Raw genomic sequence first — 72,089 nt, forward strand, 5'->3', positions numbered from 1 at the left:
GGCATTGGAGGTTTGTGTATTTGTTGTATTTTTTTATTGTGTCCTTAAATCGTATTTCGAGGAAAGTAAAATAATGAAAATGGATATCACATGCACGCATGCAAAAAGCCACAAAGTGGTAAAAGTTACATAAAACAGGACGGAGTGGCTTCCATGGCATCTCCTCACATTTCCACATTACCACAGTTAAGGGAGTGAAGAAGAATTCTAGCAGCAGCTCAGTGCATGTCCTTGTGCCTGCAGAATCCAAATGGAATCCTATGATGCCTGTCTGACATGGAGAGGCATTGAACATTCAACATATGTGTTGGGTGTCTGCACATATGTGTGTTGTTGTATGCAATGTTTGGGAGGAAATAAGACGGTAAATAACAAATAACAAACTAAGTATTGATGTATGTAATTTTTATTTCTTAATTATATTTAGTGGTAGTATGGCTATATTGTTTTTTGTAACATAAAACCATTCAATAAAAATTATTTTTTTAAAAAAAGAACATTCAACATATGCACACATACACACTCGGATCAGATTTTAAATCTGACTCACAGCTCTGCCCTGTGACCTGGAAGTCCTGCTTCCTGTCTCAGATATGTGGGGATGAATTGCAGGCCAGTAGCACTGAACATGCACTCTGTGCTTCCTCAGAAATGCCCTTGTCATTGTGACGCCTTGAGCTGCTCCCCTTAAAACACATTCTAGGGCTTAACAGGGCTTAGCGCACACGTTTTGGAGCTGAGCCCTGACTCCCTTTAAGCCCTGTTACGAAAAACAAGGACTTAGCAGACGGTATACGTCTCGAGCATAAAGAAAAGGAAGCCTGAGTCACATTTGCAAGCTTTCATTCCTTTTTATGCATTTGCTGCTGTTTTGCTACTAAAAAGCGATCCACACTGCAGATTGACCTTGGAAAGCCACTGCGTCAGGTTCCGCGGGCCAAACCAGTGAAGTCATGGCTTATTTTCAGCAGCTTTTGTTGCTAAAACGGGGACCTCCCGCTTGCCGAGATGCTTCACCTTTCCCCCAAAATGACAACATTCTGTTGGAAATAGATTGCCTGCCCGGCCTCACAGTGCCACAGCCCCCATTGTAGAAATTTCCAATCTGGGTTTGGGAAAGCAAGACAGCTGGGGAGAGTTCAATGTTTTGAAGGTTATGATCACAGCAGTTTCATAAGTGCTTTATTTCAGTTCTCTTCTGGCTGCATTGGGGACAGGTGCAGTCTGGGTCTGATTTCACTGGTCTTAATTTCTTATCTGACCTGGTAGTCAATCAAGGGCATGGGGTGGTGGGGAGGGTGAGGGGGAGATGGAGAGGAAAGGGAGGGTCAGGCCACTGTGTGTGTGTGTTGTGTGTTGTGTGTGTAAGAGAGGGGGGGGGGGAGAGAGAGAGAGAGAGAGAGAGAGAGAGAGAGAGAGAGAGAGAGAGAGAGAAATTCTAAGCACCTGACTTTTCTCATCCAGGAACTGGCAGCCTGGGCTGTCATTCAGTGCTTGTCTGTGTACAAACGCTGCCCTGTGCAAAATGGATTTCTGAGTGTTAACCATCATGTTCTTTTTTTCCAAAGGGTCTTCTGTAGGATTTCATTTGCAGAGCACAGAGGGCAATATCTAGGGTAATTCCAGGGCTTAGTGGCTGTGATCTTTTGTCAACTCTACTTGTGAGTGAAATTAAACTTGGTATGAGCACCCACAATCTGAGCTCATGCAACACAATTCCTAGCCAATGAGTTGAAAATCATAAACCTGACAAGTATTTATGGGAGAGAAAGAGAGAGGGTGGGTGGGGGAGAAAAAGAGAGGGGGGGGATCACATGTCATAATATAATGGGAATATACTCATTAAATCTATTCATTTTCCCACATAAACCAAGAATTTCAGGTTCCGTAAAAAGATTTGAGAAGGTTTATAAAGAGACAGCACCCTTCCTTCCTTCCTTCCTTCCTTCCTTCCTTCCTTCCTTCCTTCCTTCCTTCCTTCCTTCCTTCCTTCCTTCCTTCCTTCCCTTAAATAATAAAAAAGTAATATAACTTTTCTGTGCTAAATTGAGCTATATTTAAATTCAGGTCAGTGTTTTTCAGAGGGAGGTTGAGCTACTGTAATGTAACTGTAGCCAGTGTGCTTTCGGTGGATTAATGGACAGTATCTATGCATGAACTTCTAACAGCTGAAATCACACGTCCCTTTTGGAAATATTCCCACTTATAAATTAAATAAAGATGAACCACAATCACCAACTGCTGTCAATCAACCTAGGATTTGTGGAAGTGAAACGCCACCAACTCAGTACCTGGCCAGATTTGTATTGGGCCACCTTGGTTTTCTACATTCTAAGTTTTGGGTTGTATCCAATGCTGTGTGAAAGGTGTTTTCACTTGAGTAATGGGACTCCCCCCACTTTCCCTGAGTCCCCCACTTCAAAATCCAGAGGATTCCCCATCCCTCTGGAGCAGTTTTGCACTGTGTGTGGGGTTGGGGGCTGCAGGGGAGACAAGAGGGAAATTTCTTTGTGCAAGCAGAAGTCTGCTTGCACAAATGGAATGGCAGCACTGTATACACTGTAATCCATAGCATTAATGGAGCAGGGTACATTTCTGTTAGGTTGTATTATTTCATAGGCCAGCTATTGGCTGCATCCCACACAGCCTTTCTTATCAGTCCCAAATGTCTGCCTCTTTGCTTTCTCCTTGCCAGTGCCCCTACTTCTTTTTCTATTACTCTTATCTGCCATAGTTCCTTAACCATGAATACCCCTGTGCACACAATATACAAAGCAGCCATTATAAGTTGATACATTTGCTTACATCCATGGGTACGGAAAGGGAAAGGGGATATAATTGGTTCAGTACACAAATCGAAACACAGCTCTCTTTTGAAATAGGCAGTTCTCTGAATTTTGTAATGTAGTTCTGCAGCAGAAAAAGTACAAAAATACAGCAAAGCCTGTTTCAGAATGCATTTTATTAGGGGAAACTGCTTGCAGAAAAAAATTGTTTGTGTGAAAGAGTGTACACTTGTTAATTTGCACAGCTCAGCTGTTATGTGCACAGGTAAACAGCCAGTACACTTGTTGAATGTTAAATATGAATGACTGTATGAGTATAGTATATACTCACTGAATGTAACATGTGAGCACCCTAATATGATGTGTCCTTAGGTTGTAGCTGCAGCCATTCTAATTGAATGTAATCAAAAAAATCAATTGGATATATCTCTGCATAAATGTGTTTTAGAATAGAGATGTGAATGTTTGGTATATTTGATGCCCAGTATTTGATATTTGGAGTGGCTGCTGGAATATGGTTCAAGTGAATGCAGTGTTGAGTCCCAGAGATCTTTCTTATGTTGTGCTTTAGCATCGACTGAATGAATGGGTTTGATCAATGAAGTTCAGGGCAAGATTTCTGGCCCCTACCACTTGAATAGTGAAACAAGGCAGCCTCTAATAAAGTTGTGGTGTGAACTGCTCCCTTTCAGTTTTCCAGACAGCCACACCCATTCCCAGGATATTCCATTCCATTCCCTCACCCCCACAACAGATGCTCAGCTTTCTGTGGCCACTAAACATGCTTAGAGGGAAGCTTTTGATCTCACCTCCCCACAACTTTTTTTCTAAGGAGTTTTTGTATTTCTGCAAACCTGGTTTCCCTGAGCTTGCTGATACTTCCCTCTTACGCCTAGATGGCATTGTTTTGAGTACACAAGGATCCACAGTCACAGAATGTGTTAGCTCATAGGATATAGGATGTCTCTGATGCATCACTGGTTGCTAGCACCATAAATAAAACCAAACAAAGGACCATAGCACTTGTGCAATCACAGTCCACGCAGCTTTCACAATAGCACTAAACGGATTGTGCAGAGGGGTGGAAAAACTGTTCAGATATTGTTGGATTCCAACTCACATCAGGCTCAGCCAGCACAGCCAACAATGAGGGGTGATGGGAGTTGTAGTCTAACAATATCTGGATGGCCAGAGGTTCCCCACACCTGTTCAAAAGGTTGCATTGAGTATAAAAGTATAGTATAAAGTATAAAAAACTGCATATTTCAAGCACTCAGAAAATGCTATGATTCCCAATAAAAAATGCTATCGGGTAAATTCTGTGCAAAATAAATTAGAAATAAAGGCACATTTGTTGCATAAAACCCCACTGTGGGGAAGGAATTTAGAACAGCTTTTATAGTAGCTATAGTGGTTTGTAGATTTCGCTGTTGAAATCATAAATAGAAAATACAGCCATGGCAATTTTATATGTATAGATTATGCCGTTATATCTGCTGGTTTTTATTTTTTTCATCAAAGCAGATGATATTTACTTTTAACATAAGGACATTAAAGTTGTAGACAGCTTAAATTAATTTGTTTGTTCTTTTCTGTATCAGACACTCTTAACCTTTTTTCCCCTTTGGAGGAAAATTGCTCTATTGCCCTTTCATTTCCTTCTACCTTTTCTCCCCAAACTGCTGCAATGCCCCAAGGTACAGAGCTAATTAGATTAGGATAAAACTGTATGCAGCAGTACATATAGCAGAAATGAACAAAATTTCCAAACCCCCAACACTTATCATTGCTGTCTATTGAAAGAGCTGCCCCCCTCCCCACCGCCCCATGTAGAATTATTTTCAGGTCTGACACTGCAAAGCTTATTAGATTTCAATAAAAACAATAAGGAGAAAACATTTGTCTGGTTTTAGTCATAATGAAGCTAAAAGTGCTTATTCTGGGAACCAGAGACTAGACGTACATTGAGTAGTGGCAAAGCAGTGGATTTATTTTATCATTTATTTATTTATTGCTTTTATATCTCATCTTTTCTCCAATGATCTAAAGGTGGTTCACATGAATTCTTCCTCATCTCATTTAATCCCCACAACAATCCTGTAAGGTAGATTAGGTTGAGAAGCAGTGACTGTCCCTAGGTCACCCAGTGAGATCATCTACTGAGGCCCTCCTTCGTGTGCCGCCTCCTTGAGAGGTCCAGAGAGTGGCAAAGCGAGAACAAGCCTTTTCTGCAGTGGCTCCCCATCTATGGAATGCTCTCCCCAGGGAAGTTTGCCTGGTGCCTTCATTATATACCTTTAGGCGCCACGTAAAAACATTCCTTTTTAACCAGGCCTTTGGTTGACCTGATCAACATCCCATAACCTTTTAAAATGTGGCTCTTTTTGGGGGGGGGGTATTACACTCGGGTTAAGAACTTAATTTGTTCTGGAGGTCTGTTCTTAACCTGAAACTGTTCTTAACCTGAAGACCACTTTAGTTAATGGGGCCTCCCTCTGCTTCCACACCGCCACTGCACGATTTTTGTTCTCATCCTGAAGCAACGTTCTTAACCCGAGGTACTATTTCTGCGTGAGCGGAGTCTGTAATCTGAAGCGTATGTAACCTGAAGCGTCTGTAACCCGACGTACCACTGTATTGGGTTATTGCTTTTATTTCAATTTTATATACTGTGATCTTTTTATGTGAACTGTCGGGTATAGGACAGTATATAATTTCAGTGAAGAAGAATAACAACAACAACAACAACAACAACAACAACAACAACAACAACAACAACAATAGCTGCATGTGGATTTGAACCCTGGTCCTCCAGACCTAAGTCTGACACTCTGACCTCTACACTACAGTGGCTCACACTGCCTCTCTATTTCTAGGGATGAGTGTATAGAAACCTATGCCTTTTCCACAGCTTATTGTACAAAGGTAAGGGTCACAGGCATGGCCCCACCGACTGTGGACATGCACCCCCATGAAGAAATGGAGCCCTCAGGCTAAAAACCTTCCTCATGCCTAGTGTACAGAGCAGCCACCAGAGAGAGGGGAAATTGCTTCAGTTGTGTTGGTTGGAATGGCAATTTTTCACACCCAATGCAATTTTCATAAGGGCATAAGAAGAGTCGGGCTGGATCAGGCCAAATGCCCATCTAATCTAGCACGCTTTTGTCACAGCGGCCAACCCAATGCCCATGGGAAGCCTGCAAGCAGAAACTAAGCACAACACCACTCTGCCCTCATACGATTCCCAGTGTTCAGAGACATAATGCCTCTGAAGTGGAGATAGAACATAGCCATAATCAGGGGCGCCAACTTGAATAAAATATTGGGGGGGAGTAGGTGAGCTTTACCCTGCATAATGGATCACAAGATGCAACGCTCACACACCATTCGAATGGCAATGCCCATAAACTTTGGGAGGAGGCAGCACCCTCAAATATTTTATTGGGGGGGCATAGTGACCTCGGCCCCTGGGAGTTGTCTCCTATGGTCGTCATGCCTAGTAGTCATTGATAATGGTCTCCTCCACGAATTCGCCTAATCCTCTTTTAAAGCCATCCAAGTTGGTGGACATCACGCAGTGAGTTCCATAGCTTTACTGTGTGCTGTGTGAAGAAGTATTTTGTTTTGTCTGTCCAGGATCTTCCAGCACCCAGCTTCATTGGATGGTCCCGAATTCTAGTGGTACGAGAGAGGGAGACCCTTCAGTTTCCCAGCAGACCCACATCTGTTCCCGAGCAGTTCTAACCCTGGGAGCAATTTTCTCCTTACGTGCTCCCTAGATCCAAATGAAAGTGGCTTGCAAGTTTTAAAAGAAAACACAATTTCATATAAACGTGTGATTTCCAGCCAAGGGCACAACGAAGAAGCTTTATAGACCCACTTGGTAATAAACAGAATGGGACTACACTTGGATCCATGCCCTTGCTCACAAACGTGCCTTCTTGATCTTGACACTTCTTTAATGCATAACTGAATGGGAAGTTGAAAGAGCGTCTGCCTACCCTCTCAACTTTGGCATGCCTGCTTTGCTTTCATCTCCCAGGATCTTCTTCCCAGTAGCAACTGCCGTGCCTTCAGCCGGAGGGATAGCCCGGGACTCCTTTGTTTAACAGCTGTTCTATGCTGCTTGCACAAATTGCTTGGCAGAGGGTGATTTGTAGTGACAAGGCCTGAACTGTATCCCTAGAGATTCACCAGATACCTTAGCAATGCTCAGTGTCTCTCAGGACTGGGAAGAGGAAGTCCAACTCCCACACTGGAGCTTGACCTTGCAACATCTGATCTCTTGCATATTTTGCTCTCGCTTCCACCGGTACGACAATTCCCCCGGCTGTAAGTAGGCTGGAAGGCTCTCTTGTAGCAATGTTATAGAGATGGAAGAATACATCTGCAATGATTCATTTTCATTCTCCTCTTCAAGGCAGGTGAGAGAGCATCTTGTGATTTGGTCTTGCGATGTAATGTTATTGATTTGCGTAGCGCTAGAGTCGCAGGATGGCAAAAGCATCCTTGAATGTTTTAAACCTGAAAGCTTCAAATGCAATGCCATTTTAGAAAATGAGGACTTGGATATTTTTTTTAAAGTCATAGAATTGTAGAATTGGAAAAAACCCCCAATGTTCATCTAGTCCAACCCTCTGCTATGCAGGAATAATTAAATAGTTTTTTTAAAAAATATGCTTTGTATCCCCACTAAGCCACACTCAGAGTAGAGCCACTGCAATCAACTGTCCAAACTAACTAAAATTCATTTATTTCAATGGTTCTGCTCTGAATGTGAGTTAGTGGGATACAACCCAATAATTATTATTCATATGCATATGAAGTTCATTGTGCTCTCGGTAAATTTGAACAAATATACAAGCATGAAAGCTCTTGGAGGGTATAGCAGGTATGCACCTCCCCCCAAATTTTGCTGCTGTACCGTGCAAAACTGAACCATTGTTTGAGCTCAAGCTAACCATGATGTGGTAACCAAGGTTGGTCCTATGGTTTATAGTTCATGGTTTATCCAGGAGAGCTAAACCATGACCCTGAGTTCAAACGACATGTGAAGCCAATCTATGGTTCTGCTGAGCCTGGCACAGCAGCAAAATTACTGAGGAGGAGCAAAAGCTGGGCTATCTCCTCTCCTGGAGCCATGGTTTGGCCTGTTGTGAGATGCAAACCAGGCATCCTTCTGTTGCAGCTGGGTGAAATGGCTGCTAACATATGATATTTGAGGAAGAGAAGGAGGAGCCAAATATCAGCTGATGACACTCACCCTCAGCGGGTTGAGATTTTCCTGTTTTTTAAGCAAGTTAGCTAAATGCCAGGGACCGTGGTCAATATTACCTCTATGTTCTCTGCTATGTTATATAGTGAATCCAGAAAGTCTTAACCAAGAGAAAAGGCGGTGTGAGGTTTTTCTTGTGTGTGTTTACTGTGTCTCAATTTAGTGACCCCTTTGACTCAGCTGCAATCAAGAAATTGTATAAATAGATAAACAGTTTTACTCCCAGAGGTTGCGCAAGGTGAGCGACTGATCTCATAATAATTGTAAATATCCTTGGGGCAGAGCAGAAACCAAAGACCACGACCCTTCCTCTCATTTTCGAGGCGCGGTTCAGTATGTCTGAATGCATGGGAACATTTAAGAAGATTTAGAGGAAAAATTCAAATGGTCTTCTGGGAGCACAGGCCAGATTTAACAAGTGTGTGTGTGTGTGTGTGTGTGTGTGTGTGTATTCTGAATTAAGCATCAGACTTTCACAAAAAGAAAAATGAGTCATTTGAGATTGGGGCAGTCTGCTAGCAACACATAATGAATTTTTCTCATCTTTAAAGTAGCTGCTTTGATCTCCTGTTGTTACCTGCATCAGATGGTGCACACTGTTATTGACACACATCAGTCTGCCTGTACACTAAGGCCATTTTTGGAGGCTTTTCCCCAGGTGCTCCTGCCAGATGTGGTATGACAGGTGGCAAATGCTAGGGGACCCTGTGGCGGAGACCCACATGTGGAATGCTCTCCCCAGAGAAGCACATCTGCTGCCTCAGTTGCTTTCTGTTCAACTCCCCTCTCCGTTGTCCAATTTGCCCAGACTTTTAAACAACAACAACACTTTTATAGTTGACTCTGAATTGATTTGATTCTGCGTGTTTATTCTTGTTGTGCACTGTTGTATTTTAGGCTACTATTTTAATTTTTTTAAATTTGAACATTCTGCAATCTACCCTGATACATCAAAAAAGAAAAGAAAAGAAAGGCAGGGTATTGTTTCATCCATAGAAATAAATAAATATTAGATTAGGTTAACTCTATGGAATGCATGAGTCACTTTCCATGACAAAAAGTCCCGAAGGGATTGACAAAAACAAAATACCATAATGCAAATATTTATTTGTCTTTTTTTGAACAAAATCTATATCCCACTTGACTGTGGTAAAACTTCAAAGAAATATTAAAACCATCAATAAGTAAGAGAGATTAAAACGCATCAACGGCTACATGTCTGTATAGGCTTGCCTAAACAACAACAACAAATTGGTATAGCCACTGAAGAGAGCACAGCAAGGACGCTTGCCTGTAGTCACTAGGCAGGGAGTTCCAAAGTGTAGATCAATAGCTTAGAACTGTGAAATGAGTATTATGTGGTATTTGTGCTGGTTCCAAAGATCAAGGTGGCCAAATGGGGACATACGTGGTAATGTGATCCTACAAGCAAACTGGTCCCAGGTCATTAAGTACATTATATACCAAATGTACCACCCTGAACTCAGCCCAGCAACAAAACACAAAGCAGTGCAGATCTCTGAACAGAGGTGTTATTTGTTGACAGGGTTTCACTCCTGTCAGCAACCGTGCTTCAAGATTCTGCCCTAACTGCAGTTTCTAAGTAACACAGAAAGGATGCCCCACACATTGCAGTAATCCAGCCTTAAAGTCACCGGTGCCTAAGCTACTGCGGTCAAGCTCTCCCTGTCTAGGAACAGTTGAAGCTGTCGTACGAGTCACAGCTGGTAAAAGGCGCTTCTAGGCATTGAGGCTATCTGGGCGTTCAGTGACAAAGGCGGGACCTTGGTTTTCCTAACCATTCTCTGGAGTTCCCTCCTTCACTAGCAATTACGACTGACACAGTTCTGCAACCCTTGATTCCAGTGAACTAAAGGAGTAGGCAGTGAATAATAAATATTATTTAAGCTGGATCTTACAGGCTGCCTTCTAAGGATACCAGCTCATAGGATCGGGCTGCAGGGTTTATGGAATTCAGTAAGAAATAAATTGGATTAAGTCCTAGTACTTACACTCAAGTGAATTATGTATTGGGCTGCGAAGAATTATTTTTAGCCTGTTCATTGCTTATCCCTTTCCTCTTGCATCAGGCATACTGCCCACCCAACCTTTATGCATGTGAAGTAATGATACTGAGATGAGTCAGTTCTTCCTACGTCTCAATAAAATAGCCAGTCCAAAGCCCTATCAGCACAGCAGGCAGTAAACTGGGGACATCTTAGTTGTTGCATTATATTTCTTATTTGTTTGTCAGCCAGGATGTGAACTGCAAAGTCTGGTCCTACATGGCCAGTGGAAACAGATGAACACAAAGCAGAAGAATGCCCAGGAGTATGCATTATACTCAATAACCCCTGATTTATTATAGCAGGAAATTGATTTCTTTTTGCATTGGCTGAAAGACACGCAGAAACCATTCCTTGTTTTCCTAGATTTTTCATTTACAAAAATGACCACTGATTTGTACCAATTAACCTTTCTTGTGGCTCTTTAATTATAGTCATTTCAGTTGTAATGAAATAAAACATATCTAATACATCAGATAGTTGAGTTTCTCTGTATTCTAAATCGACGACTCTGATCTGTCTGCAGTAGATAGTAGCAAATGTAGCATTTTCAATGAGACTCTAGAAAATGGAGGGTGTGTGTGTGTTACTTGTTTTAAACTAACTTGTCTGCATTTGGGGACATTATTGCTCATTCTGCTAAGAAGGCTGGTGGGCATCTGTCTGAATGTCCTGCTCTGATGCCACCACTGGAACTGATGTTACATTCCCTGAAAATACTGTAAGTGCAATTTTTACACAACGAGGTCAGACCATGCTGATTTTTGTTATATGTTTTCCAGATGTTAATGTTGCTCAGATGCATGTCCAGAGTCCAGACTGCCAATGGGAGGACACCCTGGTTCAATGCACTTTTTAACCAGTTTCCAGGATCTGAAAAACTGCAAACATGCCAGCATTTTTAGAAGAGCATTTTCAACATCCCAAACGCCACCAAAAAGAAAACGCAAGTTAGCTGTGACATTTCCATGATTAAAAATGGTCTTGGGCAATGCTTGGTGGTGGTGGTAAGTAGAATAGTTTCATTTCAAATCACATCCATTCAAAATAGCTGGGATGCATTTTAGGTCCGCCTGAAAGGAACTGGAATGGGATTCCATTCCACTTTGAGCATGGTCTTGAGAATATCGGCTATGGTGTTACTGGCATACTAGCTAGTACAAATTCTGCCTAGGGATTCATAACGAAGAGTCATTTTAGGTGAACAAGTAAATACATGGCAGCCAATTTAATGTTAGAAGTTGCTGTGTGCAGGAATACATTTATTTGTAGCCAAATGCTATGTAGGGCCCTCTCCTTTTCCCCCAGATGACATCGACAAGAGGCAAGGTTTTTTGATCATCTGGTGAAAACTGGAGGTACCACACAGTGTGCGACCACACACAACTTGTTTCCTCTGCAGAGCAGACACCACATGATCTGGATTTAATACAATTACCATATTGCCTCTTGGCTGTATGAATCAGCCCTTAGAATGCTTTTGTGAGTCAGTATATTTGACAAATGATCCATAAGACTGAAATCTATCAGAAAGATGATAGGCTAGGAAAACACTTGCTTATGCACCGTTAACTCTCTGTCAATGATTATAATGACTAAAAGTTATTAATATATAATAACCAAAATCCATGTTTTACAGACTAGTAACATTTCTGAAGAGTTGCTGATCATAAATAAAAATATTTATCAAATTGGGTACTTGTACTCAGATGTTCACAGTTCCTGGTCACCAAACTCATATCATGACATCATAACATCCATTTAAATGTGTTTGTGGGAGGTGGGGGGAGGGTGGCTATTGATTTTTGTGGATTTTTTGTTCTTGTTTTATTATATATTTTATGTTTTCATTTTGTATTTTTATGCAGTGAACCACCCTGAGGTCTATGGATGAAGAGCACTATACAAATTTAATAAACAACAACAGCATCATGCAGGATCAGATTAAGGTATCATCTCACCCAATATTCAGTGGACAGTCAGATGTGGTTCTGAAGCTTACAAGGATGGCAAGAGGAACAGGCAACCCTATTCCATTTAAAAAAATCCTGAAAATAGATGTATATTACACCAGCTATGAGACCCCTCAATACACATGTGTAGGAATGGAAGGATCTGCCATTTTTTGTTCTCTCAATTTCTGATTTTTTCAGTCTTAAATTCAGTTCTCCACATTTTGCAGTAATCTACAAAAAATAAAACAAAAATGTTTTTAATCCTCATGAAAATTCTTCAGCATATTAGTACTATTTTCTCTCATTTTTATATGTAGTTTTGACTAATGTACATATTTTTGCAAACAAATTTTCCCATATCTAATGGATTTTTGTATGTCATTTTTCACCAGTATCTTCATTTTTATGCACACTTTTCCGTAATATATTTATTTTTATAAACATTGTTTGGGTGGAAAAGTGCATCACACTTTTGTATAAGTGCAACTTTCAAAGAATAGCTGTGTTTCAATTGGCATATTTCCCCCCCAAAAAAGTGTGAATTTGATCGTTCAGATTTAAATATGTACAAAATCAAATTTCTCCTCCATGCCTACGCATGCAAGCTTGCACCATATTACCTGAATTATGTTACAACCAGAAAAACAACTGCTAAAATCTTAACGATTTTCTGTTCCATGGACTAATGGAATGCTGAGAATGAAGCCCTGTTTCTGGAATTTATGTACTGATTCCTGTCCTGGCCTCTATCTGCTAGACAAGTAGTGTAAACATGACACCACAAACATGGTGATATGTTTGCTGTTTCTCATGAAGATACACAAAAATATACTTTCTCTCCCATATGATTTCTTATCTTCACAGATCCAAATGTTGAAACCATGGGATTAGTTCCTGAATGCCACAGAGTTCTGCCCATATGATCTTTGACAAAAGGTTTCTCCTCCCAGTTTCTGAGCACCCATAGAAAATTATTGACAGGTGCTCTCCCTTTGATATGACACCTTTTCAGAGGAATTTATATAGATAAGTGATCAATGCCAGCTTCAGGTTTGGGGACCCCTGGGAAATGTGCCCTCAGGGAGACCTCATATCTGAGTGGGCTCACCTCTTTGCTACTATCACCATTACCCATTTGCTTCCTCTCTACACCAGGACTCACTTGTACAATTGTCCAGGGATCGGACATTTTTACTCCCGAACACTGTAAACCCAGAAGTGAGTGTTCCGGTTTGCGAATGTTCTTTGGAATCCAAATGTCCGATGGGGCTTCTGTGGCTTCCAATTGTTGTATGTATTCCATTTGTATTAAGGATGCAATAAAAATAAAAATAAAATACATGTATTTGCGTGTCACTTGTAAAGACATCTAAAGACAAAAAGGCCTGAAGCATGAGACTGGAGAACTAATGAATCTAATCTACTTGTAATCGCCATGAAGCATTTTGCATTGACCATCGTTGTCAGTGTGAGTGCCTTGCAGGCAGACGCATCCCATGATTTGTAGACAGTTTAGGATTTCAGAAATTAGGTTGAGCCAGACCTTTGCAAGATCTGTCGGGTGTTCAGAAAGAGATGACCTCAAAGTTAGCTCTCTTTGGGTTCAAGTTCTGCCAAACAGCACTTTTGATTAAACTTTGGGTGCACCGCCTTGTGTTTAGAACTGAACCGCTCAACAGAGAGATGCAGAAGTTTAAAATAACAGCATGCAGATTTCTTTGTAGAATTTAAAGAATGAAAAACACTTGAGAAAATATCAGCAGGCAGGGGCAGGAAGAACAAACGGTAACCAAATTGGTTCCTGTGACAAACCATAACATTTACTTTAAACCATCAGCATGCTACTCAGTAAAAGTCAAGCTACTACTCTTTTAATAGATCCCAGGCCTTCTTAAACTCACAGGTCTGCCAGTATTACCCAGGTCAAGAGCAGGTCAAAAAGTGAAAACCCATGTGAAAGTAAACTTTTAAGATAGCTGCTTTGGAAGAGTTGCAGCAGAGTGTCTCCTCTGTGGAAAATCCACTTCCTCTGTGTGTGTCAGCATAGGATTGTTTGACACACACCACTTAAGAAGTCACACATGTACATCAAGTGATATAATACCAATACGGCTTTTACAAATCGGAATCCTTATGTTTTGATGCTTGACTCTCATTCAACATATGTTTACAGATATGGAGATCTGCTGGGCATCTTTGAGCCATTAACTGTGCAACAGTAGGCATATTTATACTCAGGGCTGAGCTCCATTGAGAGAAATGAGGCTTATGCTTTTCTTTTTAAGGCTTTTTTATTGTTTCCAAATTTTAAGAAAAGCATTGCCATGTTTACACCAGATATGAGAAGGAAATTGAAATATATGCATTTTTATTATATTATTATAAAATTATAATATTTTAAGAATATAATATTTTATTTTCAGCACAAATTGGAAACAATGACGGTCCAGTCTTCTACATATTTACACAGGAGTAACTGCCATTGATTCTCATAGGTTCTCTGTACATCTGCAGCCATGTCTGCTCCTGCTGGCCAGAATGATGTGGGAAGGGGGATCTTGTCATCAATTTTGCAGGACTAAAATGGCATCTAATAAGCTCATGCATTGGATGGGCGAGGATGGGGTGGGTAATTGTGTGTGTGTGTATTTTTTACAAATATTACATTTATGTCCAATATTTTCTCCACATTGAACCTATGCGCAAAGTTTCAGAGAGTTGCCCATTCAGGCACTGACAAGACCCATCCCTTTTAAGATGGTGGCTGCATGTGTCTTCAAAACATCTCCTGGCAATAATTCCTGTTGATCTTAGTGGGTGTTGTTTCCACTGACATGCTCACATGCCACAGAATTTGGTATTCTCTTGACTTCTGTTTTGAATTTATTTGGCTAGTAAGATGGAGCTTACCTTGCCCTCCAGTACACTTGCTGCAGCTTTCGGCAAAGCCAGAGGTCGCTCTCCTGAGCTGTTTTTCATTTCATTTTATGTGTGTAAATGTAACACCTTATGAATTACTTGGCTGGTGTGTTCTGACAGCTAAAAAGCATGATCATCCCCCCCCCCTTTCTGAAGAATGGAAAGAAAAGCAATTGTCCCTATTTGGATGGTGATTTATTGAGGGAACATTTTCCTTAAAAAGCAAAGCAAAGCAAAAGCGATTTATAGGTCCCAGGGTTATTCCCATGATGGTAGAGTTCACCTTTATTGTCCATGGCCGTCTTGTATGTGAGATCGTCCTTTATTCTGAACAACAACAAAAATACGGCAGAGGTTTTCCTTCTTTCCTTTGACCAGCCATGAAAAACCTGAAACCTGCATTGACTATACATGTATACCAGTTACAGGCACTTTGGATATGCATGTTGCTTTGTAATGACCACCCACTTTTGTCTCTGGCCCCATCCACCACTGATGCACAGCCCCCATAAGGTTGCGCACAAGAGAATTTGGCACTCTGGATGAACAAGGTTCCCCACATCTGGCTCAGGGGAACAGCTGGGGAAAGCTCAGGAGGATTGGCCAGGGGGACTTAGAGGGAACAGCTTCTTGTCCCCTAGTCACCTGCTCCCTCTGCCTAATAGTAGGGCTGGGCCTGTTGGAGGTTGCTCCTAATTTAGCTAATTCTAGATTGTAACTTCTAAGAACCAAGATCTCTGGGGCAGCCAGTGCAGGATGTGCCTACAAAAACACAGTCCTGGAGCACTGATGTGCTATGTGTGGGAGGGGGGCATTGTAACAGTGGCCCTCCTGCACAGCTGGATAGACAAATGGGAGCAGCATGAAATCCCAAACCCCTAAATAATAGATGTCTGAGGAACGAGGTAACTTGATTATGCCCAAGTTGATTTGCCAGGGAACTGCTCCTCTTTTCTAGAAAACAGGACTATAAACGTATTTCCTTGTACTTACAGGTACGGAATAGATCTTCTGCTATGCTCTTTTGCTGAAAATACATACAATGTCCTCCTTTTAATTTCTCTTCAGTTTTTGTTAGATCTTTAATTTCCATGGCCTCTGTTGAACTGAATATTTTGTGAGGCAAATCTACCGAATGATACAGACTGATTACTGAGTGGTTGGATTGTGGTTTGTATTTATTTGTTGTTTGTTCTTATTGAGTTTAATTAATTTTCTGCTGAAAACTTCAATAAAGATAATTAAAATGGGGTGTGTGCAGTCAGTCAGGTCAACAATAAAAGGGGTGGTGGTGATAGGGGCTCACTACAACCTATCAAACCCTAGAATCCTCCTCACATTGTCTTTTTGTTTATTCATAGTAACCCTTAATGAAATATGGGAATTGACTTGCATATCACTTTGATGATTTTATTGCATCAGGGAGATGGCTAACTTAATATATCCAGAAGTTAAGAACATGTCTACTTGTTATGCCCCCTCCCGGACAGGTTGACAACGTGTGCTTTAAAGTAAGTTTGACTGTGTTCAATGGAGATTACTTCCAAGTAAATATGTTTAGGATTCCATCTGAGCATCACAACCCTATCCCTATTTATTTAAAAGTAAGTCCCTAGTAAATGTGTTAGGATTGCAATCTTAATATATGATTTTAGTTATTAGTTACACCACAGGTAGCCACTGAGATGCCCTCCAGATGTTGATGGACTATAACTCCCATCATCCTTGGCTGACTGGGGCTGATGGGTGCTTGAATCCAGCAACATCTGGAGGGCATCGTATTGATCATCATTGACTTACATTTTATCTTTGGATCTCAAGCTGCAATCCTGCACTCATTTATTGGGGAATAATTCATTTTCTTCTGAGTAGACATATGGGATGGCATGATCAATGTCTCTTCTATATAGGTTTCCTAAACATTCAAATAATTCTAGCTACAGCTCTCTCTTTTTGTAACTTTCTTCTATAATAATGGTAAAAAAAAGATTTAAAAGAAGTTCATGTACACAAACAAAACCCCTTGTTTCTTTGTGAACAGAAATATTTTCTTTTTAAGTCTATGATCCCCCCCCCCAAAAGGATGCCACATTCTCTTGATTTGATGTTCATGTTATCTTTTGTATTTATAGAAAAAATATCACAGGGCATTCTGTTTATTTACAAGGGACTCATGTGTATTTTTATAGCTTTTCTGCTGTCATAATGAATTACCAGCAATAAGCAATGCTTTGTTGGCCTCAGTGAAAATCAAATGAAACCCAGCAGGAGTTCCCAAAGTGCATTGTCCAAGTGTGTAAAAATGCTGCGTTGATGACAGATCATACTGTTTTTATTAAAGCTGAGAACACAGACTCTACTTTGCTTTTTGACCCTAGCGCTTTACTGTCAAGGTGATTTTATTTCTACAAATTTCCCTTCTGCAGGCCTCATCAACGATTCACCATAAAACATTAGACAAATTCCCATCACCTGTATGTAATTAAGGCTGGTTTGGATGTGCTGCTCATGACAACTAAGAAGATGTTTTTCTGCTTTGTGTAAAAAAGAAATCCACTTAGCAGTGTTCATTCAAGACACAATGTCTCCTTGTTTTAGTACCTGCTTCCTTTCATTCCTTTTTAAGCTGATAAGGACATCAGGGAAAAGGTCTTGAATTAATGCACTAGTTATAACATTTACCCGCAACTGGGAAAATCTGCTTTTTAGTTTTGTTGGGGCAGGGAATGAGGAAGAGACTAAATATCTCATTACAAACCCACCAAGATGTGATGATTCCAGAAAAGATGAATGCAACACATGGCACTTGTCTACTCTGAAGTAAGTTGTAGTAAGACTTACTCCTAGGCAACTTTGCATTAGAAATATGGTCATTTTCGATTGCAGTTATCTTCTCTATTTCTAATAGGTCAGGGCTTTATTTCTAAAAAGAAGAAGTGAGAGATTGACGGCGCAGTCCCTCATTCAGAGTCAATCACTCTGAACCCACATATATCCTTACATGTAAAGGTACAGATATTTGGAGGACCTCCTGCAGATGTCCCTGTCATTTGTTGCAAGGATGTGACGACATGCAGGAGGGTCTTCTCAGTGGTGGCTCCCCAGAGTTTCCTCTGGCACCTACTCTGTTTGAAAAACATTTCACCCCAAGCAGTGGTGTAGCTTGGGTTGTCAGCAACTGGGGCAAGGCAAGTAATTTGCACCCCCTAACCTGTGGATTTGCGCCCCCTAACCCTAACCCTCAGATGTTGCGCCCAGTGCGGCCGGCCCCCCCTGCACCCCCCACACTACGCCACTGCCCCTAAGCCTTTTAACATTTTTATTTCCTACTGAAATGCAGTTCTTGATGCACTCTTCTGTTTAAATTTTTGACCATTTATATTGCTGTATATTAATTGCCTTTAGTTTTTATGCATTGTAAACCCACCATCAACATTTTTTGAAGGGTGAGATATAGTTAATTACACAGGGTTGGGGAAAAGGCATTTTACAGCCACCTTTAGCATGTTCTAGGGCTTAGCTTTACTGCTCCAGTTTTGTATATAAATGATGGCGTAAGTTAAGTTTTTAGTTTGTCAGAGATTGTGTCATTTAGTGGCATAACAGTAGTCTCTCTTATAAAAAGGGACAATGGGACAGACCTTGTCTTCAGCATAAATGTTACAAAAAGAAATGGTGTGAGGTGCTAGAGTTAAAACCTAACCTAGAAGTCATACTTTGTGATCTGGAAACTGGTAAATGCCAGATGTTATGGGGTTGGTTGTGGTTGTTGAGAGATGATAAACACCCCACACATCCTGTGTTATATTTTATTTTTGACAAATTTGCATCTGGAAATCTTGGATGAAAGAGCATGCCCACCAACTTCATCACATGTCCTCCAGCATTAATTGAAACTCAGCTTATAGACAACTTTGCAGGGGCGAGATCAGAATGCCACATTGTTTTATTATATTGAAATGTAAAGATAATGCTGTGGTGACAGACCTCAAGTTGTCATCTGGGAGATAATAGCTTGTTCTAATAGTGCTTCCCATTTAACTGTGTATATTTCTTTTAGCTTCCTAGATATGCTTGGATATTCTGGTCCTTTTGCTAGACGACTAGAAGATTTGGGAAAGGAATACTTACCTGGCAGGGGAGACACCTTGATCATTAGAAGATTCAAGAAATATTTCCGTCTGGTAAGACTCCACATCGTTCCAGGCAAGTCCAGGTCCAGGCTGTTTTGGCTGAGGCCCTGGAACAGAAAGTAAGTTCTGAAGCCGAATCCTTTGATTCCTGGCTTTGATGAATGCTCTTCTGCCTGTCATCGACCCTACTAAGCCTTGCTTCATGTCTCAGTTGAGGTCCATTGTGGGCTGGGGTAGAATCTGAGGAGGCATTTGTTTGCTAATACTTGACTCACTACCTATTTGTATAAAATAAGATTGGCTATCCTGTGGCTCTTAGCTGTTGCTGGACTCCATCCTCCATAAGCGCCAACCATCATGGCCAATGGTTAAGAATGGTGGGAGCTGTAGTCCAAGCACTTGTTGAGGGCTACAGGTTGGGCACACCTGGTGGAAGAGATCATTTAGAGCAGGTGGGACACAAATGCGGGCCTGCACAGAGCATCCTTCTTAAGTCTCAAATGTACTTTATTTATTTATTTATTTATTTCTTATATTTGTATACCGATGATGATGATGATAATTTTATTGTTTATACCCCACCCATCTGGCTGGGTTTCTCCAGGCATGCTTCCAGGGGGGGGGGGGGGAGTCAGACATTAAAAACTTCCCTTCCGTTGTGTAATTCTTTATCTCTCTGACATCTGATGGGAGGGTGTTTCACAGGGAGGGTACCACTGCTGAGAAGGCCTTCTGCCTGGTTCCCTGTAACGTAACTTCCTGCAGTGAGGGAACTACCAGAAGACCCTCAGAAGTGGACCTCAGTGTGTATAGAAATACAAGTTGAGAACACAAAATACCTAATAAAACAAAACAAACCAATAACCCCGCTCCCACAAAAACATTTCAAAGGCCGTAGAATGTTAATCAGTCAAAAGCCTGTACCTAAAAATATGTTGCTCAGAGTGTCCGCTTCAAATGATTGCACAGCCTGGCCAGAGCTGCTGAGACAAGATTGCCAGAGGGCATGGAATTAGCTCAATCTAAATTACCATGCTGACGGAAGAATTGCCAGCCTAACAAGATAGTTACTAAAAGGATACACTAATCAACACATAATAAAACTCATAGCACCAAAAAGCAGCTAAGTGTCTTGTAGACAGAGGCAGCAGTACAAGTGTTTAGTTCCCTTTCAGAAACAAACAGTGGAGGAATGTGTTTCTAAAGTGTGTGTAGACTTTATCACATCAAAGTAATTTCAGAGCAGTTTCCTACAAGCTGTAAAATAATACAGTAAATACAGTGTACCTACTGGGATCGCTTGTGCTATAGCTGTGATGCTCTATTGTTATGTCTATTGTTGCTGTTCTTGCCTTTTGCTTGTAAACTGCTTTGGGATTCACTTGAATGGAAATACATTGAATCAAATTAGATCTCTAAGGAATTAGATCTTTAAGGAATTATGTTCATCAATCATGGAGCTATGGCAATTTTGTTCCATGCATACCCTGGGATGGAGCATCAAGCCAAGGGAGAGAAGCCAAAGGACTGGGGATGTTGCAGTGGCATTTGGTCGAACTGGCTGTTGGATTTCTATCATTGTCACAACTAGCAACACTACCCAAAGGGCTGGGGAGGGATATTAAGGTAGGCTTTCCTGATGAGCACTCTGATGCAGTTTAGGAATCTAGGAAGCTGTCATATGCTGAATCAGACCACTGGACCATCTAGGTCAATATTGTCTATACTAACAGGCTCTCTAGAGTTGCAGGAAGAAGATCTTTTCCAGCGCTATCTGCAGATTAAATGCAAAGCAAGTTACTCCACCACTGAGCGTAACTGACAAAAATGAATTAATGTTTCAAAGGGGACACTAAACACCAACTGAAAAAAGTCAGGTTTTTTTTTTGAGGGAAAACGAAGCATAATATTAAAAAGTAAGAAGAGTTTATTTGCACAATTCCCATTAAAATAAAATATTTAGTGTGGTCCTGGAAGCCATTTCATATGTCAGAAATGGCATTGCACTATTGAGGACAAAGATACTGAAGGATATGAGATGGCCTTAACCAAACATACTAAAATCTGAGCTTGCTGATGGAACTATAGGTCTTCATTTCGGCAAGTACCTAGTTAATCCATCTTCCTTCAAGGATTTGTATGCCGGTCTTGGGATACAAGAAGCAGCTGCTGACAGAGGCTAGTGGAAAAGGAAAGCTGTGCTTTTCCTTTTACTTTGAGACTCCTGCTGGCTGAACTGCTGATGGAACTACTCTTCACCAACTGTTAGAGAGACATGCTTAGCCTGCTGATGAGACTACAGCTTTTGCTGATGAGCAGCTTGCTGATGCTCTCTTTGCTTAAGGATGCAGTAGTGCAAAGGGTCCCCTTGGTTTTTAAACACAGTCCTCCAATATCCATGCTTGAACATCATCTCATACTTTCCCCTATTAAATGTAATGCAAAAACCATGAATCCCGGCACCTTGGCCAAACTCACATCATACGTTTAAAGCGCTATGATACCACTTTAAACACCCATCATTTCCCCCAAAGAATTCTGGGCGCTGTGGTTTGTTAAAGCTTCCGAGAGCTGTAAGGAGATTCCATTCCCCCTCGCAGATCCCTGTCAAGAGAGATTGACGAGGAAAACCTTTCTGAGAATTGTACCTCTGTGTGAGGAATGGGATACTCCTAACAGCTTTCAGCACCCATAACAAACTGCAGCTCCCAGAATTCTTTGGGGAAAACCCCTGACTGTTTAAAGTGGTCTCATAGCACTTTAACTATATGATGTGAATGTGAGCATTGTGCTGTTACAAATGCCTGTCTCCAAAGTATGGATCTACATGATTACACCCTTTTATCCACACTGTTGCCAGCATTAAAAAATGCAATCATACCCTGCACCTCATGATGCCATGGTGGTGGGAAAACCCTCCATGTTTAAGACACAAGTTCTCAAGATTTGTACCTTTCAAATACAGTGGTACCTTGGGTTAAGTACTTAATTCGTTCCGGAGGTCTGTACTTAACCTGAAACTGTTCTTAACCTGAAGCACCACTTTAGCTAATGGGGCCTCCTGCTACCGCCGCGCCGCTGGAGCATGATTTCTGTTCTCATCCTGAAGCAAAGTTCTTAACCTGAAGCACTATTTCTGGATTAGCGGAGTCTGTAACCTGAAGCGTATGTAACCTGAGGTACCACTGTACACCCTTTAATCACATCTTCCGCCTGTCCCTTCTGACAGTATTCTGTGTTACTTCTGAGTAACTGACACAGTGAACCCTGTTGCAACAAGGGAGTGAGGACTGATATCCAGAGCACTTGCGTTCTCATGCTTTCATGAAAGGGAAATGACATCAAAATTCACAGACTGTTTGAGGACTGAAAATATAATTACCGATGAATAATTACCTTAACTCATTTAAATATACTCGAGGCTTTATGAGGCCTATCACCTTCCCTCGATGTCTGTGGGCAGGTGTGGGAAGGCACGCCAGCATTTCAAATTCTGTGGAAAGGTTGTGTAATGGGCAATGTCACATTAAAGGGCACAACAGGTGGTGGCCAGCTGGTAACCTAGGCAACCAAGTGGGTTAAGTTGTGGCCTTCTGAAAGAGTGCAGTGTGTGTACTTGGCTGAGGTAATAAGACCAAAGAGGCATGCAAGGAGATTTTCTGTGGAAGAAGATTTCTAGGCAGCCCCTCATATGCAACTATATGGATGGCAGCTGAGAAGGTACAGACCTCCAATGTAAAGAGACAAATAACTCTGAGCCCCGGGGGAAGAGACTATGTATTATTATTATTATTTAATTAATTAAATTTGTATACCACCCTTCATTTGTAGATCTCAGGGCAGTTCACAGCATAAAAATACAAGATAAAAACACAAAATACGTAACAAAAACAACAACAAAACAAACGAATACGCCCCCGTTTCCTAACACAGAAGCCACACCTTATTTTGTACACTTGTACAACATCATGCCCACTGTCTGCGGGCAGCTGTCCTAATGGGCATACATTTAGGAATACATTTAAAGAACTCATACCATTTTAACAGTAATGGTTTCCTCCAAAGATCGTGAGAACTGAAATTCCTTAAGGGCATGGAAAGGTTTTAGGAGACCCCTCATACAACCATAATTTGCAACACACTTAAACTGCAGTTCACAGGATTCTTTGAGGGAAGTCATGACTGTTAAAATGGTATGAGTGCTTTAAAGTATGAGGTGGATGTGATCTAACTGTCTGACGTTTCCTCCAGTAATTTTCCATATGTTACCAATATATGTTACTCTCTTGGTAGCCCTAGCTGACCATGAATTCCATGGTGGAGAAGGGACATATGACTCCATCCTACTTCCACCAGCCTGCTTAATTTCTATGCTAGTAGTCCCTTGCAGGCTGTGGGTTTCATGGGGGGAAGTCTTCTACGAAGGAGACAGATGGAGGAAGGAGTGCTCACAGTCACCCAATAATTTATTATGCATAGTTTCCACTGAATATGACTCACATGCTTGGACAGCACCTACACAATTTCTGAAAATGTAAGCGAACTTTGAGCTCATTGACAATTGCTTGTTGGATTGTGCTAGTATTTTGAAAATAGGAATTTTGAAAACAGTATTTGGGGGTGGGGTTGTTCCATTTGTTTTACTGCATTGTATTATCTTTTACTGCATTGTATTATCCTGCCCTGGGACCATATGGTGAAAGGTGGGTAACAAATTAATAATAATAATAATAATAGCAACCAGCACCACAATAATAACCTATTAATATTTGTTATTAATATTTATTATTAATATGTATAAGTCTTAATCTATTAGAACTGTTGGGAAAATGTTCCAGCCCCTTGCATCATTACTTGAGTGTAAAAAGCCCAGAAGTTAGTAGGATATTGTTCTGAGTAAGCATGTATACATAAGAAATAAAAGAAAAATGAACAAAAGCTGTTAAACTACCCACATGCATGCACACACACACAGGCACACACACATACACACACAACATTGTATTTATTTTGATGCCTCGATTGTGACCAGGCAGTTCTCTTGCTATTGTGTGTGTGCAAGTGGTAAAGCAAGGACACTATCTAGTGTGATGGCTTCCATTCTTATTTCTTCATGCCATAGAAGCTCAATTTTTAAAATGCATGGCTTTAAACCTATTAGGACAGGCATACAGCAACTTTGCACACAGATTGCCCCCGAAGTAAGTCTTGATTTTAGGACTAAGCCAAGCTGGCATGCAAGAGCAGTTGCTGTTGATCTTTTATACTAATTTTGGATTAATTGTGATCTACAGCGCTGCGTAAACATGCTAACCTAGTGCTTCAGCTTCGGCACAGCTAAACATTAATCCTTCTTAATGCTGTAAGTCAACTTTTAGTCCTTAGCAGAATTTACCTTAATCTCTGGCTAGGAAACTGACTTATTTACAAAACATAATCTGAGAGCTCCAGAATCTTAGCGGAAATGTGCACAAGAAGTGTTTTACCTATGCAAAATAGATATCTCTTTGGTGTCCTTTATTAAACCCAGCATTTGGAAATATTGATTGAAAATGTACTGAGAATTGCGGGAGACATATTTTCTAAATGATACCTTGCATGGAAAGAAGCCCTTTGTTTTTTCAATAACCTTCTCTAATAGTCTAGATTTTTTTTTTACTATAACCTTGTCATATCTAGAGAGATGTTTTGAAGGGGAAAATTATCAGACAGAAAGCTGATAAATTATTCTTCATCCATGTGAATAATTTGTTATGAAACCTCTTAGTTTTGTCCACGTTGTCCTTTCATTTGGACACGATAACACATTTTCTTGAAAGGCATATTGTGATAATATTCTAAGAGTACAACTCACAGGTCCCTTGGGGTCATAGGCTGTATGATGGCAGGTGGAGAGAAGAAGCCAAAGTCAAAGACTGGAGGAAAAATTCGAAGGGCCAATGAATAAGGAATAAATTTAGCAAGGCTCAGTTTGGAGGGACTCAGGTTGGAGGGACCAACCTGGGCCCTCCAGTAGTTCTGGACTACAACTCCCATCAGTCTCAGCCAGCACAGCAGCATAGTCCAAAATATCTGGAGAGATCTTGGGGAAATTGCAACAGAAACAGGTGTAGAAATCACCAGTGTTTGCTTATTTGTTCCATGTCCAGAATGGAAATCAGTTCAGTGAATACAATCACTATTCAGTATTGATGCCCTCGGTCTGCTAATGCTATCTAATTGCACACGCCCATTTGTGTCGTGTTCCCTTTGCATTGAAATGGATGGTATGGAATCACATAATAATTACATACTGAATCACATAATTAATTATGCAAGGTTGTGGGTGCTTTAGCTGAGATTCCTGCATTGCAGGGGGTTGAATGTAGAGTCCCTTCCAACTCTAGGATTATATGATTCTAAGGTTCTGTCACAGTGGAAAGTGAGATGAATAGCACAGTTTTTGTTGGTAGCTGAACTGCTGCAGAAGAAAAACAGTGTTTGCATGCAACATGGGTCAGGATGGAAATAGATGCCTTCGTACATCCCTATAGGCTGCTAAAGTCTGGGTCAGAGTATGGTTGGAAGTTGATGGTTGCAGAAGGAAGATTTAAAAAAATAAAAATAAAAATGGCAGGAGTTGGCAATTCCTGATCACCTGAAGACTGTTTTACGGAACTCTTAGAGTCTTAAAGTCTTTGTCCACATAGGCTATGTACATTCTGTCTTCTATACTGCCATGATTTCTCAGGATGGTGGAGAAACAGATCCAGCTACTGCCACCTCATATGCTTGATAGCTGTAAATCCTTTAGCAATGTACTAGAAGCTTTACCAGGTGCAGAGTGAGCACTCAGGATCTTTTTATAGAGGGTAGTTATTGAGCCAGCATAATTTGCCATGTTGTATCTTTATTTACTTCTGATCGGCTGCTCTCAACAGCCACACAGCTTCATCTGTGACTGTAGTTGGGAGTAATTTGATTCTCTCGCAAGGTGTGAAACCTCTTTATAGAATTATCCTTGCAACAAAATTCAAGCAGGTACATATGCAAGCTTGTCTTTTAAAGTTCTGAAACATATGTTAAAAGGTTAAGAAGGTCGCTTGAACAAGCTCCATAAATAGCTTTGATTTTCAGGGAAAGGAAAGTATTATGATTTCAGCCTCTGGAGTTCATAGACAGATAGATAGGCTTACCATCCTGCACAGTGCAATGAAATATGAAGATGTTGTTCGTATAAGGCCAAGCTTGTGTCAAAATTCCAAAGCATGACAATAATTGTAGATTAACTTCAGAAAGGCTATGCATTTAAACAGAGCAGCACCATTGACTATGATAAATTTCCCTAGCTTAGTCTAGTGGAAGTCCATATAACATGGTGGATGAAGGAAAGTGACATTTTGAGTTAAAGAGGCAGATGTAAATGCCTGATCTGTTGTGCACCCACAACTCTTCAAGTCATTTTCCCAAGTCATTTTCCTGCTAATACACACAGCTGATTGGAGTGCTTTAAAGGGTCTCTTATTTTATATTACTCTCAATCTTTTGTACCTTTATTTCTGGCAATGCCTTTAAATTATTACATATCATGGCATATTCTGCCCGCCATTTAAACCTTCTTTCCTTTTGTACCCTTTCTTTTTACGTATGTAGGCTAGGGGAGATCAATCTCTTATTTATCTGAAGCATTTTTTGCCCCACTTCTCAGCTGAAAAAGGCTCCCGGAGTGGCTTAGAAAGATCAGTAATTAGACAGCCTCTGCCCTCAGGCTTACCAACTAAAGACTATACAAAAGGAAAAGGGATTGGGAGAGAGGAGGAAAAGAGTGGATCTTGGCTCTCTGTTAAAAAGTTTCAATAATGACATGGTGAAATGGAAACAGTTCAATGAGAAAAGTAACTAAAAATCAGTGGTCTTTCAGTACAGCCTGTGTTTCTGTCGCATTTACAATTGAGTCTCACAGTACTTCAAAGTAGGCAAGGCTTCTGTTAAACTGACAACTTTGGAGTCAGAATGACACTATCTATTTTAATTATGGACAACAATTTGTAGCAGAATGTTTGGCAAAAAATATTGGTTCCCCCAAGCCTACTACTACATCTATTCCCTGCTGCCCTGCTCTAGATGAGGAAAAATACTAGTTGGATTATGTGCAAAAATGTATTTGTGATGGGACGATGAGCTGCTTGTGCGTAAAATGCAAGTCCCTCAGAGTTTGATCAGGTTTTCAAACCTCTGCCTGTGATGGAGCCCCTCCAGCATGGCTGCGTCAATCACTAGTAGAATCCGAAAGTGGCTGCTTTCGGAATCGTTTCCAACATAAAAGCTCTTTAACGGAAACACGTCGTCTGGCCTCTCGGCGTGACAGTTTCCGGCGAGGTGTGGGTGTCCCTATAGGAGGTCCTGAGACCTCCCCACTGTTTTCGCTGGAAGCGTCTCTGAGCCATCCCTCCGACTCACTTTCCCTTGGAGTTCTTGCTCGCCCTCTACTGGTTCCCTCTTCCGCTGCTACTCCTCTCTCAACCTCAGTGAGCCTTTGCCCCCCCGGCGCTTTAGATGGCAGTTCCCTGACATCCACCTCCCCTCCAGGGCCCCCTTCACCCCCTCCCGTCTCCTCCCCTACTGGCGGTGAGGAGGTAAAACCCCTGAAAGAACCTCCTTCGTCTTCCGACGTCGCGAACACTTCCCTCCACTTGTTGCTGTTCCTACTCTCTCGGTAATCTTCGTCATCGGAGTCCACTCCCTCTTCCAACTCCGACTCCGCGAACCCTTCCATTTCCTCTTCCTCATCGGTGGTGCCGAAATACTCCCTCCTAAACCTTGCTATCGGCTGAGGTTTCCTCGGGAACCTTTGGTGGAACGTTTCTGTTAAAACCTCGTCATTGACTTCCTCTGCATTCACCCAGGTGTTTTCTGACTCCGGTTCCCCTTCCCACGCCACCAAATACTCCACCTGATTTCCCTTCCACCTGGAATCGAGGATTTCCGCTACATGGTTGCGGCGTTCCCTCTCTTCCAAGGCTGGTCCCCTGACGTACTCCCCTTCACGTCCCCCCCTGTATGGTGACAGTAACGACCTGTGGAACACTGGGTGCAATTTCATGTGGTTGGGTAATCGGAGTTTGAAAGCTACCGGGTTGACCTGCTGAATGACCTCAAAGGGTCCCAATCTTCTGGGCCTCAATTTCTTACAACCCCCTTTGAACGGCAACCCTTGGGTTGACAACCACACTTGATCCCCCACCCTTATGGTTTCACCTTCCCTTCTGTTCTTGTCTGCCTGCTTCTTATATTGTGCCTTAGCCCTTTCTAAGTTGAGCTGGAGCTGATGATGGATCACTTCCATCTCTTCTACAAAATGTTCAGCCGCTGGGACGCTCCATCTCTCCCCTCCTTCCCCTGGAAATGCCCTGGGGTGACACCCGTAATTAGCCAAAAAGGGACTCATCCCTGTGGACACATTCTCCGCATTATTGTAGGCAAATTCTGCCAATGCCAACTTTTCGACCCAATCGTTCTCTCTGTCATTGACATAACACCTCAGATATTGTTGAAGAATGCCATTTGCTCTTTCCGCCTGCCCGTTGGTTTCAGGGTGCCGGGCAGTTGAAAAATTGACTTCCACGTGCAGCAAGGTCATGAGCTTCCTCCAGAACCTGGAAGTAAATTGTTTGCCGCGATCTGAGATCACCCTCAAGGGAGCCCCGTGCAACCTAAAGATGTGTTCTACAAACAACTTCGCTGTTTCTTCCGCTGTGACTGCATGTGAGCATGCTACAAAGTGGCACATCTTAGTTAACAGGTCTACTACTACCATGATGGCTGTTTTCCCCTTGGACTTTGGCAGATCCGTCATAAAATCTATTGATATCGCTTCCCAAGGCCGTTCTGGTGTGGGTAATGGTTCTAATAACCCTGCCGGCGCCCTTCTTTCCCCTTTGGCTCGCTGACATTGGTCACACCCTCTTACATACTCCCTTACATCTTCCCTCACCTTAGGCCACCAAAATTCCCTGGTAACCAACCACATGGTCTTGTGTTGTCCAAAATGTCCCGCCGTGGGGCTATCATGCAACTGCTTGAGTACTCTCCCCCTCAATTCACCTTCGGGTATATACAGTGCCCCTTTGTAATACAATGCCCCATTTCTTTCCTCAAAACCTCCGGGGCTCTCGCCCTCCCCCCTGAGACCTCTGAGCTTATCCTGGGCGTATTCATCATTTTCCGTTTCCTCTACCAGTTCTCGTTGCCCCACCAGCGCCGCCCCACACACCCAGCGGTCCTCAGGGATGACATGTCTCTCTTCGATCACCCCCTCCCCTTCCCAATACTCTGGTTTGCGTGAGAGCGCGTCCGCCCTGACGTTTTCTGGGCCTGGCACATAACAAATTTCAAAGTTGAATTTGGAGAATTCCTGTGCCCATCTCACTTGTCGTTGGTTGAGCACTCGAGCTGTTCTCCAATACTCTAAATTCTTGTGGTCGGTGCACACTTGCACCTTGTGTTGTGCCCCAATTAATAAATGTCTCCACCTCCGGAATGCTTCGTGAATGGCAAGTAGTTCCCTGTCATACACCGTGTAATTCCTCTCGGATTTATTCAGCTTCCGCGAGAAGAAGGCACACGGTCTCCACTCCGACGCACTCCTCCCCGGTTGAAGAAGGACCGCCCCTACCGCCCGGTCGGATGCATCGGTTTCCACTCTCATGGGTTTTCGTAAATCCACATGCAGAAGTTGTTCTTCCGAGGCGAAAGCCCTTTTCAGTTCTTCAAAGGCTCGATCCGCCTCTACCGTCCAAACAAATTTCTTCTTGCTGCTGAGGCAGTCGGTGATGGGCGCCGTCAAGTGGGCAAAGTTCTTGATGAACTTCCGATAAAAGTTCCCAAACCCCAAGAATCTTTGCACGTCCTTCTTGGTCTTCGGTGTCTTCCATTCCAGTACCGCTTGGACCTTGCCTGGATCCATGGCCAATCCCTTGTCTGACAAGCGGTACCCCAGGAATTCCACCTCCTTGGTATGAAACTGGCACTTCTCCAGTTTCACCCACAGCTGGTTGGCTTGCAGCCTGCCCAACACTTCTCGAACGTCCCTCACATGCTGTTCCTCATCTTCCGAATACACCAACACGTCGTCTAAAAAGGCCACACAATTCTTGTAGAGCAAAGGTCCCAGAACGTGGTTTATAAAAGCTTGAAAACACGCGGAGCCCCCTTGTAGACCGAAGGGCATAACGAGGTATTCAAAGGCTCCCAAAGGGGTAAACATGGTGGTCTTCCATTCATCTCCCTTCCTTATGCGTATCAGATTGTACGCCCCCCGCAGGTCCAGCTTTGTAAAAATCTTTCCCTTCCTTACTCTGGTCAAAATGTCATCAATTCGGGGCATAGGGAAAGCCAGGGGCTCCGACACTGCATTGAGGGCCCTAAAGTCACACACCAGTCTCGGTTTGTCTGTGTTCTTTTTGTCCACAAAAAACACTGGGCTGCCCCCCACCGCTCGGGACTCTCTGATGAAACCTCGCTTCAGGTTTTTGTCAATGAACTCCCTCAGCTCCTGCATCTCCCTGTCTGACATGGCGTACAGCTTGCCTACTGGGAGTTGGGCCCCAGGGAGTAGGTTGATTTGACAGTCAAAGGGTCTATGCGGTGGCAGTTTGTCTGCTTCCCTTTCGCTGAATACGTTGCTCAGATCTGCGTATTGCGGGGGCACCTTCCCTTTGTCCATTACTTCCATCCCGGCTAGGGTGACTCTGTCTCCTCCCGAAACCTTCCCCTCCTTGCAGTGTTCTAGGCAATGCGCTGACCCAAAGGAGACCACCCTCTGATGCCAGCCCACTAGCGGATCGTGTAGCGCCAGCCAGCTCATCCCCAAAATGATGGGCGCTCCTCCCAGGATGGCCACATTAAACGCTATCTGTTCGGTGTGCCTTGCCACCCTCATTATCATCGGGACAGTCTGTTGGCTAACTTCTCCCCCCAACAGCTCTCTGCCGTCAATCGTAGTCACCTGCAAGGGGTTACTTAAAGGGATGGTCTGTATCTGGTGCTCAGCTGCAAACTCCTTACTCATGAAATTACAGGAGCTGCCTGAATCCAAAAGCGCCTTGATCTTTAGTGGGTGTCCGTTTGGCAGTTCTAGTAACACCTCTATCACTAAAGCGGGTCTGGGAGGTTCCGGCATGGGCACTTTCACTGCTCTTTGGCCTGGCTGCTGTGCCCCGACGGTGGCAGCCAGGCGTTGGCTTTTACTTGCTCCTTGCCTTCCTCTTCCTTTCCCCCAACAGCTCCTGCCATCCCTTGCCATTCCTTTCTTTGTGGGCAGACTCTGGCAAAGTGCCCTGGCTGTTGGCAGAGATAACATCTCTTGGCGCTCCTTCCCTCCTTCTTCCGCCCTTCACTGGGATTTGAAACTGCGCGCGCCCGCGCTGTTCCAACTTCCATCGGCTCTGCCGGCGGGAAAGGTGGCTCTGGAATGTCTGGAATGCGGAACTCCCTCCAACGGTCTCCTTTCCCTTCCCGCTTTTCCAAAGCCCTCGCCTCCTGGCGCGCTCCTATGCACAGCGCAGATTTGGTTAACTGATCCATAGACTCCGCCCTGGGCCCCCGGGAAAGCTCATCTTTGACGGTTGAAGAAAGCCCCTCTTCGAAAAGCATTTGGATGGGCTCCGCCGATAGGTCCCACCCCAATTTATGAATCAGCATAGTAAACTCAGTCCAGTACTCACGGACAGATCTGCTTCCTTGCTGGCAAGCCATTAACTGCCTTCGCACCACCCCCTGCTCAATATCGCTGGAAAACATCAGGTCCATGGCACGAAAAAACTTCCTCGTGTCCTTTAGGATCTCATTATTCGCTGCCATCAGGGGTCTAACCCAATCCTTCGCCCCGGATTCGAGATGGCCAATCACAAAAGCCACTCGCGATTCCTCGTCGGGGAAGTCATCAAACTGCAAGTTTAGAGCGTATTGCATCTCTGTTCTAAAGGCATGATAGTTCCTGGGATCCCCCCCGAATTTCTGCACCAATCCTGGCACCTTTCTGGCGAGCGGGGTGGTTTTCTCCTTTCCCTTTTCTGCATCCTGAGCCCTCCTCTCCTCAAGCCTCGCCGTTTGCAGCGCCAACTGGATCTCCAACGCCCTGTACCTTTCTTCCAGGCTTGGACCCCCTCCAGCTGCTCCTGCTCCTCCGGTTCCGGCTGGGTTGCTCATGATGCTTCTCCCTGCACAAGCTGGCTTTCGGTGACTTTCGGATTGCTGTGATGGGACGATGAGCTGCTTGTGCGTAAAATGCAAGTCCCTCAGAGTTTGATCAGGTTTTCAAACCTCTGCCTGTGACGGAGCCCCTCCAGCATGGCTGCGTCAATCACTAGTAGAATCCGAAAGTGGCTGCTTTCGGAATCGTTTCCAACATAAAAGCTCTTTAACGGAAACACGTCGTCTGGCCTCTCGGCGTGACAGTTTCCGGCGAGGTGTGGGTGTCCCTATAGGAGGTCCTGAGACCTCCCCACTGTTTTCGCTGGAAGCGTCTCTGAGCCATCCCTCCGACTCACTTTCCCTTGGAGTTCTTGCTCGCCCTCTACTGGTTCCCTCTTCCGCTGCTACTCCTCTCTCAACCTCAGTGAGCCTTTGCCCCCCCGGCGCTTTAGATGGCAGTTCCCTGACAGTATTGTAGGCAAGTTATTTGCTGGAGGATATTAAGCTTCGAATAGGAAAAAAATGATGAGGTATCCTTTGGTATGCCTTTGGTCTTCCTAAACATGGATTTCTGCTTAAATTTATTAAATTTGTTATTTTGCTGAAATTAGACTGTGTTGTTGTTTTTTGGTTTATTCTAGCTATGAATCTATTTGTGCCAGGACATGAAAATGTTGAATAAATTCATCTGAGCCTGTGTTATCAGGAATACACTGTTAGTCTGTTGCCTGATTATCATCTTCTTGGTTAATGGCTCCCAATAGTCAAGGTTGGAAATATCCAGGGCACAATAGGGCAAATATATTATGCCCTCTCCCCCTTTTATTTCTGTTATGGACTCTTGCTTGATACTTCATCCCACCAGTTAAAGCAAAGCATTCAGCCAGAACAGTAACTTTGTGTGTAATAAATTGCTCTGCTCACTTTAATTAATTAAGATATGACTTCTCTCATCCATCCAAGAGAAACACTGGATATTTTAGTTTTCTGTTAAGGCTGTTGGAAATTCTGAGAGTATGCTGAATATGGTTAGAGTTGCTTGAGAGATTCTATAAACAACTTCAATGTTGGTCTAAGGGGCGATTGACAGAACAAACACCCAGCCCTAGCCACACAGTGAATTTAATATAGATTACAAGGAACTGAATAGCAAAGCAGTCACATTGTGGCCAGATCAGTTTTTTAGTCTATAATGGGAGTTTCTTTCTCCATATAGATTTTGTAGCCTGCAGGTGCACAACGGTCACAATAGTACACAAAGACACCTACCGTACCACAGAATAAGCCACAACGCACATGACATTTGAATGGCAATGCTAATCAACTTGGGTTTATGTGTCAAATATTTTATTGGGGGGGCTGAAGAGACCTTGGCCTAGGACTGATGAAGTAAGATTCAGCTGTCAGTCTGGTCAGCTTTTGATATATGGAATTGGAGTGGGGAATCTTGTCCTCTATCTGCTGCCTTCCAGGACATCTTCAGGAGAAGAAAAGGAGACAGTCCTACACAAATCTGGAGTGGAGTCCCTAAGGCAGTTGGGTGACATCTTGTACACTTTCCGGCAACTCCTGCAGCCAAGCTGGAGCCAAATGTATTGTTTTCCTTTCCTTTGGACTACATCAGTGAGGCCAAGAAGGGGGTCTTTTCAACATTGCAGGACTTTCATATACACTGCCCAGGCCTGCACCCTGGAGAGGTCACTTCAGTGCTGCTAATGGAGAAAAAAACAACACAGGAGGCAGCAGTTATGAGTTGTAAGCTCAACCTGATTGGTGTAAGGTATGAGCACTATGGGTTGCCTTTGTCAGTGGGAGAGATTGTGTCTCACTGGTCTGCTACTGCTTGCCTTAAGCTGGGCAGCCCCCAGTCAATAAGGTGCTGACCTGCCACTGTCCATCTGCTTCACTGGTTGCTTCGAGCTCAGAGTATCACTCAACAAGCAGACCGAATCACTGCACCAGGCAACAAAGAAAAGAAACAAACCTCCTTGCGCTGAGGAAGCTGGAATGCCAGGACCATGTGTCCTGGCTTGTCTGCCGACCTGCTGCAAGTCAAAATATCACAGAAGATGGCCATCATAGACTGTGAACTGAAAATGTTCAACCTTGACATTACTGCTTTACAAACCAAACTTGCTTTGAATGGCAACCTCCGAGAGAAGGACTACCTTCTTCAAGGAGTTTTAATGGATGGGCCATAGCAGGAAGATACTAAGCACTGAAAAATAAAAATTAAGAAGCTCTTGTTCAATGTTAACATTTTTAGCTGCCTTCCTAGAATAGAAAAAGGATTACCACATCTTGTTGTCTTGTGAAATGCAACGGCAAAATGATAGGTTTTGAGTCTTAACCTTTTGGGTACAAAAATATCAGACCACACATTTAATGCTGTTTGAGAAGGAAATAGTCTGCGGTAGGCCAACCCATGAGGCAAGATGAGGTGACTGTCTCAGGTGGCAGGATCCACAGTGGTAGCAGATCTCAATGCAGATCTTTACCCCCCCCCCCCGTTCCTGATGTAGATCTTCATTCACCATTCTTCCTTGGTGGGGAGGGGGATGCCATCTTGTGGTTCACCTCAGGTACCAAAATGTATTGGGCTGACTCTGGGCAGGATGTTCTAAGACAGGCTTCAGCAATCTACTCCATATTTGCATACACAATATTGAAAGGAGTATAGATTGTTCCTGTACTTGGATGACAAGATGATATATCATACCGTGTTCAGCAATAGCTGGTAAACTTCTAAATGATATCTCTATTTGTTTGATACTGGCCTTTGCGTGATATTATCAACAGCCATTAAAGTTATTTATTGCTGTCATCATGCATTTCTGTCACCCGTAGCAACTTGGCAGAAAATACATTGCTAGTACAGCTGACGGAAGATTTGGTTTCAAATCTGAGTCTAATAATCTGAACGTTTAAGTAGCATTTTGGTGTTTAACTGGCAAACTGCTTCTTCTCTGATCTTTTTTGAATTATGAAATTGGGGGGGGGGGTCATGACCCCAACAAAGGCAAAAGTTAAATTCAGTGATTTCAGGGGAACAGTTTAGGCATATGTTAAGTGACTTGCAATGTGATTTGCATTGCCTTACTTTGATTGGATTTTAACTCTTGCTTTTCATCAGTACGTAATATATGACCAGATATACATAGTATGTGTATACTATGTACATGCTTGCAGCCGAGAGGAACTGCAGAGTGAGTAAACTCTCCACATGCCTTAGAGCACATGCTCAAGTGCCGCAATCCATAGAACTGAGCAATTTGTTCTATTTGCCCAGTGGAGCTTTTGGTTTAAACAGTATCCCAACCACCACCATCAGCCCCATACATACACACACAGCACCCCATTTCACAGCATGGGAAGCAGCTTTTCAGACTTGGCAGAAGTTTTGAAAGCAGTGTGAAATCCGATGCAGAAGCTACTTTTGAACCCAGGTCCTTACTTGTCGCTATAAGGATTCTTTTGTATTGCAGACAACTCTACATACTGTAGGCATCCTATCCGGTTCACAATCAGATGAGATGAAGGGTGAGTAAAGGTTAGATTCACACACATCCCTGCTTTTGCAGTGCATGCTTAAATGGTGACCCTAATCCATGTTAGTTGGGGTGGTCATTTTTCCAGACCGATTAAATTACGACTTACAAAAAATGGTAAAAGAGAAGGGTGAAATGTAGATGGTTTTTATAGTTTCAACCCCAAATTTCTGCTAGTAAAGCATTTTTGCCACAAATCCACACATTATGAGTATAAATGTACTCTCTTACAACATTACAGATCCATTATGATTTGGGGTTCCAGTGATTTTATATCCCAGTTCTAATCCTTATTTTTTTTGTTTTAAAAGCTCAATTTTTCACAAACAGTGTTTTATTATAATGATAGAGTGAATGTCATATATAGTATTCAAAAGGTGTGTGTGTCTCCATTTTTCTGCCTATGCGTGTATTTCATTTCGATACAGTATTAGGCTTCTCTGTCGTATCAGATTTAAAGCAAATCCTCAATGCGTGAGGAAGCATGATTGCAACAGTAATTATTTCAAAACAGCAGTTCTGTTCCTTTGATTTTGATGGTGCTTTCAAATTCCTATATGCTCTATGTTTAGGCTTCTAGCAAACAAGAAACAAATGTCCCTTTAACAAATTTCTTTTCAGAGAATTTAATCTGCATTTTGTGTACATTTCAGGGGATTGTTTCAGGTGAGCATCTTAATTTCATAGATCTTTATCCTGCTAAACATAAGTGTGGAAACTGAGGTTTCAAATTATCTGCTGGTAGTGCTGAGGGAAGCTGTACTATTCCTGAGATTTGATCATATTGGAAATTAACATATTATCCAGGGCCAGGCCTCCATGGGGGAGGATGCCAATGAAGGAAGGAATTGCACCAAGACTACTTAAAGTGTTGGCTTGGCAGAGGGATCTGCTGTTTGGGTCTTCTTCGAGAAGCAAATTGTCTTGGGTTGGTACTGATACTATTAATGCAATGATTCACCAGGCACCATGACAGTTGCCTCTAAGACAATAGTGACAAAGGATTTCAGGGATCCTTGGGATAGAGATGGGATAGAGATCTGTGCTGCCAACTGTGAGTGAAGCAGGACTGGCACATGACCTATAGAAGTCATATAAGCCAAGACATAGGTAGAGCCCTGCAGACAGTATAGAGAGACAGGAATGCATGGCTGTGAGTATATGTGATAACAGCAGTAACAACAACAAATGTGATGAAATCAATGTGCTTTCTACAAATGAATAACAAAATTGGGAACAGCTGCAGCACAGTGGCAGAGCATCTAGTTAGATTGCAGAAGGTCCCAGGTTCAGTCCCTGAAATCTCCCCCTCAACACAAGACAACACTTGAAGCAGGCTAGTAAAGAGTACAAAAGCAGCTGGGGCTGCCACAGGGTATCTGGTTGTGCCATCCTTCACCACTGTCCTCCGATTGCACATTTTCGTGCAACATTTCCATCGACTTCAGACACATCGGGCATTCAAGATGGCCTTAATAGATTGGAGAACTGGGCCCCAACTAACGAAATGAATAGGGACAAATGTAAGGTTCTACACTTAGGCAGGAAGAACCAGCTGGACAAATATAAGACGGGGGACTGCCAGTGGATCTAGGGGGTCTTAGTGGACCACAAGCTGAACATGAGTCGACAGTATGATGCACTGTTGCTAATGCTCCTCTAGGCTGCGTCAACAGAAGTATAGTATCCAGCTCAAGAGAAGTCATAGTACCTGTCAGAGCCACCCGTCTGGTCCCAGCTCACAAGAGACCCAACTCCGATCCGGTTTATTTACAGAAAGTCTTTATTGAAGATCATGGTTGTGTTTACATTCCATCTTTGTGACTCTACGTCTGTAACGTTAGACCGCTGAAGTCCCCTCTGAATCCGTACCGCCTCGGCACCAATTTAAGAGGCTTGTGCTGGACCACCTCTTCCTCTCCTTCCTTTTCCGCAGGGTCTTTCTGCCCCCCTGGGTTCCCCCTCGCCGGGACTCGCCCGAGGCTGAATCCTCTGACGCCTCTGCCCCCCTCCTTCTCGCTTTGGGGCCGGGCTCCTCCCCAGGGCTCTCCTCACTTCCGCGCGCCTCTACATTTGAACTTGGCGCGCGTACGTTGCTTCTGACCTTTCTCTCGACCGCTACACTGCTCCCGGTGCTGCTCTCCACCCCTTCCGGCTGAGCGCCCTGCTCCGATCTCCTTCCCCTGTCTCCTTCTTGCTCTGCTCCCTCTGACACACTGGTAACTCCACCCCCTACACTCCGTTCCGGCTGAGAAGCCGGCTCCTGTGTCCAACTCCCACTGGGGCTTCTCCCTTCGCTCCCCTGCTCCTCACTGCTTCCCCCTTGGCCTCCCTTTGGTCTGACCAGGGGGGCCCCCTTTTGGGAGTCCTCTGACTCACTGGTCAGACTCATGGACGACCTTTGGGCATCGTCATCCTCCTCCTCATCTCTCTGGGATTCTTCCCCCTCGCTCTCTGTCTCCTCCCCCATCTGCTCTTCTCTCCCTGAAACCCTGACAGTACCACTCTATTTTGCCTTGGTCAGACCACAATTGGAGTACATATTGTATCCAGTTTGGGGTGCCACAATATAAGAAGGATATTGACAAGCTGGAATATGTGCAAAGGAGTGCAGCCAAGATGACCAAAGGTCTGGAAACCAAGCCTCATAAGGAAAAGTTGAGGGACTTGGGTATGTTTAGCCTGGGAAAGAGGAGATTGAGAGGAGATATGATAACCATCTCCAAGTATCTAAAGGACTATCACTTGGAGGATGAAGCAAACTTGTTTTCTTCTGTTCTGGATGGAAGGACCCAAACCAATGGATTCAAGTTACAAACAGGAGATTCCAACTAAACAGCAGGGAAAAAAACTTTGACAGTAAGAGCTGTTCGGCAGTGGAGCAGACTCCCATGAGAGGTGTTGGACTCTTCTTCCTTGGAGATTTTTAAACAAATACTAGATGGCCATCTGTCATGTATTATCTAATTGAGATTCCTGCATTGCAGGGGGTTGGACTAGATGACCGTTGGGGTCCCTTCCAACTCTACATATCCATGATTCTATGATTCATGGAGAAGTCCTAAGCCACATGTGGCACAGGTGGCAAACACATTGCAGCATATTGTCTCAAGTCAGGACCACACAATGTCTTGAAAACTGGACCAAAAATATGCCTGGGCATGACCTGATCAGCGCTTAGAAATCCAAGCTTCATCTTGAGGGCTGAGTAGGCAAGTCTTGGGCTGTTTTATCGGAAACTGATCACTTTGTTCATTAGATACTTTTGAACTTGCTTTCTTTGGCATTTGTGTTTTACTGGCACTGTTTGTTTTCAGCTCTTATCATTGCTTACGGTTTAAACTTTTTATCTGCAAGCTTAAATGCTTTTTAGTTTGAATGTGTGTGTGTGCGCGCATGCACACACACTGCTTCAGAGCAGCAATGCAATGTTCTTTCAAGCCACTTTACTCTGAACTGTGCTAGTATCATTTCCAGTTGCGTTGTATACATTAGCTGCGATAAGGGCATCCTCTAATCTCCGGGGTCATCTCTTCCTACAGTAGTAAAATAACTTTAGCATGTGTAAAGTAGTTTGAGTTGTTTCATACAAAAAAGATCTGACAGTCATATATAGAGTGTCTATGCATGCAAAGAGAGAGAAGGAGGCAAGACCTAAGCTTTTCTTTTTAGGGAAAGCATATACATCAAATAATCTTTTAAGCATTTGCATTTACTATACTTTCCAAAAGATAAGAAAAGTCACCATTTGGTGGGGATTTTTTTTATTAGAAAAATATGTACAAAGTGTTCATTGGGAAAAAATATACAGTAACTATCTGTGTTGATTCCAAGGGGCACCACATCTGCATTTTCTGTTAAATGTTGTAAAATTGGCTCCCTGCTTCACTCGCAAATGCTTCTAATAACGTATCTGGAACTGTCTGCAGGTTAAGAAGCTGTGTCAGAGCTAAGCAGCTTCTCTAAGGAAATTCTGCTTCCTTCTCATGTCAAGTAGGACCCTAAGGGGAAAAAAATGAAGCTTTTTGCGGTGGCTTTGACTGACAATTCATGTCTGAATTTAGCACAACACAACCGATATTCACAAATTTGTGCATTTTGGTGCTCTGTGCTTGCAAAATGTTTCCACACACCAGTGAAAACATCCCAGCCTGTCTGTGTGATCTGCTAATAAGTACCAAGTGACTCTAATAAACATGCTCTGATGCTCTTTATTTGCAGCATGTGAGAAAATTTTAAGGGGAAAGCAAGGGAAAATGCAAATCTGGAGTGAATTTTCACCACCCATCGTGGGTTTTCCTAAGAAAACAGGATTCGAACGTAAACAACATCTGTAATTTTTTGCAGTGCCTTTCTAAAGAAGGGTAAAGAGCTTGCTCCTGCTGTAAAGCAATGGATTTCTTAATCTCTTTGTATTGCTTGGGTTTTGTGCAGAATGCAGCCTTTCCAGTGTAGTTAAGCATACATCTCTCAAAAAAACATTTTGCTATCTTTTCCTCAAACAGAATTTCCAAACGTAGATGACTGTGAAATGCACTTTCATTCTCTGTGTTGGTGCTTTAACTTTAGTCTGACTTTAATAGGCTGGGATGATTTCAGCTTATAAATCTTCAACCGGAGGATAAAGTTCAAGTAGATAAAATCAAACAGATGTTGGTGGGAGGATTTCTCCATGACCCATAAAAGTGCTATCATCAAAGCCTGGAATCATTTGTTTTGAATTATTACATTGTTATCAAAAGGACTGTAGCAGTCTGTTTGTTGAGAAATTGGATCTGTTTATCTGAAAACAGGACCAAGATGCCATGGTAAGACGTTCCTGGGAAAGTGTGGTTTAGCTGATGGCTGACACGGCAGGGTAGCTGTGAGACATACTGATTGACAGCTGTCAACAAAACAAGCAGATCTGGCAAGTCTTCTGATAGAAAATGCAACACACTGCATTAGAAAGAACATATTTTAACCTAAAACACTTAGCGGAAACGTGTACAGCTGAAAATGCAATAACCATTTAATGAAGAAACATTTTCAACATTTCATCTGATTTACAGTAATACCTTGCTTAAGCAGAAATATGTTGTAGCTGTGTCCAATTTTGTGTGTATGTGTGTGTAGTGGGGGGAGGGGGATTATCACCCCACTCCACCCATTTCTAGCCTTTGCTTATTTGCTCCTGATTCATAAAACAGAAATAAGTGACACATATATTAATGCTTGCTGCTTAAGCAGATCTAAGGCCAGTGCTGAGCTTTCAACACACATTGAGTAAAAATAAGAGGAAATAACTCTCTTAAATCCTACAGCTACTATTGCACATATGTTCCTCTGCTTAAAAAATTGTTCCATACAGTTAGAGTGGGAAATCCAATGAAATAGTTCCATTAGTGCAAAGATTAGCACAATGACTTCCCTCCCCTCTCCTTGTGTATGCACCCCATCTGCTCCAGTTTTCGCTTGGTACCTAAAGGGACACCAGATGAACATCCCTGGGGTGAGAATTCCACAAATGGAGAACCTCTGCAGAAAAGGGCCTGTTCTTGCGTTGCTGCCATCCGGGCCTCTCATGGAGGAAACACACAAAGAAGGTGCTCAGATGATGACCACAGGGTCTGGGTAGGTTCATATGGAGAGAGGCAGTCCTTGAGGTATTGAGTCCTTAGCCATTTAAGACTTTATGTCAAAATCAGCACTTTGAGTTGGGTTCGGAAATTAATCAGCACCCAGTGAAGTCAGGCCAAGGTTGATGGAAAATGCTCAGGAACACAGATGGTCCTGTGGTCCTCTTGGACCTCTTGGAGCTTGCTGATTAGAAGGTCGGTGGTTTGAATCCCCAGGATAGAGTGAGCTCCTGTTGCTCTGTCCCAGCTCCTGCCAATCTAGCATGTCAGTGCAAGTAGATAAATAGGTACCATTGTGGCAGGAAGGTAAACGGCATTTCTGGTTTCCATCACAGTGTTCCGTTGAGCCAGAAGCGGTTTAGTCATGCCGGTCACATGACCTGGAAAGCTGTCTGTGGACAAATGCCAGCTCCCTCGGCCTGAAAGTGAGATGAGCACCACACCCCATAGTTGCCTTTGACTGGACTTAATCATCCAGGGGTCCTTTATCTTTACCTTTTTACCTTGGTGAGCAGCCTGGCTGCCAAATTCTGCACCAGCTGAAGTTTCTGAACCATCTTTAGAGGCAGCCCTACATATAATGTATTGCAGTAATCTAACTTAGAATTTACCACAGCATAGATAACAGTTGCTAGGCTACCCCTGTCCTTTCACTAAGGAAATGCTTTGTTGGGTACCCAACCACCCATGGACCCCAACAAAAGCATTATAAATATTTGCACTGAAATGCAGATGAAACTAAAGCAGGATCATGCTCATTACTAGCAATGCATTGCTATACTTAACCAAACCAAGTGAGGACCGTGGATGTTCAGTGACCACTGAATGCTGACTTTTAGTGGGGTGGGCAGAAAACCAAGGACAGGAGTAATTGGTTTGAGTGATTGGGATCCTGAACAGGGAAGACCCCACACCGCTGCTCCTACACACCCTTAAGTATATGTCACTGAAAAAAATAGTAACTTCACAACTGTTTAGCTTTGGTTGTTTGTGTTTATGTTTGATCACTAGAATCTCCCTTTCATGTGACACTGCCAAAACAGATTTTTGCCTGATGCCCCGAAGAACTGAATTTTCGACCAGTCAACTAAATGGGTCATGGGAATTGTAAATGGGCTTTACAGTTTTCATGGAACTATGCCAAGCAATTTCAATTTAGCCAGGGGCATAATAAAATGCTTAAGCTTAGATATGATGTAGATGGATTCTTTCTTGAGAGAATTGGGGCTTTTTGGATGTATTGTAGTCTTTGGACTTTGCTCCAACTTGAAATATACTTTATTAAATTCATGTTGTATATGAAACGGCTGTATACTGAGTCAGACTGTTGCTCCATCTAGTCCTATATTGTCCACTCTGACTGGCAGCAGTCCTCAAGGGTCACCAGCAAAGGTGCTACCAATCATTTGCCATTTAAGCCATTTAACTGCAGGTGCTAGAGACTGAACCAAGCATGCACTACAACTGAGCTATGGTGCCTTCTATTGTACTCGTCATATTCGTTCACTTGTATTATTTCCATCTTGGTAAGAAGCAAGAGATTCCAGTTTTCTGTACTGTCACATTTTGTGCTTGCCCTGTGCTATGCTCATAGAGTGAATGCAGGGGCACATATAACACGCCAAACTCTCGGTATTATTTTACCAGCACAAAAAAACTTAAATAGTGCAGTAAATTAAAGTGTATTTTTGCATTTTGAAATAACTAAACTCATTACATAGGCCTACATAGGATAGGCCTTACTGAATGCATGGGGTTTACCTCTGAGCAAACATGCATCAGGTGTGGCTGTATGCATTGCATATGGAAGCACTGTTGAAAATTTATCAGGCTGTACTCTGTTTGGTGAAAATGAACTTTTCTGTAAGCCACAGCAAGAGACAGGCTTTTTTTTTTTTTTACAACAACAACAACACTGGAATTTCTTTTATTACAATGATACCTGTGTATATGTGTGAAGCACAGGACTGCATATTTAACTGTGCCTAGGTTGCTAGGATTGTCTTGAAGCATGTCCAAAAGCACCTTAAATCACCCCCCATAGCTCTAAAGTTGACAAGGAAATTGGGCAGCATGGTTCATTGCCATCTCCACTTAAATGCCCACTTAAAGAGTAAATTATTTCCCCTCTTTAATTTGTGATGCCTGGTGCAAACGTTGACAAAATGACAACGAAAACCCCTTCTGAATGTTTTTGATATCCTAACACCGTTGCCGGTCTAAGCGGAAAACACTGTGTTGAAATACAGCTTGCTGCCTTTTTCTGTGTTAACAAGAGTTCTCCCTCCCCGCACTCCAATTCCCTGAACTTGTTGACAAAGTGTGCATGCAGTGTTGAGTGGAGAACTTGCTTTGAATCTCTGCTTTCCTTAGCCAGAAACAGAAAACCAGCTGTGGCTGCTCAGATATCTTTTTTACAGAGTATGTGGAAATGATAACTCAGGTCTGGCCCTACCATTTGGCTGCTATAGTAGGTTACCTGGCTCATTATATTTGCCTTAGCAGCAATGGACACGAGCCTTTCCATTCCTGATACTGCCTCACTAATGTTATATTTTTGGTGAAACAAATGCACCTACTGATATTCATGGGAGGGTGGGGGAAGAAGGGAGGTCTGGCCTACCTACTTATTTTATGTTTACTTAGGTTTACTTTATGTTTACTTATATATGAATATAAGACCGGGTTGGTATTTGCAGGAGACATTTTAGGATATATTATGCCTTATACCAGGAATTTGTAGTCGAAAAAGTACGGGGATTCTGTGGTCCTTCAAATGTTGTTGCACTCTAGTTCCCATCAGTCCCTACCAGCACAGTCAATGGGGAGAGATGATGAGAGCTGTAATCAAACAACCTGCCAGTTTCTCATACCTGGACTAGATGGTCAATTCTTGTTCAGGTACAAAGTATCCTATGAGATCTAGTTGATCAAATTAACCACATTTGGAGTCCCGAGTGAGTGTTTATATGATGAGTTTACAGCCTATAATTTTCCTTGAGACTATGGTCTGACTCAGATTTTCACTATGGGAGCCAGAAACAACACATTTCTGTTTGTATTGCATCTTGCTAATCAGGAAAATATCCCAGTTGAACCAAAACCAATAGACATTAATTGGAGATGCATGCTATGGAAGCTGTTATTCTCCCCATGACAGATTTGCTGTACCCTTGGGCCAGCTGGATGCGAATTACTGCAGCTCAGGTAGAATGGCTAGAAGCGACCAAGATCCTGTGGTTCTTCCCTTTTCCTGGTGGCTTATTTCCCCCCAAAATGATTTCCTTATGTTAATCTGGGCCCTGAACCATCAAGTTTAGCAAACAGCAGAGCAGCCCCAAGGACCCAAAATGGGTGGCAAGGATGGAAAATTTGATTTTGTGCCACTCTGTGCAGACTGCTTGGAACTTTTAGCTCAACCACAGTGGTGGCCTTGATTGGCATCATCATGTTATCCTGATGATACGATTTATTCATTTGTTTAACATACCTAATAAGATGCCGAAAAATGTGGAATCATAAAATTACCAGAAATGCTGAAATGTGTCAAAGTGACCCAAGTAAAGAACTGCTGGGGTTCTGAGTGTACATTTTGCTAGTTAAATGATAGATGCTCATAATTTACATCTTAGATGGGTTTCCCTACATAACTAAATAAATTGATGTGAAAGATGAAGTATTCTAGTCCCTGATCAATATAAAATATGTACAGATAATTTCTCTCTTTTCTTATTGTTGCTCATCTAACTCTTCTTCACATGTTCCTTCCAAGCTGTGAGAATAAATGTGCACTTTATTCCAAACTGCTAGGCATGCTAGGAAACTTAGAAATTAGGATGTGTTGTGGGATTTAAAATTAGGTGGTTTGGAAGAAAAGAGGAGGCTAAATCTTCAGCTAGAATAGGAAATAGAAGTCTAAGATTGTTATTCAACTAAGTCTCACTTATTGCTTTGTCAGTGTTGAACATTGAAACATTTGTGCAAGGTAGCTGGAGATTTAAGAATCCCTGCAAAATGTGCATTTGGATCCATATCAAAATGAAGATATAATTATTTATCTGATTGAAATCAATGGACTCCAAAGGCAGCAGGATACACGTCTGAATGCACACCTAAACATGCATCCTATCCATACGTGCTTTGTATGCAGAAGGTCTTGGCTTCAATCCTTGGCGTTTCCAGTCAACAGGATCAGGCCATAGGTAATGGGGAAGACTTTGAAGAGCAGTGCTGTCAGAGCAGATGATATTGGGATAAATGAACAAATGACTTAATACAAGGCAGGTTCCTCTGTTACTATACAGCTATACAACATCCATATTCAAATCCACATCTGATTTATGCCTGCAGTTCCCCAAAATGAGGATACCTGAGGCTGTTGGGAAGAAATGAAATGAAGATGCAAATTTTATACACCCCTAACTTTAGCATATTTTGAAACAAAGCATTACTCTCTGTCTTTGATAAAGAAGGGCCAGACACAAGACATAAAGGTATTATAGTCTTTATGAATCACAGAGAAATTGTCACTAGCTAGACAGTGGAAGAAGTCGGGTGATAACCTAATAAATGGATACTGCCAACAAATGTGGACAATTGCTTTAATGGGGGGAAAAGCAACTCATCAAATTAAGGTCCAAAAAGACTTGAGAGAAGCTAAAGACAAACTTCAGGCAACGGTTCTGCTTTATCCTGGCAGCCTCCATCTGCTCATAGACTTCTATGGAAAGACAATATAGGATAACTCCTTACGAAAAATGATTCTTACCAGTGAAATCCATTTAACAAGAATATGAAGAATCCTTCTGTAATGTACTATGCTCTAGGCCTGTAGATTGCTATTGCTTTATAAGGATTGTTAATGTATGTTGAAAATAAAATAACAACTTATTAAAAAAAAACAGAAAAAAGCTTTTGAAAGGTATATTGTTAATGTGATTTGGTAGCCGCATTTTATAAAAGAGAAATCATATAGTTTTAAAACAGCTTTCAGGCTTTCGGCATGAAACTTGTCATTATTGCATCAAGATATATGGGGTGCTTTTATGTTTGGCCCTGCCAATACTTTATAGAATTGCCAGGGTCTCTGAAGTTGGCCCCAAGAGATCTGCATTATTTTTTATTCTGTTTTGTTATTGGATTGTCACTCTCTGTATCCTGCAACTGCTCTAAGGACTTGATTAAGTTGCTACGATGTTGTGCTATGGTAGTAGGTTTTCATAGTGCAATCAGTTATTTTTATCCATCAGTACATGAAAGCCAAGGACCAAAAGCCCCAGCCCCGCAGCTGTGTTTCCATTGAGTTGGTTGCTGTTTCGTATAGACAAAATGCTTTGGGGATGGGGGTGGCGGGGGAGTGTTTGGCATTTTCAAGCAGGCCCATCAAGAAAATAGTTATGACTATTCAATATGCAAAAAAGAGAGCTGAAAACTTACAGTCTCTCTGGGAATTCGAGCTTCTTTCCATGAAATACTAACAAAAAGCATTGTATGCTATGCTTAATTGAAAACAATTTGGAGTTTTGAAGCAGATGGGAGAAGGGGAAGTTTTCTCTTTTAGCGAAGCTTCATTAACTTTATTATATTTTGCATAACTGGAAACCTTTAGGCATTATTCTACAATAACCAAATAATTACATGCTCAGTACTTGCCATGTGCTGGCTTTCGTAGAGGAAGTCAGTTGAAAGGTATGGAACATATGAAGTGTCTTATATTTAGTCTGACTTTCGGTCCATTTAGCTCTGTGTTGTCTACACTGACTGGCAGCTGCTCTCAAGGGTTTCAGACAGGGAACTGTCCTACTTGGAGATGTCGGGGATTCAACTGATGACTTCCTGCAGGTAAAGCAGATACTACAGCCTTTCCCTATATGCCATTATGAAGACTAGGATCTCTACTGGACACAGGCATTAACTCTTCTTTCTGGCTGTCAGGGGTTTGCAGTGCAGCTCCCAGGTCTGACTCTAGCGATATGTGACCAGTTAAGGAGTGTGACTGGTGTCTTCCAAATGTGCACTTGCACATCTTCCACTTGCACACCTGGCCCAAAACAAAATTAGCAGAATAGCACCCCCTTCCTTTGCCGTTGCCATGAATTCTTAGGGGCGAATGAACAAGGTTGCAACGCCCTGTTCAGATTGTCGTCTCTGTTGACCAGGCACAGTACCAGTGGGTAAGGATTAGGGTGAAGGGTGATCCCAGCAAATGGTGGGGGGGGGGAATCATAGAATTGTAGAGTTGGAAGGGAGCACGGGTGTCGTCTAATCCAACCCCCTGCAATGCAGGAATCTTTGGCCCAACTTTGGGCTTGAACCCATGACTTTGAGATTAAGAGTTTTATGCTCTACCAACCGAGCTCTCCCATTCCCAATAACAAATGTGCTGCATTTCTTCATTTGCACAAGAGCCCAAAGTGAGATTTTCCTGGTACCGTTCCAAATGAAGACTTGTTTTTGACAGCAGGGTGGGACCAATTCTAATTTAATGCTGCTGTTTTGGGTATTTTAAGTTATTGAGTTTGTTGGATTATGGCTTTCGTCTCTTTACCAACTCTAAACCCTTGGAATGGAATGGAAATCTATTTATATAAGCCCAGTTCCCAACATTCTGTCCCGTTCTCTTGACATTCCATCCCACTGTATTGCGATGGGGGTGGGGGTAGGGAACAGAACAAGGCTGCACATATTGGACTAGTCTTGAACCTGAATGACTGGGATCAGCCCAACTGTGTCTCCAAGTCTCTTTATATTTCCCCATTTGTCAGGATTGCAATGGATGGGAATAGTGAGGCTCTTTGTGGAGTTTTCAGAGTGCACTGTAGCACCCACTGAGAAAGCCAGTGTGGTGTAGTGGTTAGAATGTTGGACTATGACCCAGGAGACCAGGGTTCAAATCCCCACGCAACCATGAAGTTCACAGGGTAACCTTGGGCCGGTAGCTGCCACTCAGCCTAACCCACCTCACAAGGTTGTTGTGAGGATAAAATGCAGAATGAAATAGCAATAGCAAACCAGCGGACTGTACCAGCAAGTGGCAACACAATAATGGGTCTTCTGTAGTGGTTCCCTGTTTGTGGAATGCTCTCCCCAGGGAGGTTCGTTGAAAGCCTTCCTTATACATCTTTAGGTGCTAGGTGCAAACGTTCCTCTTCAACCAAGCTTTGGGCTGGTTGACATTCTACGTCATTTTAAATGTATTTGTGGGAGGGGGGTTATTGTTTTGTTTTGTTTTAAATATTTCTGTTCTGCTTTTACCCTGTAATTTTATCTTGTCAACCACCTGAGATCTTCAGATGAAGGGTGGTATATAAATTTAATACATTTAATAAATATAAATATAAATCATACTTCACCAAATGTCAGCTGGTATTTAAATACCCCAGCCATAAAGGAGAATGAGGAGCTGGAGGGATATGCGAAGATCATAAAAAGCTGTTCTCGAAGTGGACTGCTTCATGTTGCTTCATGGGAAGGCTAGCCCTGACCTCAACTTGCAACAGCTGGACAAATGTGGTTGTGTGGAATTAATTTGTTAAAAGAGGTGCCAAAGCAATTGCACAAAACGACATTAAACTTGACTCAAAAAGACTGCTAAGCAACAATCCTGGAATAATTCCACAGTAGTCCATAGTGTTTCTCCAAATGAAGTTGCCTGATCATTGCAGCTTAACTGGTTTTAAGAATTATAATACCAGTACTAGACTCATAATTCAGCAACAACCATTTAGAAACAGTTGTTCCTCTCCAAAGAGCTAAATTTGAAATGTATTTTCTATAAAACAAAATATGTATCAGCTTAAACTCCAGCATTAGTTTATTTCTTATGGTTTCTGACATATGGGAAACTCAATGGGATTACAATGCTTTCAGTTTACATGCCTATTTCTGCTCTCCAACTTGCTGATGGAATATACTGTAATTTGTTGCACAAATTCAATCAAGGGAATATTTATCAGTGCTTTCATAATAGATGCTTGGTTATCTCAGTGAGTCAAATTGGGGTCTGTGTGACCCCCTAGAAAAGGTTGCCCAACTGCATAAGAGCCAACTCTTAGGGGGCATGGGGCCTCCACAATAAAATATCTGAGGGTGCTGGGCCCCCACAAAATTGATGGGCATTCTCATTAAAATGGTATGTGTGCACTGCGTCGTGTTTGATTATGAGGGGCAGGGCTTACCTGGGCTCCCACAATATTTTATTCTAGTTGGCATCCCTGCCCTACTATGCATGTATCTACCACTTTTCATAATTTTAAACAGAACCTCTAGAATGGAGGGGAAATGACCATCCAGAATGAAAGTTCTTGCTTTGATTTGACATCATGGTGCCATCAAGCAGCCAAATCTGATCAGCTACTGTCAGCAAGCCAGAGGAAGGTGCTTTTCACTGTGGGGGGAATCATTACTGTACATAGCTAAACCTGATTGAGATGCCATTATCATTGCCTGAACAATCCCCAATTGATTGGGATTGCATCAGAAAGAAGCCCCACTTTAAATAAATAAATTTTAAAAAATGTATTGAAATTGCAGATTAGAGGGGTGGCGGCGGAAACTATCTGGAAACAATATGTAAAAAATCACGACACTTTCTGGCCTCCCAAACAGCACTGCTATTCTAAAGGTTCGTGGTGGTAATGTTGTTGTGTTCAAATCCAGATCCTAACGTTTGCACAGATATCTGCCGCAAGCATAACACTGATGTTTCCTGATATCATATTAGTTGCAGTGATTTGGGTACATGGGCCAGTTCTTCTGAATTGCCCTCCTGATGAAGCTGCAGATTTTAGAATTGGACCTAACTTACTTGTTCTCAGTCCTTATTACATTGCTTCTTTTATTCCTGGCATTTCCATCTATATTGAACATATGATACATGTTTAAATATCTTCTTAATGAACTGGGAGCATTTTAACGATGTGTCTAGTGACTTCTACAGATTTGCTTAGGATAAAAGAGCTATTATCTGTGAGATTTAGTACCTTTAACTTGAATTAGAAATGGCAAGGAATATGCAGGTTTGCTTCCTTTGCAGTTTATATGGCCTTCTCTTCTGACATGATATTTAATAGGTTTTGAAACCGTGCTAAATGTTGGAAGGAAGAAGATAACTACAGACTGCTTCTGTTAACATAGTCACCTTTAAAAAAAATAGAAGCCTTTTACCATTATATGACATATGGATCTTCAAAAACTTATTTGCCAAACTGTCATTAAAACTCATTCATCTAGTTTCAATGTTCTTTTCTCTCCCTACACACCAAACTCACACATTTGTTGAGCACAAGGCACACAAAGTCCCCATCTTGCTGAAGGGGGGGGGCAGTTGCCAGCAATGGTGAAATGGTCCAGAGTAAAAAACCATCATTAATCCTGCAGCAGGGTCCCTGTCTCCAGTGTCCAATTTGCATGAAAAGGGTACTTTCCTTCCTTCCTTCCTTCCTTCCTTCCTTCCTTCCTTCCTTCCTTCCTTCCTTCCTTCCTTCCTTTTTGTATACCACCCTTTATCCAGAGATCTCAGGGTGGTTCACAGCACCACCACCACCACTCTGAACCACCCTCTGAATGTCCTGGAGACCAAACCCAGCACATCCCAGGAAGAAGAAGTCCATCTCTTTAGTCTCTGCAGTGACATGGAGGTCACCTCTAAGTCTTATGGCAACTGTCTTATGAACACCCCCCTGGAGGAGGGCATCTACCAAGGACAGAGCAGCCGACAGAGATGGAGGGGTCCTTGGACAGCACCTTGATCACCAATCCAAGCATCTGGCCTGGGAATTCCCCAACTGTTGTCTGCTCAGCTCAGCGTTGCTCCCTGGGGCTCACGACGGGCTGCAACCTTCTCCCACCCTGGAACTGGACAAGTAGCCACTCTAGCATTGCCAGCTAACTCATCTTGGCAACGATGAAGCCAATTAATGTCAACATCCAGTTTCAATGGTGCATGGGATGGCTTATGCCAGCCTTCTCCAAACTGGTGCCCTCCAACTGTTATATATTACATCTTCCATCAAGCCCAGCCAAGTGATAAGAGTTGCAGTCCAAAGCATCTGGAAGGCACTTGGTTGGGGAAGGCTGGCTTATGTCAACATTCCTGTGTGGATATTTCCATTGTCAGGCCAGCTGTGCAAATCCGTAACAATGTTCTGATGCAGCCAGTTCTGCAGTATGACAGTTAATAGGATTGCACATGGGTGATTCATCCCACAGAATCTTTAAGAAATATGATTTTTAAATTTATCCATTCAGCAATGTGGCTTCAACAACAACTTAGATCATACCATTTTTTTCCCTCTTATTCAAATGAACATCTACAGAAAAATATATATATACAGCTGAATATTGAAACTGTGCTTTAAAAATATAACAAAGATATCTTCTAATTTTGTTCCAGTCTAATCATTTTGCTCATTCAAACTGGTGGTGCAACAGCTTGCATAAAATACAGCCAGTAGCATTTGGCCATTGACCTGCTCCATGTTTCCAGACTGCATAAATTAAATATCCTTCTGAGAAAACGGCCTGGGCAGTATTTTTCAGAAAAATAAAAAAGTCATATTTATATCACTGAGCCTGCACATTTTGAAATAAAATGTAAAAGAAAATATTGGCCACTGGCAAAAGAGAAGCAGCTTGAGAGAATGTGTTGGGGGACGTGTGTGTGTGTGTGTGTGTGTGTGTGTGTGTGTGTGTGTGGAAATCAACAGTCCCCCCCCCCACATAATGAAGATAGATAGTTTTGCTTATTAACACTCCTCATACTAAAGTAGGAGATACATTAGAAGTTCCAGAATGGCATGTACTAGGTATCACAGACCCTCCAAGTGTCCCTATTTTCCAGGGACATCCCTGATTTAGGGAAGCCATCCTCGGTTTCTGATTTGATCCTGGAATGTCCCACTTTTCCTTAGGTTGTCCTTACAGTATTTTCATTGGAGAAATGTTGGTATAGTGTAATAATAATAATAATAATAATAATAATAATAATAATAATAATTTATTTGTACCCCGCCCCTCTGGCTGGGTTTCCCCAGCCACTCTGGGCGGCTTCCATAGAAACCAAAAATACACTAAAATATCACACATTAAAAACTTCCCTGAACAGAGCTGCCTTAAGATGTCTTCTGAATGTCAGGTAGTTGTTTATTGCTTTGACATCTGATGGGAGGGCGTTCACAGGGTGGGCGCCACTACCGAGAAGGCCCTCTGCTTGGTTCCCTGTAGCTTTGCTTCTCGCAATGAGGGAACCGCCAGAAGGCCCTCGGTGTTGGACCTCAGCGTCCGGGCAGAACAATGGGGGTGGAGACGCTCCTTCAGGTATACTGGGCCGAGGCCGTTTAGGGCTTTAAAGGTCAACACCAGCACTTTGAATTGTGCTCGGAAACGTACTGGGAGCCAATGTAGGTCTTTCAAGACCATGTTATGTGGTCTCAGCGGCCGCCAGGTGTCACCAGTCTAGCTGCCGCATTTTGGATTAGTTGTAGTTTCCGAGTCACCTTCAAAGGTAGCCCCACGTAGAGCGCATTGCAGTAGTCCAAGTGGGAGACACTCTGGCGAGACAGTCCGAGGGCAGGTAGGGTCTCAGCCTGCGTACCAGGTGGAGTTGGTAGACAGCTGCCCTGGATACAGAATTGACCTGCACCTCCATGGACAGCTGTGAATCCAAAATGACTCCCAGGCTGCGCACTTGGTCCTTCAGGGGCACAGTTACCCTATTCAGGACCAGGGAGTCCTCCACACCAGCCTGCCCCCTGTCCCCCCAAAACAGTACTTCTGTCTTGTCAGGATTCAACTTCAATCCATTAGCCACCATCCATCCTCCAACCACCTCCAGGCACTCACACAGGACCTTCACCGCCTTCACTGGTTCTGATTTGAAAGAGAGGTAGAGCTGGGTATCATCTGCATATTGATGGACACCCATCATCTGACCCCTGAGCAATCTGAAGGCAATCCTGTATAGGGAAGGTGTTTTTTTCAATAGTTAATGTTTTATTATGTTTTTATATATATTGGAAGCAGCCCAGAGTGGCAGGGGCAACCGAGTCAGATGTGTGGGGTATAAATAGTAAAATTATAATTATGGAATGGGACATCCCTATTTTCACCAGAGAAATGTTGGGGGGGGGGTATGGGTATCATAGTGTCACTATGATAAATTTTCTGGTCTGCTTTCTAGAACTCAAGGGACATGCAGGGGTGTGGGGGCAGGAAACACCAGTGAGGCAAAAAATAAGAAACAAAAGGTGAGAGGTGATATTGCTGAAGAGGAAGATTCTGCTGCTATTTTTATGTATCTTTTTACATATGCCTTTGCTCAAAAGGTCCTGCTCTGCCTGGCAAGGTGAGCCAGAAGATAGAAAATGAAATTATGCTCGAAAAATCCCCACTTGGGGCAAAGCAGTGGGCCTGCTATTCAGCAAGTTTGGGGGTCTCCTGACATTATTGACACCAATCCTTCCTCCACCTCTAATCTAACTGAAGCCTTCCGGTACTGTCTCTATTGAATTGGGACCAAGAGTGCCAAGAGGATGAAGGTGCTACACAGGAAGTGCTTTAAATCCTTCTGCAACGTAGAAACCTTATTTCTTAAACAGGAACAAGGCAATCGGCCAGTCTTTGTTCTCCTGGGAATCACCTTTCCAGGACTATCCCACTCACAGCTTTGATCTTGTATCTGTGGCTCCATTGAATACTTTACATGGGCACTCTACTACCCTGACTAAACTAAATCTGTGTTTGGGTTAAAATATGCTAATTTTAGTGGTAAGCTCTAACAAACTAGGCAGTAGCCTGACCTGAGATAGAGTCAAGGTATTGTGGGAAATGGTTCCCTTAAGGCATCAGAGCTAATTCCATTTCCCCAAGCAATTCATATTCCAGAAGAACTTTATTACGCTGAACATGGCCAGAGAGTCTGCTGACATATTTAAAGACACATGTTCCTAAGAAGATTTGGGACACTGGGAAAGTGGGAGACCAGGAAAAAGACAAATTTCAAGGGGAAATATAGTTAAACGTGCAGGAAGAAAAGGTGGAACTTAATTTAGCATGTAACAAATATCTGCTGCTTTTTAAACTTATTTTTAATATTATATTACCTTTTTTTTGAAGGTCAAATGAAGCTACATTTCTTCCAGGCTGACTAATTCATTGATTTTAAAAGCATTCACAGTAATCTGAAAGAACAAATTGTTCCTTTATTTTGTTTCAACTAAGTCTGGATTTCAAAATATGGAAAGATTAATAATTAGACATGGATGATAAAGAAGGAAAACTCTGGTTTGTCCTTTGAAGAGGTCCTGATCTGTGTACTTCCTATGTCCTCCCTCATTCATTACCAGTCTCATATAAAATAGAACAAGGAATGATGTACAGTACAATCTTATATTTTTCTACCTGGAAGTAAGCCCTGTTGAGTTCAGTGGGACTTACTGTCACATAAGTCTATCTCTGATTGCAGTATAAGTTACATCCAATTAATTTCCATAGCTGAAAGATGGCCTTTTTAGCATAAGGTGATGTATATGAAAATAAACTAAACATTAAAAAATGCTAATGTAGTTCTCTTTACTGCTTGTGATCCTAAAATATAAGATCAAAGATCAGAAAACTATGTCAGCCAAATGCTGGATGTTTGTAATTAAGGCTTTTCATGTTGACAATGAAAGTGGCCAGATTTTAAAATGTACTGGTGGTGCCCATACTGAATTCTTTATGACACTGAACATTCAGCTTAAGAACTGCCTAATACAATTAATTATTTTCTTTAATATATATAGCAGATTCACAAAATGGAATATTTTTCATCTTAAGCACAATAAAGATTGTTGAAGCAATAAGAATGGTAGAAAGCCCGTATATATATAAACTTTCAGAGTATAAAAGTAAGAATTGAACTACAGTAGAGCTTGCACTTCTGTTTAGATCTCTGTTTTACAGTGGGCTTCCTTTGAATACTGTTCATAGCCTTCAGCTAGTCTGGAATGCAAGAACCAGATTTCTAGATGAGGCTGATTGTAGGGATCATATCACACTTCATCTTAATGAAGTCTACTGGTTACATTTTGCTTCCCAAGAACAATTCAGTGTTTTGGTTTTCACTCTGAAACCATTATCTGGGTACTTGAAGGAATGTCCCTATCCCAATGGCCCCTTCTTATGCAGGTGATCTTTCAAATAAGTCGTGCTCGACTTTGCTTATTTTTCTACTTATTTCACAGCTTTCTCTCATAGAACCCAAGGGGGCATGCTTATTGTTCCCAGACACTCTCCCATCCAGGCACTCACCAGACTTGGACCTGCTTTACCGTAGCAAGGTAGCCAGTTCCCTTACTATCAGAGGTTTTGCAGGTGTCTACAAAATCGAGGGCCTCCTCACTGGTGTTACCACAGTTACTGAATTCCTTGGCCAGGGAAATTTATCTGGTCAACATTCTCTGTTTTTGTTGTTTAGTAGTTTAGTCGTGTCCGACTCTTCGTGACCCCATGGACCAGAGCACGCCAGGCACTCCTGTCTTCCACTGCCTCCCGCAGTTTGGTCAGGCTCATGTTCGTAGCTTTGAGAACACTGTCCAACCACCTCACCCTCTGTCATCCCCTTCTCCTTGTGCCCTCCATCTTTCCCAACATCAGGGTCTTTTCCAGGGAGTCTTCTCTTCTCATGAGGTGGCCAAAGTATTGGAGCCTCAACTTCATGATCTGTCCTTCCAGTGAGCACTCAGGGCTGATTTCCTTCAGAATGGATACGTTTGATCTTCTTGCAGTCCATGGGACTCTCAAGAGTCTCCTCCAGCACCATAATTCAAAAGCATCAATTCTTCGGCGATCAGCCTTCTTTATGGTCCAGCTCTCACTTCCATACATCACTACTGGGAAAACCATGGCTTTAACTATACGGACCTTTGTTGGCAAGGTGATGTCTCTGCTTTTTAAGATGCTGTCTAGGTTTGCCATCGCCTTTCTCCCAAGTAGCAGGCGTCTTTTAATTTTGTGACTGCTGTCACCACCTGCAGTGATCATTGAGCCCCAAAAAGTAAAGTCTCTCACTGCCTCCATTTATTCCCCTTCTATTTGCCAGGAGGTGATGGGCCCAGTGGCCATGATCTTCGTTTTTTTGATGTTGAGCTTCAGACCACATTTTGCTCTCTCCTCTTTCACCCTCATTAAAAGGTTCTTTAATTCCTCCTCACTTTCTGCTATCAAGGTTGTGTCATCTGCATATCTGAGGTTGTTGATATTTCTTCCGGCGATCTTAATTCCGGCTTGGGATTCATCCAGCCCAGCCTTTCGCATGATGAATTCTGCATATAAGTTAAATAAGCAGGGAGACAATATAAGATGGACAGGTCCAAGATGGACAGGTCATAGTGGAGAGTTTTGACCAAACGTGATCCACCTGGAGCAGGAACCGGCAAGCCACTCCAGTATCCCTCCCAAGAAAACTCCATGGACAACATTCTCTGTAGGTTGGTGGAAATTTTTATTTTCCCTTTTGGAATCTGCTCTAACGTATTTGCTGCTGTTGGCATTTGTCTGGATATTTAAGCTGGAAGAATGAGAGCTTGTATTGATTTTTTTTCTTTTCCATTTATGGGTTGTGTTTTGCTGTCCTGTTGTGATTCTGCTCTGTTGTATGCAGTTTACTCGGCAGTGCTTTGAGAGCTTGGCCAAGAAAAGGCTTAAAAATGGAAACTCTGTATATCAAAAGTTAATGCATTTTCCAAGTGCCGAATCTTATGCAGTCATAATAGCACCCTCTATGCACAAGAGGGAGGCAATAATCTTGGAGGAACCAAAAGGTTTGCAGAAGAACCCTCACAAATGGAGAAAAACTAAAATGGAGGGTTACAATGAGAATTAAGCATGTTCTGTGACTGTAGCGGGGGACACAGACAGGCAGTGGGTAAAGGGAAATGGAATGTCTCTTGCTAAGGGATAAGGTTGGTTCACTGGCTGGAATCCTAAACAGGAGCGCTTAAAACTGCAAAATTATGTTTCAGGTTTCACTTGCAATACTTACAATAATGAGGGTGCACGTAAGTAGTAGCAATACCACATGCTTTGCCAAACGGCTTGTTATTTGTAAAAGAAAAAAATATTTTAAAAAATGGAATGGTGGCCCAAGTGTCTGATGAAAGCATAAGAGAAAGTAGTAGTGGCCTCTGGGTTGATATTTCAAAAAGGTAGAATGTCAAGTTTACAGGCACAAACCTTTGATATTCCAGAGGAAAACATACACTTCTGCTTTCATACACTTCTGCTTTGAAGGTGGTGCTGGGCCCCAGAATATGGTCCTAAGCACACTAACATGGGACTGAGAGCCATTGAATTATGTGGGATTGGCTTCCCAGGACTGAGCTGCAAATTCATTTTCTCAGCTCAGATATAGAGTATCAACCAGCCCATGATTTGGCCTGTGTTTAGTTCAACTCCAGTCCCGTAAGTATAATTGCATATTCTAGCGCTCTGCAAATGCTGTCACTGGAGAGACTGTGTATATAGTGTGAGATGAAGCAGGAGACATTGTGCGGATGTTTTGTCTTCCATCTTAACGATGCTTGCATTCTTTACCTTCTCTGCTTCCTTCGCTATTGTTTGGGGTGAACTTTCGCCCCTCCTTGCAGCCCCAAATACAAAGCTTTAATAGTGTGTATGATGGACCATGAGAGCTGCAGAAAAATATGGCCTAGATTAGACTAAAATGTGCAGTCATTTGTTTGATGCACAGGATATTGGTATATTTCACCCAGAGGTATGGATAGGTGGGGTTAAACTTACACACAAGTATTATAACCTGTGAAGCTCTTACTTGCTTCGATTTTTAAATATCTGAAAAGGTTAAATCTGGTTTCTTATATGTGAGTGGGAATAATGTACCATCATGAGGAACAATTCTATGAACTGTAAGCACCTCTAAGACCCTGTCACCCAAATGGAAGTGATTTAAGCATGTGCTTAACTTTCCTGTTGAAATTAATAGTTTAAATGTGCTTAACCTTGGCTAGTTGTGCCAACACTTGGTTATATTAAAAAACAAAACATTATGTCTATAAAAGGGGACAAATCTCAATATAGGTTTGTGCAATGTGAAATTATGCTATGGAATACTGTAGTGCTACATTTGGAATGGTTTCATTTGTTTTTAGACTTGTATATTATATTGTGGCAGCCAGCTTGGAGAAATTATGGTGAAGGTCAGGAAAGAAATCTAATAAATAAAATAAATGTCAATGTTAATGTATCCTAGAATTGTAGCAATATTAGTATTAGGAGCAACAAACAAACAAGCAAACCAACAAATCAAAAGACCTATGACATCATAAAAACTAACCAATTTTTGGGGTATGGGGCCTTGTATTTTTTATATATATTAACACATTTCTGTCATTCTTTACAACATAGGTGTTCAAAATAGCTAATAATTTAAAAAAATCAATATAGTGTAAATCTTGAATATTAATTTCAATAAAATCACAGTAGCAGCATGAAATACAGAAAAACCCCAAAATAACCCCCCACGAAGCCTTCTAAAAGGGCTAGGCAGGAGAAATTAACTAGTCATTTGAAGCAGGGGGATAGTTACTGAACTTATTTTATTGTTTTAAATAATAAAATTTATGGGATACATGGCATGGACTGTGTAGGTACACACACACACACACACACACACTGTAGACGTGCCCAGATTAAGAATTTTTGGGGCCTCAGTTTAATAGGAGAATGGCATAATGTACTGCCTATTGCAATAAAGAAAGAAATCACAGCCATCTAACGAATTATTTAAAACCAACAATATATTCAAATCAGAAAGAAAACCTTCAAGCACAAATTAATGGGCAAAACAAAAGCTTTGAGGTCTTAAAAAAACACACTCAACAGAACAAGTTAGTAAAGACCTGATGTTGTGAGTGGATTGCTGTGGCCCATGTCTTCTGCAAACATATGGAGATATGGGAATTTTCAAATGCTCCCTCATGTTAGCATGCAATATAAAGAACCAAAGCCCTTCCTATATGCATTATGTTGAAAACAAGGTTTAGCAGTCATTTTCCTGGTGTTTAGCTGCAGGCAATTTAAATCTTAAGAGAACATTAAAAAAAATGAAGACACCCCTGCTGTCTGTAGTGGAACAGACCACTGTAACCAAGGCTGGAAAAAAGCTATTGATTTTTGTTTCACTTAGTTTCTTATTTTTTCCCAAGGTCACTCAGTGAATTTTGTGGCTGAGCTGAGAAATTTTGGACCTAGAAGACATGAAGGTCTATAAAGCTGTAGCGTTATCAGCCTCATGGCAAATTCAGCCCTAATTATATGCACCATGAATGGACAACTTAATAAAAGAGTAATAATGCATCCTGACACTAAAATTCCCCATTCAATATTTACCCTGAAATGATTGATCGAAATACCCAGAGTTAACAGATCCATTGATATACATTTCCCATCTTTCATTATTGGTTTATCCACCAAGTTCCAACACTATGCATAAAGAACTTTGTATAAAGAAGGTCTCATGTTGAATCTCTGGTGTCTTCTGGTAGGGCTGGGTACGACACAAAGTCAGAATGTGCCAAGCACTGAAAATGGGTGAAAATGGATGAAATAAAGTCCTTTCTTCCAATCCATTGCCATTGGAGCATGTTTGTTAAACCAGATGGCTTATTTCTGAAGCTATTGGGTAGAAAAGTTAATTGTAATTCAGTGAACCCTTTCACTGAATTTTCTAACAGTTTTAAGAACTCCAGCAAAACCAGACTCAACACTTCTAGTTCCTAATGAAGTTGTCGAAAGTTTCTTACCAACATCTCTAACCAAGCATTTGATAGAATAGGGTTACATGCAATTATGAATTTTACTTGTTAAAATATTCTACATGGGGTTTGCCAAAAATAATATTTTTTAAGGAATTCAAACATTTCTTTTGTGGTCACCAATAACCGTGCATCTCTACGTTTATTGCTTTGTGATCACCTTGGACTAACTTGTTGGGGGGGGGTGTATGGACCTTTAAATCACTCTTTCTCACAAGAACCATTGCTGCAATTTAGCATTCCAAACACCAGCAGCGAAGGTAAAATGAGTCCACAGAGACTGTGAGATACAGGCATATAAAACACAAAGGACAGGTCAGGAAAAGTCCTTTGTATATTTGCTCTTATGATGATATATTTTTGATGAACTCCAAAGTGTGTTGGGTCTTGCAAACAAAAACACAGGCAGGTCTCGGCAGCACTCATTTTCCACAGAAAGATCGAACACCGCTGTCAAAGGACCAAGGAATTTATAGCGTTCTTAGTAACTTATACATTATTTTCAAAATACTCGCTGTGATATATAGAAGGGCATGTACGTGTAACCAGGTATTAACATCAAGAATGGAAGCAGCTGGAAGCCTTAGAAGAAATTATTTATGTTATTAAAGGGGTGAAAAGTAAACTTTATGGAATTGAAACGGAGGAATCATAAGTACATGAAATGCACACAATATTAGTTGATTTATCTAGTTAGCAGGGAGGACAAATCACACACATTTTAGACAGTGCTCAGTAGAGAACTTTAGGTTTCAGTTTGAGGTGTAAGGGACCCAGAAGGGGAGAGTGAAATCCCCTGGCAAATGTTTGAATAGGAATAATGTATTTAAAAAATTTCTGCTGCCCAGGAGACAAGCTACGCCACACCCTCCCCTCAAAAACTTTCTATAGCAGTCTTCACTAATGTGCCCTCCAGATGTTTCAGCTGTGCTGACTGAAGCTGATGCGAACTGTGGCCCGAAATGTTTGGAGGGCATTAGGTCAGTGAAGGCTGCTCTAGAGTAATGATATAGCATTTTCTGATGGGGGCATCTGGGGCAGGTGAATGGCATTCTCCCTCTGGTGGCAATGATTTCTGCTAGCTCCCTGACCACCCCCACATTTGCCCCCAATTGCTGAAATGCTCCACAGTTTGCCATCCGCAGATGAGCTTGCTGAAACTTGTGTGTGTGTATGTGTTTTGAAGTATCGATATATATATATATATATATATATATATATATATATATATATGTATATATCACTTACATTCCTCTGTATATTGGTTGCTTTATACTTTTCTGGGATTCAGGGACATTGGTGTTAATATGGATGATTTAAATATGGTTGTGGAAGGTTAAAGGCACAATAAAGCAAGAATAGTATGGTAAAGGAGTGGCCAGCAAAAATTTGGGAGATTGAGATATGCAGAACTGTGTGGTTAAGGGGTGGTAGACAAAAGATTGAGAATTTCAGAAAGAAGCAAGTTAATTGGTGGTAAGGAAGAATATATGTTTAATATGTTTTAATTGCAATCTTTATTTAACAATAATATTTAAATAAGCAAGTTGCTATTAATTATCTATTTAGAAATTGTACAATATCTACTTTTGATATGTATTTAATTTAATGGATTGGTATTTCTTAATATTTATATGAATGATGTAAACTGATGTTTCTTTAATTTAAAAAAACCCACACAATTTAACGAAGCAAAGAAGGAAAAAGACTGATTTTAATTCAACCATCAGTTTATTTTTATTTTTTAATCAAGTTTTCAATTTTGAAATGCATTGACAATAAACATATTAACCTGTTGCTATTAGTTGGCAACTAAATAAACTATACTTTTGATCAAGGAGCCCATGTATCGGCACATGCAGAATTATAGGACTGAACTTTCTCTGTGGGGTTCATTTTCATAGCATAAGTCCACATTCTGGAATGTAAGGGCATAAGCATCTTCATCAGTGTTTTATTTCCCACTATGGTCAACCAAATCCCCATGTGACCCACAGTAAGGACACTGGAGCAACAGCCCTCACCTGGATTTGTTCCCTAGCGAGTGATATTCAGATGCATGAAAATTTCCCTGAAATAGCAGAGCCATATTTTTTTGGGGGGGGCAGGGAATTGCCCTTTTCACAGCAAAAGTGGTGTCTTTCCTTTCTTGGCAAAGCATTTCAGTAGAGAATGGGATGAATCCTACTGGTTCCGCATATCACTGCGGATCATCATCTCTCACAAAGTGGCTCCTCCCAGCCACTTCAAGGTAGACTATCTGCCCTGCAGATTAATATATAGGCAATGGAGACCACATCACTTTGAAGTGCTTCCTCTAAAGTGGGGACATGCATGCAAAATGAGGAAGCCACTCCTCACCCTCTTTCAAAAAGAAATTGGTTTGTGCTTCATACAGCAGGCTGCAGATGGGGCAACCCTTGTTCAATTGCCTTAAAAATTGTCAAAATATTTGTTGCTGTTGTTACTGCTTAGCTTTAGAATTCAAGTACTCCACAGTTTCTCCCAATAGAAAAATAGCTTTTAAATCAGGCTGTGTGCTAAATGAGAATGATTCAGTTTTATACACTTTAATAAGATGTCTTAACTTAGAATTTCTTTTTTAAAAAAAAATTATGTAGATTATTTTAGGAGACTATAGCTGATCTTAATAAGCTGTAGTCTGTACCTGCGAACCTTATAAAAAGACCTATTGAAATCAATGGGACTTGCTTTTGTGTAGACATGTATGGAATTGCATTGAGAACAAATACCAAAAAAATTTATTTCAATTTTTACCTTTATTCAAGGATTTAATTCAACTGTTTGTTTGGTAGGACTTTGGCACCACTACCATGCTCATAATGGTGGTTCTCTGATGGCAGTCTCCCTACCTTAATGCCGTCTACAAGTGACAGATGAATAGGGAACATTTGCAGCAAGCATAAAGAAAACAAACTCATATTTGCCTTTGTCCCAACAAAGTTATTCTGAAGGTGAGAATTCTGCATGCGCTTTAATGAACAAAACACACACCCCTTCCCCTTTTCAGTCAGATACATATTTGATATGGAATTTTAATGTCTCTTGTGGGCCAGCTGATTATCTATTTTGGGGCCTAGAAGAATTCTTTGATCTCACTTTGGCTAAGGGCATGGGAGGATTTCTGTTGCTGTTGGCTTTTCACTTGGAGCATGAAACTCCTCATACTTGTGATGTTCAAGAAGGGATGGTGCCAAAATTTGGGACCTAGGGAGGGGAGAGAGATCAAGAGTGAAGTGCTCCACTTTGGAAAAGCCAGGTCAAGCCAAACCCAGCTCATAATTGGTACAGCTTGAAGCCAGCCATCTCCAGCCTTCCCAGTGCAGAGAGGTGAAGAGCAACCACTTCACACACCACATGACGTGTATCTTTGGAAATAGAGTGGAATTTCCTAAGTGGTTTGTGATATGACTTGGAGACCTGCTGTTCAACGGAAAAAAACCACAAATATTCCACTGGCCAAACTTGGGGCACTCCTAACTAGTTCAGCATCTCGATCTTTGAACTTCAACTTGTTAACAATTTTCTTCTTTGTATTTTAAACTGACCACAAAAAGAGAGCATCTGAAAAAGCCTAAAAAATGCTTCTTGAAAGACTCACATAAACTTGCCTTGTTGTGCTTGCTTGTTGTTTGGTTAGCTCTCTTTGGCTGTTGCTTCACTGCCATTTGCCGGCAGTGCCATTTCTTCTACTGATTGAATTAGATTTGTCTATGTGACACCATAAAGAATGTGTGCTTTTATTTAAAATGCATCTCTGGGTTATTTGCGGGGCATAGAAATAGTTATTTGCGGGGCATAGAAATAGTTCGGCCCCCCACAAGGTCTGAGGGACAGTGGACCGGCCTCCTGCTGAAAAAGTTTGCTGACCCCTGCTCTTGGGAGTTCCATGGACTGCAAGAAGATCAAACCTATCCATTCTCAAGGAAATCAGCCCTGAATGCTGACTGAAAGGACAGATCCTCAAGCTGAGGCTCCAATACTTTGGTCACCTCATGAGAAGAGAAGACTCCCTGGAAAAGACCCTGATGTTGGGAAAGATTGAGGGCCCAAGGAGAAGGGGACGACAGAGGACGAGATGGATGGACAGTGTTCTGAAAGCTACCAACATGAGTTTGACCAAACTGCGGGAGGCAGTGGAAGACAAGAGTGCCTGGCGTGCTCTGGTCCATGGGGTCACGAAGAGTCGGACACAACTAAACGATTAAACAACAACAACAACAATGAGACACTAAAGAAGCTAACTCTAAGCAAGGGCAATGTCCATTCCAGAAGTGCTGTTTTCACTCCTAGTTATCTTAGTTTGTCCTTACTGATATTGTATTTATTCATTTATTGTTATCCATTGATTTAGAATTAAAGTTTTTGGGTTTTTTTAAAAAAAGAATATTTATTGGTCACCCAATCAAAAATGTTCTCTGGACAAATCACAGAGAGTTTACTTAAAATATTAAATCATTAATATTTTCAGCAAGAAGAGCTGCAAATAAATTCATGATGCAGTGCTGCCACCGCCTCCAGAATGCCAGATGCCAGGACAAGTGGGTGCCCACCTTACCTGGATGTGTGTGGTACAGCTTGACCATGTGCTGAAGTAATTGCTTTGATAGCATCCCCTTGTCAAAAAAATTAGCACAAAGAAAAAAATAGATGACCCTGAAAACTCAAAAAGGGAGGAGAAGTTTTCACAGGGAAAATTTATTTGGGCAAATGACAGACACACAACCAAATTTTTGGTCAGCCCTCAAATGTCCAGTTATGTCCAGTTGTTGTTATGTGAGCTTATTGTTATACTGGTTACTCATGTTTTATATTCTTGGTAACAAGTAAAATACAGTGTATTTCTTGGAAACCAGCACTCCCATCCTCCATTGGTCTATGAAAAACTATGTGAGAAATCACTGAGTTCACTACACTGTAATTTAGGTGCACCTATGTCCAACTGAAATAAATGAAAGTATACTAATTATATTATGTTCCATTCATTTAAGATGGTTTTAGGCACACCTAATGTGCTGGATCACACCCTGTATTTCCATGAATAACATCATCCTCTCACTTTCAAGACTTGTTTTAAGGTAAAGTGGGTTTGGTTATGCCAGAATTAGAAGAAATGGGATTGCACTCTCAGTGATATTGAATGAATACTCTAAGTAAGGGTTCTGTTGCATCCATTGTATGTAATCTGTATTGAAAATAGCAGTGAAGACAATGAAAATGAGTATATACTTTTCTTGTGGAATTCAATAGGCACTTTAGCACACGTTTGCATGATGGAATATGATCACTATTATATTTCTTCTAAGCAGTAAAATATATGTACATAAACAAACAGAAGGCATAGTTCATGTAACAAAAAACTGAATTGCAATACACAGATTTTTTTGAGAGGTTGGTGGGTGAGGTTGCCAAAGTTTGTAAAATGGGTGAAGGAGTTGTAAAATAGTGGGGTACAAGGAGGCAATTCCCTAAGGGCTGTTTTAATGCCCTTAATATGAGGTGGAGTGGATAGAGATTTTGGGCTTTAGAACTGGGAATTCCAGGATCAAATCTCTTTGGGTATAAAGCGCCCTGGGTGGCTTCAGGCAAGGCAGAGTTAGCCTAGTGCACCTCACAAGGTGTTATAAAGAGAAACAGGATATGCTCTTTGTTGTACACTGAACTCCCGAAACACTATAGCGTTTTTATAGAAAAATGCCAAAACAGGCAGCACTTGGAATATGTTTTCCATTTTGAAAGGTTCTTATTGACCTAATTGTTGAACTCTTCTGGAATATTTCTCTATGATCAATACAATTGCAATTAGTATTTTGACAGCAATAAAAATGTCTAAATTAATTCTGGAAAATCTAAAGCCGAAACTGAGTTTTGCATTTCCAGTTTCGCAGTGACACTAGTTTGCTACCACAATCTCCAGCCACCACTTCCACATATACACAGAAATGGTAGATTTTGAAACTCTGAAACAGTGATCACTTTGAAAGATAGACACACACTAGAAAAAGGCTGCAGCAAATCACGTATTGAAAGAAAGTAGCTTCTGATAATGCATCTCCTGATATTTTGGAATACAGTATCTCACTTTCTAGCTAAGGAAAGATTTGAAGTCAGCAGACTGTACGATAATGTTTAGTCTGCATGTTGCCCAGTAATCTAAAAGTCTGCAATTACAGGGACTATCTCTAAACTATTGTTTCTGGTTTGCAACATCTTCAAATATTAGTTCTAGTGGTGTTTTCTATCTTAATATTGTTTCAACAACAATTTATTTACTATGTGTAAACTGTCTGGGAAATTTAATGGGAATCATCTTCCATGCTATATTTTTAAGGATTAGGGTGCAAGCCTTTTTTATGCAATCAGAATTTTATTTATCATGGGTGCACACCCACAGGTACTGTGATTGAATGGCAACTAATTTAATTTGAACAAGCTAATAAAAATAATTCAACTATGTCTAATTTTTTTAAGTGAAAATGGTTATTAAAAGTTAGGTAAATGTATTTTCTGAGTAAGGATAAGGCCTTAAATGCATGTTGACAAAATTGATTGTGTTATGATTTGCTTTGAACTGCTGGTTTCATCAGCACTGTTCAGCTGAATAAACACCCTGGGCATTTTATGTTTCTTCGGACTCAGCCAATGTAAGTGGATACACTGAATTTTAGTACTGTTTTTCATTTGTTTTGTAGATGCTAAATGATTGTTTTTGTTCTTTCAGTCTATATATTTGCTTGTCGGAAATAAAGGATACCTTTGAATCCCCAGCAATTTCCTCTCTTAAAAGTCAGTTTTGTTTCCCAATGAATAGAATTTCTTTTGTCTATTTTCTTAAACACATTAAGATTTTGCTCTGATCTTTCCTCGTTGTAACATTTGTCCATAAATATTTTAAAATACAAGATTTTTCAAAGTGGTGATCACTGCAGTACACAATGGATAGTTTGTTTTGGCAATCAGCAGTACTGTTACTGTATGCTTTTAGAATTTGATTTGTCATAATTTAAACATGTATTTTTGTTCAGTACTACTGTATCCAAAGAAACCATCAATTAAAAAGTACCTAGAAGGTATACATATATGACTACTTAAATAACATACTAAATATATACTAGATATCTCAATTTATAATTGCCTGCCATCATTATATGACAATTTAAATAATAATAATAATTAGCAAGCTCTATATTAAAAATGGTGAACTTTGGAGTTGATACCTTTTACTTCCGTCTGGTTTGTGAACTTGTCAATTCATCATCTTGGGGACATGAGAAATAGGTTTGGGTTTAGGGCAAAGATAATCCATAAAAATCCCCAAACAGAAATCAGACTACTAAATGGCTGCAGCAATAAATTGTTCTTTCTTACATACTTGTTACTGTGATTCTTCCAAAAAAATTCCTAGTCCCTTACTTAAAGTCACAGGAAATATGACTCTTGGTGTGGAGGGTGTCTTTAAATTAAGAGGTGCACTGATGTGATGTTAAAGATAATTGATGGCAAGGTGAACATATGTGACACGATTTCAGTTTTTATGATTAAGAAATCTCACTTTCTGTAAGCACGAAGAGCTAAACATAAGAGTAAGTCCAAGAGCGTGTGTGATTTTATTTTGTAAAATTATGTATATTTAAAATACTTAAAAGACATAGCGTGCAGCCTTTTATTTCTGTAGATTTAATTGTCCTTTGCTTTCTAACTCTGATAGTTTTATGCTATGGATGCACTAACTATGCAGTTGTGATCACCATGCATGTAAGGCATACAAGGTCATTCTTAAATCATACTTGAATATAAAGCGTGTTAATTATTTTCAGCAATGAGTTACCTGTTTTGCAGAACCTCATTGAAAGAACAAGTTGAAAGAATTAAATAAAAAATAAAAAATAAAGAGTGAAGTCAGAACTACTTATTAGTTCAACTAGAAGTCTCAGGATGCACTTTTGGAAAGATCAAACCAATCTGTTGGATGAGTGAATTCAGCTTGTTTTTATTCACCCACACACTTAAAATGACCGATGTGAAATTCTGAATTTCCAAATAAAGATTTTAATAAAGTAAGAAACATACAACTATACTTCAGGAAAGTAGTGCAAGAGGAGCAAATGTTTCACTGTGATGTCATTCCGCAATGGCCTCCCAATATTACGGTAGTCCAATCATGGTTAAAACACATGGAAGATCCAGTAAGAAGTATACATAAGTGTGATGGTGCAACTTCAATGTTTTCGGTAAATACAATTATGTAAATTACTGCTATATAAATGTATTCTCAAATGGAACTAGGAAATTTGGTTAGGAAATGTTAAATGATGTAACTTTTTAATTAAGTACCCAACGAAGTGTTTACTGCTGATTCTGCTCTTGTTTATTCTATACTTCCTAAAAGTGTACTTGGTACTCATTGATTGTATAATAAGATTGGATTTGTGACAGCTTATTCAAGATAGGGAAGGCACATCTGATTTATTACTAGCGTGAAGTTTGTTATTATGCAAACCAAAAATATTTGTTTTAGGACAAAACATGCAGAATGGAAGGTCTTGGTTATTTATCTGATTAAATGCAAAAATGAGATTGCATGCAGGATGATGTTGTGTGGTGGAAGAACTTATTTTACCAGTCACTTTCATAACCTTTAAAAAGCCTTAAATAGTACATATGAAAAACACATTCATATCAGGTTCCCCTTAGGGAATTTTCTTTGGTTTAAGAAAATTTTATTAAAGATTGGCATTGCAAATAACATTTTTCATAACTATATGTAGACCTGTTAAATTTTTTATTAAAACTGGAGTTCGGCCTGTTCTTTTTCATCATTCTATCAGATATTAAACTCTAGAAGCAGCTGTAGGAAATAGAGAAAGGGATTTTCAAAGGGATTTGAGTCTCCCTGTCTCTGTGCCTTTAGTGATCATATTATCATACCTATCACACATAACAAAGCCCTAAATCTGTAATTCAGATAAAGTAGTCAGGACTTTGAAATACAAAAATCCAAACAGATGCTGTAACATTTTTTCCCTTTTTCTCCCCCCTCTTCCTTACGCTGGTTCTTTTAACTTGGAATTTGTAAACCTGAGCTGGCGTTCCACAGATTTTTTTGTATACTAACATATACTAAAGGCCATTATTACTTGTTTGGGAAGGGGGAGAGAGAGAGAGAGAGAGAGAGAGAAAGAGAAAGAGAGAGAGAGATTTAATTAAAAAGGTACATTTGACTATATCTGCAGCAGCTCCATTTAAAAATCCCAGAAAAGAGTTCAGCTAAACCACTAAAGGTTAATAAGACGGGATGCTAGAAGCTTGTTTTGAAGTGAGTTATGTAAGCTTAAACCCACTCTGAAGGCAATGTCTGGCTGCTCAGCAATGTGGGGGTCTCATTTCACGAGGACACAACTCAGCATAAAGGAGTGCTAAACTGGTAAGTGTGGACACAATTTTCTGCTGAACAAAAAAGTGCAGTGCGATGAAAGTTGACTAGGGTTAGCTCTGGATGGGAATACAAAAGGAATTGGCTGAAAATGACTTTGGATCACTTCTGTGAGATTATTTCCATTGACAAGGGTGGCTTGGGAATTGGAGGCTGGGGGGGACAACAATCACTGTATTGTGAAAAGTTAGTCAAACTTCCAGTCTCAATTTCAAAACCTGCTTGTAAATGAGAGCAGTAGCATATATATTTATTGTAACAGTGCCTTCTGCTGGTCACACCTCATTTAAGTCAATGTGCCTCATGGCAATAAAATGCATTTTCTCCTAAAGAATCGTCAGATGCAGAGTATTCCTCATTATTAGCCTGTCTTTTAAAATTGTTGTCAAAAGGAAAGTGATGTGCATATAATATTCCTCAGATTACTGCAATGTATGCTGTTTTTAATTCTGCAGCTAGGGAGCATGTACATTCGATAAATTTACTTTACAGGGGAAAGCATTATCCAAAGAGGAAGTATGAAACTTTCACATTCTAAGATGAAGTTAGCTCATGTTTCTTTCACTTTGACAGAGATCCAGTGCATTTAACTGTTATATTTTTCAACCAGAATTCTTTTTGCCATAGGTGCTACTGGGTTAAGCTTTTCAGCAGAATTAGGTTTGTGAATACTCCATGCCCTGAAAAGAAAAGCATAAAAACCATGGTTTCTGAAACTTACATTTCTGTACATTGATATAGGGATATCTGTGCATATATTTAAACTATTTCATAATATATTTGATTTATGAAAAACGTTAAGCAGAAAATAGTTACAAAGGAAAAGGCCCCTACCATCACTCTACTTGAAATTGGCACCATTACACCTAAAAAGAGAAAATTCTTGAACAGTCAGTAAATTAGATTTTTCTAGGAACATGCTGGTCAAGAAACCATGTATTTCATAGATACTGGAGCTAAAATTTATGATAGGGAAAAATAGATCAAACTGATGATGGGTATGTGCATAATTGTTTATGTACAGCTATGTGTATATGAAATATAGCAGGATCTTTGGTTATGTACTTTGTATAACAAATACAATTTCTGAAGCTGTTAAAGTGATGTAAATGAGATGCATTTAATGCAGCAATCTAAACTAAAAGCCATATATTTGGTTGGAATTATCCTGGACTGAAGAGACTATAATGGTTGAAACCACAAATTTATTCAGATGAAAACACAGGCTTGCGCATTTGTCTTCACTAACATTAATGACTAGAATGTGCAGTGTGGGAATTTTTATTTTATTTTACTTTGGTTTTTCAAGAAGTCAAATCCTGCTTCAGTTGCCTGAGGCAACATTTTTAAGCACCTTTATTGCAGCACGGTTAAAAACCCAGATATCTGACAAAATGCATTCTACTTTATTACAAAGGATTACTTCAAAAAGCAGAATTCCGTATGTGGTAGGGGATAATTGAAGCAAGAAGAATCCCCTACTGTATGCTATATCAGACATAATTACACATAAATGCATACTGGTGTTGCATTTTAATGAGCCCATCCTGAGAAAGAGGAAGACTTTCCCATCTTCATGAAATTTCAGGGTGCTCATTCTGCAACCCAACTAGAATCAAGTCCCAAATGCATTGCTGTTTGATTTTTGACTAAGGAATTGAAATATCCACTCCCCGGGTCCACAGAGGATTGCAAGTGTCCCTTACGGTCTCAAGTTCATGAATCTTAAGTCATCTGTAATCAAAGGCCGAAAGACCCCTAGACAGTGTGTGTTTTAAAAAAATAACCAGCAGCTATGTTGCGTGTGACATTAATTAAATAGTCACTTCTTAGATAAAACACGTAATCAATCTTGTGGATGAATGTACAAATTCAAACATGCAAGCGTCTATGAAGCAGCTCTTTTAGAAGACTGTGTTAAGGATGGATAGAGTAAGAATGAATCCTGCCAAAAGGCAAATGGAACAAGGCGAAATAAAGCGCTACTTGATAGAGAAAGGAATATTCGTGGCGGAATTAGTCCTTGTTTCCTATTTGAATGTCACCATGGCTTGTACAGAGTAAGTCAGAAACCCCTTAAGCTCGTGTAGCCGCAGCATTTAAGTAAAGCTGGACTCACTGGCCATAACAACTCAGCACACAGTCAAGCATGCTTAAGACAATGAATTTCAGTGGTCCTTAAGTGCATTTAACTTTGTGCTGGGCTGTGGCCAGCCTTCTCAATGAAGATGCACTGTACATGCATCGAAGCTTCCAAGAGCTTGTAAATACACCAGGGCTTTGGAATTCACAACAAAGTCACCTCTATCTGCCCAGAGCTTTCTTCCCACTCACTCCAGTCCAGAGTTTT

The 72,089-nt window shown here is 41.3% G+C and overlaps 1 protein-coding gene across 1 annotated transcript; it reads right to left on the reverse strand.

Moving 5' to 3' along the window:
• Positions 1–15,042: 15,042 nt before the first annotated feature.
• Positions 15,043–26,014, reverse strand: LOC309377259 (uncharacterized protein; the record flags this gene model as incomplete). The annotated part of the gene is made up of 5 exons (XM_081924248.1): positions 15,043–15,328; positions 19,133–19,241; positions 20,059–20,117; positions 22,531–22,627; positions 25,948–26,014. 5 exons carry the CDS (start codon positions 26,012–26,014, stop codon positions 15,217–15,219), a joined length of 444 nt encoding a protein of 147 aa, XP_081780374.1. The 3' UTR covers positions 15,043–15,216.
• Between the last annotated feature and the right edge of the window lie 46,075 nt (positions 26,015–72,089).

Source organism: Podarcis melisellensis (assembly GCF_964234715.1).
Source record: "Podarcis melisellensis genome assembly, chromosome: 9".
NCBI lineage: Eukaryota > Metazoa > Chordata > Lepidosauria > Squamata > Lacertidae > Podarcis > Podarcis melisellensis.